This window comes from Lissotriton helveticus, chromosome 10 (genome assembly GCF_964261635.1).
Source record: "Lissotriton helveticus chromosome 10, aLisHel1.1, whole genome shotgun sequence".
NCBI classification, from domain to species: domain Eukaryota; kingdom Metazoa; phylum Chordata; class Amphibia; order Caudata; family Salamandridae; genus Lissotriton; species Lissotriton helveticus.
Window position 1 is genome coordinate 740,540,760 of NC_136071.1, and position 72,089 is coordinate 740,612,848.

Sequence of the window (72,089 nt, forward strand, 5' to 3'; positions counted from 1 at the left end):
AAGACCATAATTTAAGAACAATTAAAACAATATAAATAATTAAAAATGCCAGATAAAACAATCTTATAATAACATTCCAAGTTTCTTTCTAATTATGCAAACACCGTGAAGATACCTACTTAAACCAAATATTAATAGTTTCGTAGTAGAAGATCTAAGTATACGCTCTGCTTCTTTGAATGACCTTGTGCCCATATCTTTACAAAGGGGTATAATCCATTTCTTACGTAGTGATACATATAACGGACAGAAAAAGAGAATGTGAGCCTCGTCTTCTTTACATTTTAAGTCACACAATTTACAATTTCGGTCTTTACTTGCCCCACCCCACCGATGAGTATTAGCATTAATTTGCAAGACCCCGTATCTAAATTGCAAATAAACAGATTTGGCCAGAGGTGGCTCAATTTCGTCCATAAAGTTTTCAAACGAGGGATGGTCCTTAAATTGCAAACATTTTTGTGTTAAAATACCAGTAACATGTCCGTATACATTAGTGTTCACATAATACCAATAAGCAGATTTTACTTGTTCCTTGCAAATATTTGGCGAGGTGATTGACAATGCTGGTGTTTCCCAGAAATGTGATAGGCCTATTTTTATCAGCCAATAGGAAACTTGTCTCAACCACTTAATTGAGTTAAAAGTGTCCAACTCCCTTACTTCCTCTAAGCCTGCTCTATAATCAGCCAGTTCCGGGGTAGACCATAATCTCACCCAATAAAGCAGTGGCCTTAACCAGATAACCTGTGCGTTTTAGATTAATGTCCAGATAAACTGGCACTAATGGTGTTCTTACTGGGACTCTTAATAGACGTCTAAAAAATATATTTTCCTCTATGTCAAATAATTTTTTTGTGTAGGGTCCCCAAATCTCGGCACCATATAGGGTGGCGGATTGTGCTTTGGCTTTGAACACTTCAATCGCCGGGGTTATGGCTTTTGAAGTGCTCCCACCGTGTATTTTTAAGATAGGGAGGGAATTCTGCTTCAATATTAACCTACTTTTTAATAGTTGGTTTGTCCAAGGCAGTCTACTATCCAGCCTGATGCCGAGATAATCAAATGAGTCCACATAGTCAAGTTTCGTGCTGTTTAAAACTAAGTTTTTCTTGAATGTTTTAGAGGGATTAATGGCCATGTATTTAGTTTTAGATGAGTTAATTTCTAACCCTTTTAACTCACAGTAACTGTTGAATTTATTTATTAGGTTTTGCAAACCTTTTGGCGTTTGGGATATTAGGATGGTGTCATCCGCAAATAGCAATGCTGTGACTGCCTCATTGCACAATTTAGGAGAATCATGGTTACATTGAGCTAGGTAGTGGGGAATGTCGTTTACAAATAGGGAGAAAAGGGTTGGGGCCAATACGCACCCTTGCCTTACCCCCCTTTTTACTGGGATGGCTTAAGTGAGTTCACCATTCCTTCCCCACCTAACTTTGGCAAAATTATCAGTATGGAGTCTTATAATGTTAACCAATAATTCATCCGGGACACCCATCTTCTTTAAACAATCCCATAATAAATTGCGGGGAACAAGATCAAACGCTGAGCGTAGATCTACAAATGCAACATAGATACTACACTTCTTTATCTTAATGTATTTCCAGCATATACACATAAATCTATACACTTGATCTACCGTGCTTGTCTTTGTTCTGAATCCAGCTTGGAATTTAGAGAGGATTTCGGATTCCTCAATCCAGTTTAAAAGCCGATTTAAAATATGTCTGGCAAAAAATTTCTGTAAAATATCAATTAAACTAATTGGTCTGTAATTACCCGGGTTGTAGCGATCCCCTTTTTTATAGATTGTCACAATTTCTGCCCCCTTCCATGATTCTGGGATCGGGGTTCCCAGAAAAATGGAATTACACAAATAATTTATATAGGGGCACCATACATCAACGTTATGGGAAAATAAATCACCAGGTAATTTATCAGGGCCTGGGGCCTTGCCTGCCTTTATTGCTTGTATTGCACACAAAGTTTCTTTAGTAGTGAACTTCACTGTGTCAATGTCCGGTGGAAGAAAAACGGAATTATTGTACTCAGACGGTGACCCTGCCTCGTCATACAAAACAACAAAGTGATCAAACCACACATTTTCATCCAAATAAAAATCCCTATTAGAGCTGCCTGTTTTATTATTTTTGGCTATCAAATTCCAGAAGGTGCATTGATCGTGACTCCTAGCAGCACTCAGGAGATCATCCCAGATTAAATCATCCCATTCTCTTTTTGCATTTCGCAGAAGATTTTTATATTCCTGTCTGCATTCTCTTACCTTCAACTGATCTTTAGATTTCACGGCAATGATTAATTTAGTTTTGGCTAGATGACACTGTTTGTTGTACCATGGTGTCTCTAGTTCCACTTGCCGCTTTGTGATATCTTTTTTGCTTGTACAACTTTTACTCAGAAGGGGAGTTAATGATTCAACTAGGTGGTCATGCATTTTCAAAACCTCAGGGGATCCCAACCTTAAGTTTTCATATTGAGGGATGATGTCTATGAAAGCATTATAAATTCCCAGAAGCGTCTCCTCTTTTGCTAGAATATGAGGCCATTTAATTGCTTTCCTATTATTGGAAACAACAACCTCGGCCACCTCCTTCTCACTTTCCATTGTACTATTATGTGTCAAAAAGGAATCCGACACTAGCTCTAGTATTAGTGGGAAATGATCACTCTCTGGTCTATTCACGACCTTAAAGGCCAGCAGTAGGTACCAGAGGTTGGTTGAGATCAACATAAAATCAATCAGAGATTTGGATAACCCTTTGCTAAATGTGGTATTAGCTGGCTTGTCCGGGTCCAATCGCCCATTGCATGCCCTCAAACCGTGGGTCACAGTCAGTTCATATATCTGCATAGCGGCCACTGTACGTCTTATCGACTTTATGTTATCCAGAGAGGGGATATCAAGCGCTTTGTCTTCATTTTCTAATAGATTTTCGAGCCCTGCTATGGGCTCGAACTGGCAGTTAAGATCCCCACCTATAAATAATTTGGAATCAGGCTCTAAGTTGCACAAATAAGAGCTAAGTTGTTCAATAATCAATGATTCCTTATTTTGTGGAGAAGGTCTATTGTAGACATTTAACATGTACACATGGCCCATATCTTTCATAGTTAACTTAACACCAAGTAAATCATTGGAAGCAAGGTTCAGGGGTGTTACAACAACATCTAAGGATATACTTATCCAAATTATTAATCCCCCTGAGGGTCTACCTCTCACCGATGCAATTGCCCCACAATAAAAAGCTTTATAGCCAAGTCTATGTACAATGTTGATGGCCCATGTTTCCTGTAGAAATATAATGTCATGCTCCTCCATAAAGGAGCTCCAGTTACTATCACAGAGATTCCTGGACAGGCCGGCGATATTCCATGACATTATTTTTAGAGCTCGGATGGGCTTGCCAGGCATTTGGTAAGCTGGATCGCTATTACTTATGATCAATGCATCCTCCTCGTTGCGTAACTTCATGAAATTTTCCCCGCAGTCCTGGTCATTGGATACTTTATTATCCAATGGTAATGAATCATGGGCCGGAACATTACTGTCGTCATTTGGGACCAGTCCTTGATGGGTAACCATATATCTTCCAGGCCTTCTCTCTGCCTGCATGGGCCTGGTTATCTCTATTTCTGAATGCAATAACATAGTACGTGGGTTTAATATGTCGCCTGATTCATGCTGGTATGCACTCAAAGTAAAGGAGGGCAATCCATTAGGGTCATTGACCTCTTCTTCTTGTCAATGACCCCACCATGACCAATTACTATCCGATCCCAAGTTTCTTTCCACTGGAGTTGGAGGATCGAAAAATTAATATCTATTGGTAATTGGAACTGAATATTGTGGGGCTCTGCTTTCTTGCTTCCGTTGCATTGGATAAAAGTAGCTTAAATCACAAGTTCCTATTACTTGATTGCCTCTTCGTGGTTGTTGACTATATACAAGTTTTGCTACAGAGGGATCTTTAAAATTAACCAGGATACAGTCCCCTTCTATATCTTTAGTCCTAGTACCCAACCAGCTGACTCTACGAACTTGAATAACTTGGCAATTGACAGAGTGAGGGAGAGGTCTATTTTCCTTTAGCCAGTATAAAGTCTTGTTTTTTAATTCATCATAAGACTCCCTTTTGTTCGGTTTCAGTGGGGGAACCCCTGTAAGAACTACCACATATGGTTGGCATCCTGGTGGCAAGTGGGCGTTTGGGACTTTCTTTGACATCTGTACTCCTATTCTGCGGTCAGATGTTTGGGCATTGATGTTATTATTATTGACTGCAGGTCCCAATCCATTAAGTTGTTTTATGGGTTCCAAAGTTTGAGGGTTGGTAATATTTGGTATATGATGCATTTTACGCGGTGCAGGCTTTGGGGGAACAACCAGTTGTTTTCCGCTGTCCAATGGTAAAACTTTCGGGAGCTCCCGACTTAATCCTCCCAATACGGCACTAGTTCTGCTTTGGTCTGCTGCAGCCCTATCATTCCTCGGTGGGCACGATGGTTGTGTAGGTTTGGGTGATACTGTGCTCTTCTCCACCCTTACAGTATCTTGGCCAGACTTCGAGTGAAGTTTAATCAGCGTTTTTATGGAAAAAAAGTTGTCTAGAGATGTTTGCTCGAATTTGTCCAGGCGGTCTGATAACCCTTTCAACCTGTCGGTTATTGGCAGCAGTAAGGATGTCATAAGCGATTGGATCCGCTCCATCAGCAAATCTGTTGCTGGCAAATCTTCAAGGTTGTTTCCTGGATCAGTAGCCACATCGATGTCAACCGAAGCATTAGATTGGTCACACTCCGGAGGTCCAGTACGTTCTACCTCATTAATCGTGGAATCATTAGCAACTACTTTGTTGTGTATTCCCACATTCATATAATTTTTGCGAATTCTTTTTAGAGTCTTTAATCTATACGCCTTACGTGGGGTGAGTTGTCTTTTTCGTTTTATTGCAGCCCTTCGTACCTTCTGTGGAGGCGATTGCAAGTTTAAGTCTGTCGGTGTATCATGTACAATTATTAAAGGCAAAGCTGGGGCAGCTAGTGCTACAGAATTCAGAGCGTTTCCGAGTCCAATATTGGTTGGCATTATGTTTACAGATACAGGATGAGATACAATTTGGAGAAGATCATTGTCCGGTCTTGAATTAACAATACATGGTCGCTGGTCGCTAGGTGTAATAGAAGTAGCTGGTTCAGCTTGGATGGCATTCGGGGGAGATTTGGCGTGCGCAAGAGACCCTATAGAGGATCGCTTGTGCGCCAAGTATTCGCGTGAAAGTCTACGTTCTGCTAGAATGATCTCCTTCTCTACAACAGACACAGCACGCGTGATGAAATTATCCATGGTCCCCATTGTAGAATTCCCCCCTCTCCGTGAATTTTTACCTGAGCGAGTTGACATTGGGGAATATGTAGACATATACGAATACTTAGCAAAAAGAGACTAAGTGCTATCTACCTTAGCGCGATGGGCCTTTAGTTCACCTCTGACGTTATGGGGGTGGCCCGTCCCGGCCCCTGCTGGCCCCGGATGGCCACAGACGGCCCGCCCTTTGCCCGGGCTTCGCCTGGCGTCCCGCCTGCGTCCCGCAGAGCGTGCTCTCTCCCGATGTTATAGGAAGGGCGGCGAGGGGCGGGGCACGCAGGGGGGCGCTGACCGGATGTACCGTGGTCAAGCAGGGACTCCTGGGATAGTGAGTCCCTGCCGCGCTACCCCTGCAGCCTCAGCCGATGATATGCCCACTCAGCCAGCAGGTGATGACAAACAGCGTTGGTGGGTTTGTTGGTCGAAGCGGCTCCCGCGCAGCGGGAGCGGCGAGCCGTGAACAGACAGCAGCAGACGGCCAGAGTAAATGAATAAACAGGCTCCCAGGTCGTGGTCCAAAACACTGCAAACAGGGTCACAGTGTCGAGTGCCCAAACTCTCCTTTCACTTGTTTGCCGGCGGGGGCGGGGCACGCAGGGGGGCGCTGACCGGATGTACCGTGGTCAAGCAGGGACTCCTGGGATAGTGAGTCCCTGCCGCGCTACCCCTGCAGCCTCAGCCGATGATATGCCCACTCAGCCAGCAGGTGATGACAAACAGCGTTGGTGGGTTTGTTGGTCGAAGCGGCTCCCGCGCAGCGGGAGCGGCGAGCCGTGAACAGACAGCAGCAGACGGCCAGAGTAAATGAATAAACAGGCTCCCAGGTCGTGGTCCAAAACACTGCAAACAGGGTCACAGTGTCGAGTGCCCAAACTCTCCTTTCACATGTTTGCCGGCGGGGGCGGGGCACGCAGGGGGGCGCTGACCGGATGTACCGTGGTCAAGCAGGGACTCCTGGGATAGTGAGTCCCTGCCGCGCTACCCCTGCAGCCTCAGCCGATGATATGCCCACTCAGCCAGCAGGTGATGACAAACAGCGTTGGTGGGTTTGTTGGTCGAAGCGGCTCCCGCGCAGCTGGAGCGGCGAGCCGTGAACAGACAGCAGCAGACGGCCAGAGTAAATGAATAAACAGGCTCCCAGGTCGTGGTCCAAAACACTGCAAACAGGGTCACAGTGTCGAGTGCCCAAACTCTCCTTTCACTTGTTTGCCGGCGGGGGCGGGGCACGCAGGGGGGCGCTGACCGGATGTACCGTGGTCAAGCAGGGACTCCTGGGATAGTGAGTCCCTGCCGCGCTACCCCTGCAGCCTCCGCCGATGATATGCCCACTCAGCCAGCAGGTGATGACAAACAGCGTTGGTGGGTTTGTTGGTCGAAGCGGCTCCCGCGCAGCGGGAGCGGCGAGCCGTGAACAGACAGCAGCAGACGGCCAGAGTAAATGAATAAACAGGCTCCCAGGTCGTGGTCCAAAACACTGCAAACAGGGTCACCTGCTTCTTTAATAACCTTTTCTTTAACCGGTTCATTTGGGGTCTCTTTCTTTTTTTCGAAGATGGCAAAGAACTGTTTTCCTTGCTTGGTTTTAACGGCATTTTTCCTTGCCTTCCTTGCACGTTTGCGTTGTCTTTTGGTTAGATGTTCTTTTGTGTCCGATGGCCCCAGTGCTTTATTTTCATCTTGTCCTTTCTCAATAATTTCATTTTCTTCTGATCGATTTAGGGTTTTTTCCTTTTCGACGGGGGAAGATGTTCTATTTTGTTTTCCAATTTTTGTAGCCTCGCTGTTAGAAATTTCACTTTGAATGTTTTTTGAAAGTGTTACGGCAAGCATTTCCCTCAATATATCTGGTAATATTGCTAATTTATCTATTTTTTCCCGACAGACGCAATTTTGGTCCATTAACTTCGCTTTCCGTTGTTTTTCTTCCTCCTTTTCTTTTGTGAGGTACACCGAGATTTTGTCCACTTTGGAATTTATTCCCACTATGTGTGTTGCAATTAAATTCATCAAATCCACCTGGACATCAAGGGCCAGATGTAGGTAAATCTATTTTACCGACTCATAAATACCGAATTTTACTGATTCGGTATTTATGAATCGGTAAAATAGAAGCAGGGAGATGTAGGTACATCCAGATGTTTTTTTACCGAATCGGTAAAAATCGGTATTTACCGATTCGGTAAATACCGACCGGTAATGCCCATTCATTCCTATGGGCTTTGAAGCCCATAGGAAGGAATGGGCATTACCGATTCGGTATTTACTGAATCGGTAAATACCGAATGTCACAAGGGTGCAGGGGGTGTCACTTTGACACCCTCTGGCACCCCCAAAAGAGTCTCGGGTGCCATGTGGCAGGCATACCTGCCCTGAGGGCAGGTCTGCCTGTCATATGGCACAGGTGTGCATGCACACATGTGCATGCACACCGGAATCGGTATTTTACCATCAAATTGAATTTTATGGTAAAATACCGAATCTGTTAGGCTTGTGGGACTCAGAAGAGTCCCACCTACATATCACATTTACCGAATCGGTAAAAATACCGATTCGGTAATTTACAGAATCGGTAAATTTACCGATCGGTAAATTTACCGAATCTGTAAGAATATGCCCCCTACATCCCAAAATCCTTTTACTGGTCGGGACCGGTAAAAGCCTACCTACATCTGGCCCATAATTTGTTTGATTGGAAGTTTTAAGCATTAATCGCTTGTTCTAAGCTTTTTAATAAAGCATCGCCCCAGAACGCTGACTGTGCTTTGTTTTGTTGCATCCGGGTCCTTGTGGTTGAATTAAAGCTACCTGCAGAAGAGATAGTTATTGGCGAGTCTTCTTTTTTCCCCTCTTTTATTTCATCCGACTCCTTGGTTTTAGTGTTCTGCTGTCTGATTGGACTTGATGTAAGTTTTTTTGGGGAAAGTGTAGTTTCCTGATTCTCATCATCTTCATTTCTTTCCAAGTTTTCAGATTCTTTCACTTCTACATTCCTGCATCGTTCTGGTTCCGCTTCCTTATGTGTATTATCTTCGAGCATTTTCAGAAGTTCTGCCTCTTCAAAAAAAGAAAAAGATTTTGACCAGTCTATTTTTTGTATACTTCTATACGTTTTTGTTTGTGGCCCTGATTGACTAAGGTCTATAAGTATTAAGCTTTTATCGTTGCCCTCGGTAGGTTGTTTGTTTGATGGAGACATTGCTTGTCCGTTAGGTACATGGATTTGTGCCGTAGTTTTTACCAACCAGTTTTTTATTGTTGGTTGTTCTTTGCCCTGAGTGCCTAAACTTAATTCTGATTCATTTCTCTTTTTGCATTTTTTACTTGATTGAGATGAGTTTAGTGGTTTTATTGGACTTTGTAGGGTTTTTACATCTTCACTTATGCTGTGAATTACATCAATTTGATTACATTTAGATTACATATAAGGGCGCTGTTAGAGGGAATGACACTGCTGGTCCCAAGTGGCCAGATACTAATGAAGCCCGGTAACACCAACATTAAGTCATCTCTACAGGCTACTGCTACTCCAAAGGTTTGTGACCTAGAAAAAGCCTGAAGAGGTCTGTAAAGTGAAAATGCAAAAGATACCTAACTGCAATGATGACAGAAAAGGGTTTTTGAAAAATAGGGAGAAATATGTCAATGTTTGCTTCTGGAAGGGGAGGAGGGTGAAAAATACACATGCAAAGACACCAAGAGATTCATGACATGTATGATACATGGTACAAAAGTGGGTGGTGATGGACGGAGCATTTGAATCAATCAAACACTCACACCCAGTCAAAAGATCTGGGTTTAATCCATCACGTTCTTTAGCCCACTCTGCCACCCCAGTTCAGACATGGCTATATGCAAATCAGTCTGACCCTGTGCCTCATGGGAATAGTCCAACCCGAACTGCCAAGCCATGTCTTCCCAGGACCGGAAACAAGCTTCCGAGGACCAGTTTCTGGCATTCCAGCCGTCTTCAGCCCGGTTTGCTTGAATCCAGTGGCAAAAGTGAGCAAGGGACTCACGTCTGAGCATACCCTGCCACACTTATGGTGGCCAAAAGTGGTACAAAAGGGGGTGGTGATGGACTGAGCATCTGAATCAATCAAACACTCACACCCAGTCAAAAGATCTGGGTTTAATCCATCACCGTTCTTTAGCCCACTCTGCCACCCCAGTTCAGACATGGCTATATGCAAATCAGTCTGACCCTAAGCCTCATGGGAACAGTCCAGCCCGAACTGCCAAGCCATGTCTTCCCTGGACCGGAAACAAGCTTCCGAGGTCCGGTTTCTGGCATTCCAGCCGTCTTCCACCCGGCTTGCTTGAATCCAGTGGCAAAAGTGAGCAAGGGACTCACGTCTGAGCATACCCTGCCACAATTATGGTGGCCAAAAGTGGTACAAAAGGGGGTGGTGATGGACTGAGCATCTGAATCAATCAAACACTCACACCCAGTCAAAAGATCTGGGTTTAATCCATCACCGTTCTTTAGCCCACTCTGCCACCCCAGTTCAGACATGGCTATATGCAAATCAGTCTGACCCTAAGCCTCATGGGAACAGTCCAGCCCGAACTGCCAAGCCATGTCTTCCCTGGACCGGAAACAAGCTTCCGAGGTCCGGTTTCTGGCATTCCAGCCGTCTTCCACCCGGCTTGCTTGAATCCAGTGGCAAAAGTGAGCAAGGGGCTCACGTCTGAGCATACCCTGCCACACTTATGGCGGCCAAAAGCGGTACAAAGGGAGTGGTGATGGACGGAGCATCTGAATCAATCAAACACTCACACCCAGTCAAAAGATCTGGGTTTAATCCATCACCGTTCTTTAGCCCACTCTGCCACCCCAGTTCAGACATGGCTATATGCAAATCAGTCTGACCCTGTGCCTCATGGGAACAGTCCAGCCCGAACTGCCAAGCCATGTCTTCCCTGGACCGGAAACAAGCTTTTTTCTCAATTCCATTACACCCAGGTAACAAATTCCGTTTTTCTTTTGAATTCAACAGTCATGTGTACGTCTGGAATCGCATTCCTCAAGGGTATCCAGAGAATCCATCGATTTTTAATCAGATTTTGAAAAAGTGCCTTGAGTCTTTGCTACTGCCAGGGCAGTCAGTCCTAGTCCAGTACATAGACGACCTATTGGTGGCGTCTAAAAATCGAAATTACTGTGTTGTTGATACCATTGCCTTACTGAACCACTTAGGTGAAGGAGGGCATAAAGTGTCACCTGAAAAACTACAGTTTTGCACCACATCATTAAAATATCTGGGGCACCAGATAGAAAGAGGTGTCAGAAGGGTTACCTCAGAGAGAATCAGAATAATTAGAAATATGAATTTACCCCAGACTCAGATCAGAATGTTCCTTGGAGTAGTAGGGTACCGCAGGCAATGGATTGTGGGATTTGCAGTCCTAGCAAAAACCATGGATACAAATGACAAAGAAAAGAGCAAAAGACCCAGTAGAATGGGATGATGAAAGCATGACTGCTTTTCTGAAATTACGAGAATGTCTGTGTACAGCTCCAGCATTAGGCATGCCTGAGTGATTATTCAAAAGATTTTGCATTATTCTGTGACACACAGGATAATTGTACACTTTCATGGTCTGATGAGACGTCCTGTGGCATATTTTTCTTCCATATTAGACCCAGTAGCATCTGCATTACCAGGTTGCCTGAAAGCAGTAGCTGCAACTTGATTGAGTCTTGAGCAAAGTGAGTCATCCTGTAACAATGTATGTTCCACACGCAGTCGTGATAATATTGACCAGAACAAGCGTATTCTTGTAGGTGCAGGAAATGTAACCATTGCCAGGTGTGATATTTTTAACCCAGCAACATGGCTACCTAATTCACATTTTGCAGAGGTGAAGGAAGGAGTCGAACATGATTGTATCGACTTTACTGAATACAGTACAAAACCACATCCTGACATAAGAGAAGAGCCACTAATTGATTCTGAATATGAGCTATTTGTAGATGGCTCATGCATGAGACATGAGGAAGGAGGTTTAAGTGCTGCCTATGCGGTGTGCACGTTGGGGGGTCCAATTGAAGCATCCTATTTACCCGGAGTCAAGTCTGCACAAATAGCCAAATTGATTGCATTGACAAAAGCTTGCACATTTGGGAAAAATTGGAAAGTAAGCATATACACTGATAGCCAGTATGGCTACGGGGTTGTGCATGACTATGGCAATTATGGATCCAAAGAGAGTTTCTGACTTCTTCAGGTACACCTATCAAAAATGGTTATTATGTAAAGGATTTACTCGAAGCAATCCAACTGCCAAAAGAAGTGTCTGTGGTCAAGTGTGCTACTCACAAATCTGGTAATGACAAAGTGACAGCTGGTAACCAATATGCTGACTAGTTAGCCCAACATTGTGCCAAATTTAAAATGGCTGTAAACAAGAAAATTGAAGTAGGTGAAAACAGCTGCCAACTTATGTTGCTTGAAGGTGGAGAAAGATAGGTTGTCAGTGAAGGGTTGAAGATGGTGTCATTGTTTACCTTGATGGTAGGCCTGTGTTACGAGACTGTATGCTTGCTCCTATGGCTAGGATGTTCCACGGAGATTCCTACTTGGGATGAGATGCTATGATAAGATTGTTAAGCCAGAGTTGGTTTCAATGCGAGATTCAGGAACATAGCAGAAGCACTTTGCCAAAGATGTTTAGTTTGTCAACAATGAATCCGGAAAAGAAAACTGTATTGCTACCAGGAAAGATTGAAAAGGCAGAGGGGTCCTTTCATAAGATTACAGATTGATTTCATTCAGTTACCCCCTTGTCGAGGACTAAAATACATTCTTGTCATTGTCTGCCTGTTTTCAAAATGTGTAGAAGCTTACCCTACACGTAGGAATGACAGCATCACTGTAGCCAAATTCCTACTCAGAGAGCTTATACCACGTTTCGGTTTTCCAGTAACAATTGAATCAGACTGAGGCTGCCATTTTAATAATGAAATAATTGGCCTAATCTTTGAAGCATTCAATGTTAAAAAAAAACTACACTGTGCATACCGCCCAGAGGCTTCTGGAGTGGTAGAACAACTGAATGGCACAATCAAGTCAAGATTGGGAAAGATGTATGAGTCTACCCGACTAGAGTGGCCAGATGCTTTACCTCTTGTTTTGATGGGACTTAGAAGTATTCCAGATCGGAACACAGGCTTGAGTCCTCATGAAATACTAATGGGAAGAACAATGAGGCAAGCATGGGTGCCAGGACACAAGTTGATAAATATATCTGATGATTTGGTACTGGAGTACTGCAAAGAACTGGCTGACCAAGAGCATTCTGTCTGTCACCAGGTTGGGGAAGACGCTGTCGCCAGACAAGCCACTCCAGCACATGACCTGAACCCAGGTGATTTGGTAGTGATAAAGAAACATACTCGAAAATCTTGTCTTGCACCGAGGTGGGGAAAACCACATCAAGTGATTTTGGTTACCATCACAGCTGTAAAATGCAAGGGAGTTCCACACTGGATCCACGCCAGTCATAGAAAAAGAGTGACTGAACCTGATGAAACTGAAGCTGAAGGTTGTACAGCTGAGGGGGTCTCGAGGTATCGATCCTGAAGTAGCTGAAGAAGAACAATGAAGCACCAGTCAAGATGATTGGATTCCAGTAGTTGAGATACCTACAGAATACGTGAGAACCAGAAGTCAAACTTATTTAGACAGCCAGAGTGATAGTGAGGACAAGAGAGGAATAGAAGAAGGTACTCAGATCATAGAAATTCAAGTCAAAAGTGATTCTGAGGAGGATCAGATAGGGACAGATCAGAATACTCAGATAATTGACACCCCATCGAGAAATAGGTAAACACCAACACTATAAAAACCTTGATTTCGAAATAGTAACCATGGACCTATATATAACATTACCTTATCCCCCCGTTGTTTTCTTTTGGTCTATAGTGTTATCTTCAGAAATCGAGAGAGGATACATTTTCACTTAGAACCAGATTCAACCATCGTGCTATATATATATTATCCTCCATTTTTTACGTAAGTGCTCCTAACTATTGGATATATGCATTTAACCAAACGTATAAGTCCATTTATTGTCAAAAAGTAGGAGACTATAAACTTTCACTTACGATTATTTTTAGCAATTTAGGCTTCATATATATAATCTTCTATCTTCATATAAGTGGCCTACAACTGAGGGACATGTATTAGGAACTTCCCATTATATATCCTTTTTTAAAGTTCCTTATTTCCAATCTTTGGAATCACTACTCCTATACAATGTATCATCTCCTATGATTACATGCTATAGTTGGAATTGAATGGCTCCACCACAATATCCTCCAGCCTCTGCCAACTTTTAGGTCCCCATATATGTCTCTATATCTCAAGATGCATTTCAAATTCTGTAACTGCCAGTGAAGCAAGGAAATGAAATAAAAAAATGTGGATATGTCAAAATGTTATGTTTAATGTAAAATGGAAAGACTGAGACTACTGTTAAAATATTAGAAATTAGAAACTTCATGTATTAAAAACCATGATTTAAAGAATATATATGATATTATGTATAATTATCCTTGTATGGTATTTTCTTTTTAGAAATTTTCGTGGCTGCTCCAGAAGAAGGCGCTGGTTCGCCGAAACGCGCGTAGAGATATAATTTGCCACATTCTCTTTTTACTCTGTTTCTACCTTATGTGTATCCATATACACAATTGGATTTCCCTTTTTAAATGATGTTCTGAATTTTATTTTATTGTGTTAAATTTGCTATTGCTGATATTGATTTTGAAATGTGATATTATATGTGTTTTGACAATTCTGAATAAACTGTGAACTTTTTAGCAAAAACCAATGTTGTAGCTCAGTCCCTTCCTATTTCTACTCTTTTTGTTGCCTAGATTGGTACATATCATTCGTCACCCCATCGAGAACTCCAGAATCTGAGGAGGGACAGATAGGTGTAGAAAAAGGTGTTCAGGAAGAAGAAGGTGAATCAAAACAAAGTCAAAGCCAAATTCAGCAAATACCTGAACAAGGTCAGATTAGTAACCAGGCAGAAGAAACTGTAATAATACCTGGACCTGGACCTAGAAAGATAGAGAGGGATACAGAAGACAGCATTGAAATAGATGTACCACAACTGAATGAAAATAAGAGAACATTGGAAGAAGGCCAAAGCACAGTGCCAGCTAAAAGACTCGGAAAAGGAGACAAGTGGCCTAGGTTTGTCAAAAGACTGAAATTCCGTTTAAAGACCATACATGGAGAACCTGAGCAAGTGAATGAGATAACAAGACAAACTGAACAGTCTGTAATACAACCAAGAAGGAGAAGTCCACGACTGAAAAGGCTGAATAATAAATTCAGAGGCCCTGAATGGACTTACGTTGTTCTTGAAGATTTTGAAAATCTAGAAATAAGTGATGAAAGTGATGACAAATTGATTGCTGATCAGACAGACGGAGAAGTGGGTCCTACTTGACATTTTCACAGGGTAAACGACTGTGTGGAGGTTATAAAGAGGGGTTAAATCTCCTTAGTCAGAAATTGCTGATCATAATATTAATGGAAGACCGAAAAGAAACTGCCTAAAAACATGCTGTAGAATATGCGCATGTAGTGTAGCGATAGTACTCATAGTATGGTTAGGACTGACAATAGTTATTCCTTACATAATGAGTAGAGACATAAAGAATTATACTAATGAGCTACAAATGATAGATACACCTAGAAGAATAGATACACAAGCGAAGGCACTTAGCATTAAACAACAGAAGTTAGATTTAGAAGCATCAGATGAGGAAGGACTACATTATACTAGAATTAGTAACAGAACTCACTTAAATGTATTTGCAAACTTACTAGTACACTATGTAGAAGCTATGGAAATAGAAGATTGCTATGTTTGTATGAAGTTACCTACTTCAGTAGCCGAAGGTGTTACCTACCACCATTTGCCACTAACATATGGGATTTCATGTAGCCTTTTAGCTAGTTTAGTTAAGGACCTTTGCAGTATTACTATTCTAATTCAGATGTGATATTTTCTGAACTTCCTATACGTAGTAACCTGAATCTTGTACATACTAAGAGTGATGTAACACGTTATATGGGTGAACACTTTCTAACTATAGGTACAATAGATATAGCTGAAGCGCATAAGAATAATTTAACATGCTTACTACGTGAAAAAGAGAAAATATTTTTGAATATGGTCGAGAAAAGGAGAGATAGTTTCCAAAGAAAGCAAACGATAAGAATCATAAAATTCCTAAATGGGCTGAGAATATAGGGTCCAACCCAAATGGCAAAACTCATGCTGCTATGTTGCTGTATTTCGAAAAGAAAGGGAAACTCTGTCTTCATAGGGAAAGAACTAGTTACTATAATATTATATTAATTGGTTCCAGCGAATGCAAACTCAATTATAAGGTAATTGGGGGTTGGGGATTCAAAGATGGAACTGAACCTGTGTTTCCTGGAATTTATTTTATATGTGGGAACAAGGGTTATTACAAATTGCCGGATCATTGGTATGGGAGTTGTTATTTTGGAATAGTCTTCCCAAAGATATATCATGTAAATAAAATTACCTGGAAGCAATGAAGAAACTAATGGATTAATACGTAGTAAAAGAGCTAGTTTTGGAGAAATGGTGGGTGATATATTTAGTGCATTGATACCTACAGTGGGAGCGCCTCTGAATACGCATAGAATTTGCAAATTGTCAACAGTAGTGGATCGGTTATCAACTGACACTGCTGGTGGGTTCTTGATGGTCAATACCGAATTGGTTGCGATCAGATCAATGGTTTTACAAAATCGATTTGCTCTTGATACATTATTAGCAAAAGAGGGTGGAGTCTGTAGAATGTTGAAAGCACAACATTGTTGCTCTTACATACCTGACAAGATTGTGGAAATTAAAGGGTATGTAAGAAATATTACACATTTGGAAAAAGAGCTCAAACCACAGGATGTTGATAGTGCATGGAAGAGACTGACTGATGGTCTCTCCTCAATAGGTAGTTGGATTTCTAACGTAGGGAAAAGTTTTGTAGGTAGAATATTGGTGCCAATGGTGGGAATAGGCCTACTGATTTTAGGGTTAATAATTTGTTGCAAATGTCTTAAACATAGAAAGAGATACACAGTAAATGAAAGAGGGAAGAAAAGAAACTGCAATGAAATAGAACTTGAAGAAGTAAATGGCAAAATTTACAAGATAATGAAAACCTTTCATCTAAACAATGAGAAAAATCCTAGAAGAAAGATTAAAGCAATTGAGTTGGGTGAACTGTGAAAAGTTGGCATCTGTGTTATTAATTGGTGATGATATAACATTTTATCAAAGAGGGGATTGACGGAGCAAGGATTTGCATGTAACACGACTTGCTTGTAGTCAACCCTCTCAACATAACTTTAATAAATTAATCAACATGTTCGTATTACTAACATTGCATTACATATCATACTAGGGAAGCTTGCATATGTGCTTTTACTAACCGTAATCCGCTTGCATTAATATGGCCGCTGCTACGCGGGATTTTCGCTTCGAATCTTTTGCTTCTGCGCACTAGAATTAAAATGACAGCTATGTGTCACAGCATGCATGAAGCTTGCACTGCTGCTTTTGCTAAGCTGTTCATTCTGCTTAACCTTAACGCAATAGTTAAAAATAAATACATGGCAATAGAGTAGAGATAAGTGGTATACAGTGCATTCATATATTCTGTGTTCTCAAACTATTTCTTTTCTATTTTTACATATGAATGAATTTTGGGCCTGACGCTTGTCGCTGAACTCCATATTTAAACCTCTGAGCCTGCGCACAAGAGGCTGAAAATTCATCGAGTCATGGCATTGAATGAGTGGCAGGGACAGTCTTGACCAAGATGCGCCTGGGAACCTCACCTCTTGAACTCTACAGGGGAAACAGAATTCTAATATGAACTAAAATGTTACAAATGATAGAACATTCATTGTTGGGTGGAATAAAGATGTCATGAGAAAATAAAATTGATGGGTGGGGACAAAAATGTAAATATGAGATGCAGAAAGTGTCATTTTGGTATGGTGTGGCAACCTCTCCTCATTATGTCCTTTTTGGAGGACCATTTCCAGCCTGTTCGCCTCTCCAACTTTACTGCACCTAATATGAAGATCACGTGAGGTGTACCCAGGGCTCTTCACTATCCCCGCACCTGTTTAACTTGTACCTACGCCCTCTTATACTGTCCCTAAGAGAAAGACATAGGAGTAGAAATTGGGGATCCTTACACTTGCAACATTGGGGGGGTGGTACATTGACCTGGAAAATAGTATAACTAGGGTAGGCTTAGCTAGTTTTTCTGTCCGACTTGTCCGAATAGTTGACCTGTCACTGACCCAATGCACTCAATAGGTGACCAAGAGCAGAGGGCTGCAGAGCACTCTGTCAGAAGAATCGATAACCCAATCGGGGTTCTGGTAAGCTGAAGTGCTGGCAAAGCACTTTGTCGGGGAAACCGATAACCCAATCAGGGTTCTGGCTGTTAGCTGCAGAGAGTAGCGCAGGTGTTGCAACTTAACTGCGGGTGCCAGTCTTTACCTTTGGTGGTCCTGTCCTGATCCAATTTGGCTTTACCTGTCCTGACTCTGATCTGCACCTGCTAGCCTACTGGCCACTGCAACTTTCAGGGTTCTGTCCTTCAAACTGACCTGTGGCCAGGGTTAGTTCTTCACACCATTCTTAGGTAAATATAAATGTATGTGGGTTTGTCATTAATTTGTTTCCTTCTCTTCCCCTTCCTAAAAATTTTACATATTTGATAATAGTGCTTGCATATCGATGGTACTTTTCTCTTTACCCTTCCTATTGATAAAGTTTGACATATGTTCCTTTTTTCCCCTCTCTTTTGTTAAATGCTTAGACGGTTTGATCGTATTTTATGTTGCCTTTCTTTACCTTCCCTATTGCTAAATGATCGAGATTATTTTAATACATCTTTTGCATAGTTACATTGTGATTCTGATCTTCATAGTTGAAAGTCTTTTGGTGCTTAATCTTTGGATCATGACCATTTAAGAAACTTAGATAAAGAATTTAAAACTTCCTGAGTTTGTGGTTATTATATGAGTGCAAATGTTATTATTCCTATTATGCTAACACCCTTGATCCCTTAGGACTTTAGGTACCGGTGGCGTGGATTGGTAAGTCAAGGTATAGTTAGGTGAAAGTCCTAAATGTTCAAAATACACTGATAGTAAAGCGAAGGTTACCTGCATAATTTGCGAGATTTATTGATTATGGGCCCAGGCGAATATTGATTAGAGTCTAGTCGGGTGACCTGCGCGCTCTATCAGTATATTCTTTTGGTAGCAGTATGATGGTTAGGGTTTAGTTAAGATTGCAAAGGAGGGAGTCAGTTGCGGAGCTGCACTGACGTCACTCAGAGCCGCGCTGGTATTGGTTGAAACAGCTGGTGTGTAGCTGAGGTAATAAATTGTAAAGGAGGGGTGAGTACAAAAGCGTGAGAACTAGTCTCAACCATTGGCTGGATTTATTTGAATTCAAAATTTTGATTGGTCGCAGGAAAATAAAAGACATGCTGGTATTGGAAGTATTTTGTAAACAATTGAGTGTTATAGTAAAGTTTTAAAATTTACAAATTATATGTGGCATTTAGATCCAGGAATTATAGCAAATCGACCTGATAGAAGATAATTAGGTTTTGCGAGAGAACAGATGATAAGGGGCAGACCTTACATTATGTACGGAGGTGAAAGAAAAATGTAATTCGTTAAGAGAGTTAAAAACTTCTTTAAGAAAGATAAAACCGATTAAAACCAGAGAAGGAATTATTATTCCGCCACCAAATACGCCCGCATCATACATGATGTTTGACAGGGGCTACAACACTTGTGTATGGTTAGAGAATTGGGTGGAATACACTAAAGTTGATGGTGTTTTGGCATTTCCCGAATATGGCACTTTCAATGGCAGAGTTCTATTTAATTTGAGGACACGTATGAATGACTTAAATCCCAGACCTAGACTAACGCAGTATGAGGCACTAGAAGAATGGGAGATTGACGTTTTTGAACGAGATAGACCCAGAAGAGATAAAGGTTTAAGTAAGTTCTACCTTAAGTTTCCACGAGAAACTAGAGACAAGCAAATGAAACAATGGAGACAGTCCATGATGGTGGAATGATTGTTTCCTGTATTTACACAAGAAAAACCATCAGGAAGTAAAAGTACAGACAAGACAGGAAACCTAATGATTAATGATAACCCAGAAGATGATTATATGGAGGATTTGTTAATGAAAAATCCACCACCGTATAATGATGAGCCAAGCATAAGTAATCCTAGTGCTCCGTTTTTGAAGCCACCTTTGATTCCGCAAGTGGTACATGAGACTTCATTAGAAAAAGTACTGCAAGACAGGGAAAGAGAAGCATTAAATAAACAAAGAAGTGAGTTGATTAAGAAAATTTCCCAATTAAATACAAGTCCTGAAGCCCTAACAATTCCGGTAACTATTGGCCCAGTTGTTCCTTTATACGGAGATAAGCAAGCTAGTCCTAAAACTGCTGTTATGACTACACCTGTAGTTCAGCCAAGAAAAGAACCATTAATAGTCGATGATCAGGCAAGTGAATGTGAGTTAGTGATTTCCCTGATGGACTTACCAATAAGGGAACCAGTGAGTGACTCAGCTAGGAAAACTACCCCTACAAATTCTAGAGAGGTACAGATTGAGACATCCTCAGGTACAAGAAGTGCCACAGTAGTAACTCCAGAAGAAATAGAGAGATGGTCACGAGAAATAGAGAAACTCAAGTCACAGCCAAAAGTATTGGATATATATAAATTAAGAATCGAATTAGAAGAATTAATGGCTGGGAATGAGGGAGTGGACAGGTTAAATACACTCATTGAAGATGAATTACTATTTATATATAAAAGCATTACTAGAAAAACCAGAGTGGTGCGCGAAAAACTAACAGGTATGGCTGCTAATATGGGAATTGACATTGGCAAGTCTAAAGTGGTACAGAAACCATATCGAGCTGAATTTTCTGAAAAAGATTTGGAAAATATGAATGTGTCAGGAAGAAAGGTACAAATTAGTGAGCTTTTGACCTTATTACAAAAATGGGGTGATATAGAAAAATGGAGAACTAGATGGGCCAAGAAAAAAGAAGAGGCTTGATCAAAAGTTGCATCTGAATACGTTCTAGAAGAAACAGAAAAGGTGGAAAGGTTGTGTCCCATGAGAGAAGTACCAGGTGGATGTTATGTACATGTCCCATGGTCCCGACAGGATATATTGTCATTTACGAATGATTTCCCAAAACTAAGAGAAAAACCTGTAAAATGGTACAGACAAGTCGAGAGATTTGTGAAGGTTTCAAAATGCCTATTGAAGGACTTAGATGGATTATTTGATATTGTTGTCACTGTAGATTTGTGGACAGAATGCAAAATAGCTATTGATTGGCCTCGTGATGAGTACCCTAGAGACCCAAAGACATGAGGTAATGAAAAAATACAACCAGGTAATACTCTACCTCAAAGGGAAGGTGACTGCTAAGGAAACCAACTGGACTAGAATAGATAGAACCACACAGAATAAAGATGAATCCGTACATGCATATTATGAACGTTTACTATAGGTTTTTACAGTACAGTGGATTGGATAACGTTGCATTGAAGGATATGATGCATTTTATCTATCGGTTTGTGACGGGATTAAGGCCAGAAATCTCACAATGGATAAAGGGTCATACGATTTGCTGGCAGGACAAAACGGTCGATGAAATCCTTAAATACGCAAAGTATTGTGAGGACGAACTTGACAATAAACGAAAAGAGCTAAAAGAAAATGTAATGTGGGCATAAGTGAAAATAGCAGAGAAACAAGAGCTTCAGTTGAGTCAAATAAAAACAATAATCAGAATCAAAGTGATAGAAATGGGGGTAAGCCAAGGGGAAAATTCAATAGAGAGGAAGCAAAGAAGAAGTTTCCTTGTCATGGGTGTGGCAAGTTGGGGCACTGGAAGAACTAGTGTAAGGCTATGCAAAATGGTAATATGCAAACTAATGATTTGAATCCACAGACGCAGAATGATGTGTCACGGAAACCACAGCAGCAGGTAATACAAAGCCAGTTACCCTTAGCACCTATGCCAAATTATAGGAGCAAAGCACAACAGAGTGTAGACACCACAAATTGGGAGGAAAGTGAAAAGAGAGACATAGCGACATCACAATTTCTCTTGAGTGACACGTTTTTCAGTGAGAACACTTACTGACGGTGCCTGAGAGGGGAGGACGAGGAGTGCGTACTTGGTGCCTCCTTGCCGGTAGATCAGTCAGGTCCATACATTGAAGGAAAGGTTGAAGGAAATGATTTCACCTTTCTGTTGGACACTGGTGCTACCCGCTCTACTGTGAGAACAGCAGACGTTCCAAACCTACCCCTCACGGTAGAAGAGATCCAAGTAGTGGGCGTTTCTAACAAACACATTAGTACCCCAGTTACAGAAACAATGGAAGTTAGAATAGGCAATTTTAAAGAAATACATAGATTTGTTGTATGTGACTCAAGTCCAGTAAATTTATTAGGCAGAGACTTGTTGTGCAACATGAATTGCACTATATTTTGCTCACCAAGTGGTGTTGAAATTCAAACCTCAGACGAAGATGGAGATTATAAATGAATGTTAGCAAAACAGGAAACTGAAAATAAAAAGTTGAATATAGATGACTTACCAGAAGAATTACGACAGACTGTAGATCCTAAAGTGTGGGATTTTACTGGAAAAGATGTAGGATTAATGGCAAATGTCGATTCAATAAAAGTGACAGTGAAGGAAGGAGCAGTTTTTCCAAATACTCAACAGTACAAAATGAGCCCAGAAATAAAAGGAGGTGCTGCAGCAGAAATAAAACGGTTGGTTGAAACGGGCATTTTACAAGAAATAATGAGCAGTCCATGTAATTCACCTATAATTGGAATAAAGAAACCGAGTGGCAAATACAGGGTCGTACAAGACCTCCAAAAGATTAATAAGATTGTTGTCCCATGCTGTCCAGTTGTGCCAAATACTACAGTGATTCTGTATCAGATACTGCGGGAAGCTGCATGGTTCACCGTAATTGATTTGTGTCACGCATTTTTCTCGATTCCATTACACCCAGATAGCAAATTCCTTTTTTCTTTTGAATTCCACAGTCATGTGTACATCTGGAATCGCGTTCCTCAAGGGTATACAGAGAGTCCATCGATTTTTAATCAGATTTTGAAAAAGTGCCTTGAGTCTTTGGTACTGCCAGGGCAGTCAGTCCTAGTCCAGTATATAGACGACCTATTGGTGTTGTCTAAAAATCGAAATTACTGTGTTGTTGATACCATTGCCTTACTGAACCACTTAGGTGAAGGGGGGCATAAAGTGTCACCTAAAAAACTACAGTTTTGCACCACATCAGTAAAATATCTGGGGCACCAGATAGAAAGAGGTGTCAGAAGGGTTACCTCAGAGAGAATCAGAATAATCAGAAACATGAATTTACCCCAGATCAGAATGTTCCTTGGAGTAGTAGGTTACTGCAGGCAATGGATTGTGGGATTTGCAGTCCTAGGAAAGACATTGATACAAATGACAAAGAAAAGAGCAAAAGACCCAGTAGAATGGGATGATGAAAGCATGACTGCTTTTCTGAAATTACGAGAATGTCTGTGTACAGCTCCAGCATTAGGGATGCCTGAGTGATTATTCGAAAGATTTTGCATTATTCTGTGACACACGGGATAATTGTACACTTTCATCATCATCATCATCATTATTCCTTTATTTCGATCAATTAGATCATAAAAGGTAGCGACACAATAGTACAAAAAGTTATTACAATTCTATCATGAATGTTTAAAAAAGTTTACAATTCCCCTCCCGGCGGGCGAAACAGACAATAGCAAAGGTTTACCTATCGTACATCGTACATTAAGTGTCAATTTAAAAAAATCAGAAATAGAAATACATTTTAAAATTTTAACACTGTACCAGTCTAGATCAATGCATACAGCGGGCACGAATATGCCACATCGCAGTTAAAAAAAATTGTTCCGCAAACACAATTGGAGGTGATACATCCGTTTTTAGTATTCTGTAGGCCGACCAGTAGCGCCTGAACCCCAAATTTTTAAGTAGGGGAACAAGCCAGTACTTTCTTGGTTTGTGGTAGGCCTTACAGAAGAAGATGACATGCAAATCAGTTTCCTGTTGATGCGAGCATGCTGGACATAAGTCTGAGGTGGGGGGAAGGGACCAGGTACAGCTAAATGCATTGAGGGGTAGTGTGCCATACCTCCACTGTAGAAATAGTTTCCTTGTCAAAACAGGGCTAATATTGTCGAGGACAAGTTCCCGTTGGTAGGAGTCTTTAGTTTCGATGAATGAGTGTGTTAAAGACCCCATACTAGAATTCTGTAGTAAAGATGTTATTTTGAATTCATAGTAGTCTTTCAATAAAGATTTACGGGATACCCTGGTACAGGCATTGGCTGGATCCAGCCACAGTTCCGGCCTTCCTAGGCTCTCACATGTATGTTTGATATATTTCAGCCAAGGAATGTCCTTTGATTTTACTAGAGATAAAATCTTTTGCAACTCCGTCTTGTAGCACGAGAGTTCGGGGGTACTCCAAATTCTGCAACAGAAAGTTAAGGGTTTTAGCCCCAGTTCTTCCTCGATGGTTCTTAAGCCCAGGTCTAATCTCAGCGGCAGCAGTGGAGTACTTGGTGGTAAAGCCACCATCAGCCTGATAAATTTGTTCTCCGTAATTGTAAGATCTTGGGTAGGTATATGCCCCCACAATTCTCCTCCATGTATAACTGCCCCCCGAGCCTGCATTTTGTAAATTTGGAGCACTGGACCGAGGGGTTTATGGGTTGATCTATTCGCCATCCTTGAGATGCCACCCGTTAACTGGGCTAGTTTGGTGTTAGCCTTTGTCCGATGTGTATCCAAGTCAGATTTTGATTGATGGTGACCCCTAGGTATTCAAATGTATTAACCCTCTGTAGTCTCAGTGTTCCTATGGTGGGGTTGGGGCGTGTTGAGGAAGTGGGACTGAGAATCATATATTTAGTTTTCATTGCATTGATCTCAAGTCCCCGGTCGGCGCAGAATGCTTCAAACCCATCCAAGACCCGTTGGATCCCCATCGGCGATTTAGACAGCAGCAGGGTGTCGTCCGCAAACATAATTGCGGGCACCCTGCTGCCGCCAAGTTTTGGAGCATCAATGTCGGCTATCCTTGTCAGGTGGTCAACTACCCCGTTGACAAAGAGGCAGAACAGGGTGGGTGCGAGCACACAACCCTGCCTCACCCCCCTGTCAACGGGGAATCTTCCTGAAAGCTTCCTGTTTCTGCCACACCTGACCCGTGCATAGTTATCTAGGTGCAGTCTTGTCAGGATATTCAGGATGTCTGAAGGGATGCCCATCTCCGCCAACACTGTCCAGAGTCTAGATCTTGGGACCAAATCGAAGGCGGCACGCAGATCTACAAAAACCGTGTAGAGGCTGCCTCCTTCGATTATAGCGGTTTTCCAGAACAAAAGATTGAGTCGGAAGATCTGGTCTGTTGTTGAGATCTTCCTTCGAAAACCAGCCTGATAGGGGGAGAGAATGGAAAACTCCTCCATCCAGTTTTGGAGGCGATCAAGTATCAGCCTACCAAAAAGTTTTTGGGAGACATCGATGAGGCTGATGGGCCTGTAGTTGGCTGGGATCAGAGGTGATCCCTTCTTAAAAATGGAAACAATCTCCGCTCCCATCCAAGAACAGGGCACCTCAGGATGGCATTGAATATCGTCAACAGGTAGGGGGCCCAGATGTCCCGCTCCTGTTTGAAAATGTCGCCCGGGAGCCCGTCCAGGCCTGGCGCCTTTTTCCGGAGGCCAGACCTAGAATGGCCACCCGTACCTTGGCCTCTGAGAATAGATCCACCTCCTGCTGCATTCCGGTGGTTGGGAATACCTCGTTTGGGGCTCTGTCACCATCTGTATACAAGGCCTGGAAGTGATCTTGCCAGACCTCGGCTGAAATATTGGGCTCAATCGCCGGAGGAGGGTCCTCCGACCCAGCATTCACCAGTCGCCAGAACTTCCGGGAGTCCCTGACAGCTAGTGTGCTAGTCAGATTCTCCCACCTATCAAAGTCCCATTCGGCCTTGGCATGGATAATCAGCCGCTTGTAATCATTTCTCCTTTCCTGTATCAGTAATCTACTTTTGCCCTCCTTGATGCTCGTCAATAATTCTGATTTGGCATTACGACAAGCGGCGTTATACCAAGTGGGTTGTTGAGGCCTTAGTCCCCCCTTTCCTCCCATAGAGAAAAGAACATCTGCCAGGGATTTAATAAGGTCTTCATGTGCCAACCCAAGTTTTGTGTGCACATCGCCATTTTTAGGGTGTTCCGTTAATGCGGACACCCTTTCAAGTATCGGAATGACGCGGGCATACAACCCCCCGATCTTTTCCGGGTTTGCTGCTAGTTTTTCCCACCTAACTCTCTGTCTGTTGTTTGACAGAGATAAGCCCATATCAGGCACTTCTGAAGCAGCCCCATTTGTTATATCAGTACCCGGGAGTGAATATTCTAGTTCTAGCGTGTTATGGTCGCTATCTTCCCTGGGTATTACCCTGAAGTCCTCGATGTGCGACCAGGAAGACAACTGTACGAGAATGTAATCCAGTCTTGACTCCCTTCCCACTTTGTTAAAGGTGCATTGTGGGGGGATGTCAGACTTGGTACGTCCGTTACAGGCCCTAATACCGTGATTGAGGGTTAGAGTGGTAATCTGGACTGCAAGGGGTGTCCAAGCTCTTGGCGGAGGGGCCGCCGTGGCGGGCACTTGCCACAGCGCGTCCTCCTCCAGCGATATCCCATCTACTAGTCCTGGAAGGGGCTCGAAATGGGAGTTTAGATCTCCTCCTACCAGGAATGAAGTGCCATCTGGGAAGTTGCCGAGAAGGGCGGAAAGTTCCTCAATGGTACCAGATTCCCTGGTTACATTCACCGGCCTGGAGTAGACATTTACCAGTGCCAGTTTGCTAGAATTTCTCCACTCTAAGATGACGCATTGGATATCATCCGAAGCTGTGGGGTAAGATTCTGCTTTGCAACCTAGGTGTGTAGCCACCCAGATTGCAAGGCCCCCAGATGGCCTCCCCTTTCCCCCCCCATCTCGCGAGTATGGAAAATACCGTGAAGCCTGGGCGGGTGTGTTCCTCTCGCGCCCAGGTTTCTTGGAACAAGCAGATATCTTTGCTTCCCACAAAGGAGCTCCAATCCGGGCAATCCAGCTTATTTCCAATACCGGCCACATTCCAGGAAAGCATCTTTAAAGGATGCGATCCCGGATTGGGTCAGGGACAGGTGAGAATCCTCTCAACTTGAGGGCTGGGCAGGGAAGTTATAATTCCAGCCTGGTCCCCTCCAATGCCTGGAAGATCCCTACGGATGGGCGAGGACCCCATTAATAGATATTTGCCTTCCTGGTCTATTCGCTGGTCAGCACATCTCAGTTGTACACTTTCAGTTCTGACCCAAACTCATGGTCTGATGAGACGTCCTGTGGCATATTTTTCTTCCACATTAAATCCAGTAGCATCTACATTACCAGGTTGCCTGAAAGCAGTAGCTGCAACTTGCATGAGTCTTGAGCAAAGTGAGTCATCCTGTAACAGTGTATGTTCAACACGCAGTTGTGATATTATTGACCAGAACAAAAACCCAGTATCTCACTCCTAGTCGACTGACTAAGTACAAGCGTATTCTTGTAGGTGCAGGAAATGTAACCATTGCCAGGTGCGATATTTTTAACCCAGCAACATGGCTACCTAATTCACATTTTGCAGAGGTGAAGGAAGGAGTCGAACATGATTGTATCAACTTTACTGAATACAGTACATAACCACATCCTGACATAAGAGAAGAGCCACTAATTGATTCTGAATATGAGCTATTTGTAGATGGCTCATACATGAGACATGAGGAAGGAGGTTTAAGTGCTGCCTATGCGGTGTGTACGTTGGGGAGTCCAATTGAAGCATCCTATTTACCCGGAGTCAAGTCTGCACAAATAGCCGAATTGATTGCATTGACAAAAGCTTGCACATTTGGGACAAATTGGAAAGTAACCATATACACTGATAGCCAGTATGGCTACGGGGTTGTGCATGACTATGGCCAATTATGGATGCAAAGAGAGTTTCTGACTTCTTCAGGTACTCCAATCAAAAATGGTCATTATGTAAAGGATTTACTCGAAGCAATCCAACTGCCAAAAGAAGTGTCTGTGGTCAAGTGTGCTACTCACAAATCTGGTAATGACAAAGTGACAGCTGGTAACCAATATGCTGAGCAGTTAGCCCAACATTGTGCAAAATTTAAACTGGCTGTAAACAAGAAAATTGAAGTAGGTGAAAACAGCTGCCAACTTATGTTGCTTGAAGGTGTGAGAACGTGGGAAGAAGTGAGAGACTTGAAAAATGAAGCAGAACCAAAGGAAAAGGAAGAGTGGAGAAAGATAGGTTGTAAGAGAAGGGTTGAAGATGGTGTCATTGTTTACCTTGATGGTAGGCCTGTGTTACCAGACTTGCTCCTATGGCTAGGATGTTCCACGGAGATTCCCACTTGAGAAGAGATGCTATGATAAGATTGTTCAGACAGAGTTGGGTCAATGCGAGATTCAGGAACATAGCAGAAGCACTTTGCCAAAGATGTTTAGTTTGTCCACAAATGAATCCGGCAAAGAAAACTGTAGTGCTACCAGGAAAGATTGGAAAGGCAGAGGGTCCTTTCATACGATTACAGATTGATTTCATTCAGTTACCCCCTTGTCGAGGACTAAAATACATTCTTGTCATTGTCTGCCTGTTTTCAAAATGGGTAGAAGCTTACCCTACACGTAGGAATGATAACATCACTGTAGCCAAACTCCTACTCAGAGCGCTTATACCACGTTTCGGTTTTCCAGTAACAATTGAATCAGACCGAGGCTGCCATTTTATTAATTAAATAATTGGCCTCATCTGTGAAGCATTCAATGTTAAACAAAAACTGCACTGTGCATACCGCCCAGAGGCTTCTGGAGTAGTAGAACAACTGAATGGCACAATCAAGTCAAGATTGGGAAAGATGTATGAGTCTACCCGACTAGAGTGGTCAGATGCTTTACCTCTAATTTTGATGGGACTTAAAAGTATTCCAGATCGGAACAAAGGCTTGAGTCCTCATGAAATACTAATGGGAAGAGCAATGAGGCAAGCATGGGTGCCAGGACACAAGTTGATAAATTTATCTGATGATTTGGTACTGGAGAACTGCAAAGAACTGGCTGACCAAGAGCGTTCTGTCTCTCACCAGGTTGGGGAAGACGCTGTCGCCAGACAAGCCTCTCCAGAACATTACCTGAACCCAGGTGATTTGGTAGTGCTAAAGAAACATACTCGAAAATCTTGTCTTGCACCGAGGTGGGGAAAACCACATCAAGGGATTTTGGTTACCACCACAGCTGTAAAATGCGAGGGAGTTACACACTGGATCCACGCCAGTAATACACAAAGAGTGACTGAACCTGATGAAACTGAAACTGAAGGTTGTACAGCTGAGGGGTCTCGAGGTATCGATCCTGAAGTTGCTGAAGAAGAACAACCAAGCACCAGTCAAGATGATTGGATTCTAGTAGTTGAGATACCTACAGAATACGTGAGAACCAGAAGTCAAACTTATTTAGACAGCCAGAGTGATAGTAAGGACGAGAGAGGAATAGAAGAAGGTCCTCAGATCAGTCAGTCAGTTAATTAGCTTTATTTTGATAAAAGAAATATCTTAAAAGCATTACATAAAACAGCAGAATAAAAAAACATAACTTTTAAAATTCATCGGCTAATCAGTTAAAAAAAATTTCAATAAATTAGATAAAAAGGTCTAAATACATGACCACAATTAAACAATGACTTTTAGCCGTTTAAGTCTAATCGACCAAGCCCAACCTAAATATGTGGACGTACCACAGACATACAGGGGCCGGGTATCAGACATCAAAATTCGCAAAGCGACTATATGATGGCTGGTGCCTAGCTCCCTGCACATTGGTTTTAACCACCTGGATCTAGGAGATTTATAAGCCGGGCATTCAAATAAAAAGTGGGCAACAGACTCCACTCTAGAGGTACAAAATATACAAAAGGGAGTAGTTTGCCACGGAATTCTCCAGCGGGCAGACAATTCTCTCAATGGTAACAAGCCCACCCTAAACCTAAAATACAGAGCCCTATCAAGGCATAATCCTGAGGAACTTAATCGTTGATCTACATTGTTTGGGATTGGAATTTTGTTTGTTTGCTACCCACTGCCAGTACATAGACTTGAGGGCAGCTTTGGGGGGGGGGGGCAGATCTAGATGTCCAAACATCCCCAAGTCCCAAAATCCCCAAGCAAGTTTTTGACATGATTGAGCCACCCAATTTTAGATCGACCAGGCATCGACAAGATTTCTGACAACCCTTCCGCATAACTAGCCAGTTCAGGAACTCTCCATAGGCGAGCCCATAATATTAGCGGGCGGAGTTGGGCCTGGTCTTTGATCAAACGGCAACCCATATCCAGCAGCAGGGGTATCGTTGTTGTGATCTGTGGGAGGGACATCAAATCCTTTACAAATTTGTTCTCGGATCTGGAGAGTTGATCAATCTTATTTAGTCCCCAGAGTTCTGCCCCATAAAGAGCTGCACTAACCTCTCTTGCTTTGTAGATGTCTAGCACTGGGGCAATAGGTTTAGAGGAGGACGAACGCTGCTCTTTCAGAAGTGCCCCCACAACCCTTTTGTGGCCCAGCAGCATTTCTGAAGGTGGGGGCTCCAGTGCATGGAATCAGATAGGTGGATACCCAAATAATCAAATTCCTTAACCCTTTCCAGGGGCACACGGTTCAGTACTGGTGGTCGACCGAGGTGGATTCAATACCAAATACTTAATTTTGTCGGTATTGATTTTGAGCCCCCTACTGGTACAAAAAATCTGGAAATTATCCAAGTCAAAAGTGATTCTGAGGAGGATCAGATAGGGACAGATCAGAATACTCAGATAATTGAAACCCCACCGAGTACTCCAGAATCTGAGGAGGGACAGATAGGTAATAGGGCGAAAGCTCAGGCGGAAGAAAATAAAGAGTTCAAAGAGCCCGAGCAGGACCAGATAGGTGTAGAAAAAGGTGTTCAGGAAAAAGAAGGTGAATCAAAACAAAGTCAAAGCCAAATTCAGCAAATACCTGAACAAGGCCAGATTAGTAACCAGGCAGAAGAAACTGTAATAAGACCTGGACCTAGTCAGATAGAGAGGGATACAGAAGACAGCATTGAAATAGATGTACCACAACTGAATGAAAATAAGAGAACATTGGAAGAAGGCCAAAGCACAGTGCCAGCTAAAAGACTCAGAAAAGGAGACAAGTGACCTAGGTTTGTCAAAAGACTGAAATTCCGTTTTAAGACCATACATGGAGAACCTGAGCAAGTGAATGAGATAACAAGTCAAACTGAACAGTCTGTAATACAACCAAGAAGGAGAAGTCCATGACTGAAAAGGCTGAATAATAAATTCAGAGGCCCTGAATGGACTTACGTTGTTCTTGAAGATTTTGAAAATCTAGAAATAAGTGATGAAAGTGATGACAAATTGATTGCTGATCAGACAGACGGAGAAGTGGGACCCACTTTTAAATTTTCACAGGGTAAAAGACTGTGGAGGTTACAAAGAGGGGTTAAATCTCTTTAGTCAGAAATAGTTGATCGTAATGTTAATGGAAGACCGAAAAGAAACTGCCTAAAAACATGCTGTAGAATATGCGCTTGTAGTATAGCGATAGTACTCATAGTATGGTTAGGACTGACAATAGTTATTCCTTACATAATGAGTAGAGACATAAAGAATGATACTAATGAGCTACAAATGATAGATACACCTAGAAGAATAGATACACAAGTGAAGGCACTTAGCATTAAACAACACAAGTTAGCTTTAGAAGCATCAGATGAGGAAGGACTACATTATACTAGAATTAGTAACAGAACTCACTTAAATGTATTTGCAAACTTACTAGTACACTACGTAGAAGCTATGGAAATAGAAGATTGCTATTTTTGTATGAAGTTACCTACTTCAGTAGCCGAAGGTGTTACCTACCACCATTTACCACTAACATATGGGATTTCATGTAGCGTTTTAGCTAGTTTATTCTATAAGAAAGGACCTTTGCAGTATTACTATTCTAATTCAGATGTGATATTTTCTGAACTTCCTATACGTAGTAACCTGAATCCTGTACATACTAAGAGTGATGTAACACGTTATATGGGTGAACACTTTCTAACTATAGGTACAATAGATATAGCTGAAGCGCATAAGAATAATTTAACATGCTTATTACGTGAAAAAGAAAAAATATTTTTGAATATGGTCGAGAAAAGGAGAGAGAGTTTCCAAAGAAAAGCAAACGATAAGAATCATAAAATTCCTAAATGGGCTGAGAATATAGGGTCCAACCCAAATGGCAAAACTCATGCTGCTATGTTGCTGTATTTCGAAAAGAAAGGGAAACTCTGTCTTCATAGGGAAAGAACTAGTTACTATAATATTATATTTATTGGTTCCAGCGAATGCAAACTCAATTATAAGGTAATTGGGGGTTGGGGATTCAAAGATGGAACTGAACCTGTGTTTCCTGGAATTTATTTTATATGTGGAAACAAGGCTTATTACAAATTGCCAGATCATTGGTATGGGAGTTGTTATTTTGGAATAGTCTTCCCAAAGATATATCATGTAAATAAAATTACTGGAAGCAATGAAGAAACTAATGGATTAATACGTAGTAAAAGAGCTAGTTTTGGAGAAATGGTGGGTGATATATTTAGTGCATTGATACCTACAGTGGGAGTGGCTCTGAATACGCATAGAATTTGAAAATTGTCAACAGTAGTGGATCGGTTATCAACTGACACTGCTGGTGGGTTCTTGATGGTCAATACCGAATTGGTTGCGATCAGATCAATGGTTTTACAAAATCGATTTGCTCTTGATACATTATTAGCAAAAGAGGGTGGAGTATGTAGAATGTTGAAAGTGCAACATTGTTGCTCTTACATACCTGACAAGAGTGTGGAAATTAAAAGGTATGTAAGAAACATTACACATTTGGAAAAAGAGCTCAAACCACTGGAGGTTGATAGTGCATGGAAGAGACTGACTGATGGTCTCTCCCTAATAGGTAGTTGGATTTCTAACGTAGGGAAAAGTTTTGTAGGTAGAATACTGATGCCAATGGTGGGAATAGGCCTACTGATTTTAGGGTTAATAATTTGTAGCAAATGTCGTAAACATAGAAAGAGATACACAGTAAATGAAAGAGGGAAGAAAAGAAACTGCAATGAAATAGAACTTGAAGAAGTAAATCGCAAAATGTACAAGAAAATGAAAACCTTTCATCTAAATAATGAGAAAAATCCTAGAAGAAAGATTAAAGCAATTGAGTTGGGTGAATTGTGAAAAGTTGGCATCTGTTTTATTAATTGGTGATGATATAAAATATCATCAAAGAGGGGATTGATGGAGCAAGGATTCGCATGTAACGCGACTTGCTTGTACTCAACCCTCTCGACATAACTTTAATAAATTAATCAACATGTTCGTATTACTAACATTGCATTACATATCACGGGATTTTCTACTGTGCATACGTCTATCATACTCATGTGACATGACGTACTCTTTGCTTTGGAGGGAATCTTTCGCTTCTGCTCACTAGAATTCAAATGGCTGCTATGTGTCACAGCATGCATGAAGCTTGCACTGCTGCTTTTGCTAAGCTGTTTGTTCTGCTTAACCTTAACGCAATAGTTAAAAATAAATATATGGGAATAGAGTAGAGATAAGTGGTATACAGTGCATTCATATATTCTGTGTTCTCAAACTGTTTCTTTTCTATTTTTACATATGAATGAATTTTAGGCCTGACACTTGTTGCTGAACTCCATATTGAAACCTTTGAGCCTGCGCACAAGAGACTGAAAATTCATCGAGTCATGGCATTGAATGAGTGCCAGGGACAGTCTTGACCAAGATGCGCCTGGGAACCTCACCTCCTGAACTCTACAGGGGAAACAGAATTCTAATATGAACTGAAATGTAACAAATGATAGAACATTCATTGTTGGGTGGAATAAAGAAAATTGATGGGTGGGGACAAAAATGTAAATATGAGATGCAGAAAGTGTCATTTTGGTATGGTGTGACGACCTCTCCTCATTCCTTGCCCAATCAAAATTGGGGATCCTTACACTTGCAACATTGGGGGGTGGTACACTGACCTGAAAAACAGAATAACTAGGGTAGGCTTAGCTAGTTTTTTGTCCAACTTGTCCGAATAGCTGACCTGTCACCTACCCAACACACTCAATAGGTGACCAAGAGCAGAGGGCTGCGGAGCACTCTGTCAGAAGAATCAATAACCCAATCGGGGTTCTGGGAAGCTGAAGTGCTGGCGAAGCACTTTGTCGAGGAAATCGATAACCCAATCGGGGTTCTGGCTGTTAGCTGCAGAGAGTAGCGCAGGCGTTGCAACTTAACTGCGGGTGCCAGTCTTTACCTTTGGTGGTCCTGTCCTGATCCAATTTGGCTTTATCTGTCCTGATTCTGATCTGCACCTGCTAGCCTACTGGCGACTGCAACTTTCAGGGTTCTGTCCTTCAAACTGACCTGTGGCCAGGGTTAGTTCTTCACACCATTCTTAGGTAACTATACATTTATGTGGGTTTGTCATTAATTTGTTTCCTTCTCTTCCCCTTCCTAAAAATGTTACATATTTGATAATAGTGCTTGCATATCGATGTTACTTTTCTCTTTACCCTTCCTATCGATAAAGTTTGACATATGTTCCTTTTTTCCCCTCTCTTTTGTTAAATGCTTAGACGTTTTGATCATATTTTATGTTCCCTTTCTTTACCTTCCCTATTTCTAAATGATCGAGATTAGTTTAATACATCTTTTGCATAGTTACATTGTGATTCTGATCTCCATAATTGAAAGTCTTATGTGTTTAATCTTTGGATCATGACCATTTAAGAAACTTAGATAAAGAACTTAAAACTTCCGGAGTTTGTGGTTATTATATGAGTGCAAATGTTATTATTCCTATTATGCTAACACCCTTGATCCCTTAGGACTTTAGGTACCGATGACGTGTTTTGGTAAGTCAAGATATAGTTAGGTCAAAGTCCTAAATGTTCAAAATACACTGATAGTAGAGCAAAGGTTACCTGCATAATTTGTGAGATTTATTGATTATGGGCCCAGGCGAATATTGATAAGAGACTAGTCGGGTGACATGCGTGCTCTATCAGGAGCTTGTAAATCGGCCTCTTGGTTTGGATTTTGAAAGAGACAGCAGGGAAATCTGTTCTCTCTTTCAAAAACCAAACCAGATTGCTTTTCCACATGCATGTTAGCAGCTCCCCATGTGGAAAAGCAATGCCGGCTCCCGAAGGACGCGGGACGCCGGCGAGACCGTGGGGGGCATTGGGGCTCCCCCCATGGTTCCCAACGTTTTTTATAAGCTGCAGGGGATGGGGACCCCGGGGATATTAGAAATTACTGAGCGGGCTAGTTTTTTTACGGTAAAATTAGAAGTCGCGCACCCAGCGCGGCTAACAGTGTGGCCCCCTGGTGTGCATGCGTTAGATGCACGACTCATAATCTGTAGGGTGCATGACTCCAGCGCATTTGGTACACAGCTTCTACGCGTTTGGGAGCCTGCATTGCTTTTCCACATGGGGAGCTGCTAACATGCAACTCCCCATGTGGAAAAGCAATCTGATTTGGATTTTGGAAGAGAGAACAGATTTCCTTGCTCTCTCTTTCAAAATCCAAACCTAGGGGCATATTATCAAGCACAGCGTTAACATTGTCGCTGCTTTAGCGGCAGAAAACCTCCGCTACAGCGGCGATAATGGGCCTGATAATACGCCGTAGGGAATTCTCATAGAAGCCCATGTACACACCAGAACATGGGCTTCTATGGGAATTCACAAGGGCGTATTATCAAGTCCATCATCACTGCTTTAGTTGCAGTTTTCTGCAGCTAAAGCGGTGATAATGTTAACGCCTTTTCTTGATATTATGCCCCCAACTTTGCTATGGGAGGGCGGGAGCCACGAGACCCCTGCCCTCTCATAGCAAACAGTATTGTCCCGAAGGTAGGCACCCCGGGACACTGCAGGAGCCGGTCCTGGGAGGTGATGGTCCCCAGGGCCTTCGAGGGCTCCAGGAGGGGGCCATGCAGCCCCCCTCCCACAATACAGAAAGCCCTGGGGGGTGGTGGTCCCTGGGGCTTGAGGGGGGTCATTGAGGCCCCCCACCACTAGTTTTGCAGGAGAAGGGGCCTTGGAGCCCCCCACCATTCATTTCATAGCCCTCTGGGCCCCCCATACATTTTTACAATTTGCCCCCGGGATTTGGCCCCCAATTATAAAAGAAGCCCGTTATATGTATTTATTTTTTTACTGCTGGGTTTTAAAACAAAAAGAAACATTTTGAATTTTTAGCCCTAGGTGCCCCTTAAACAGATCTAGAGGATCAGGATATTTCTACTCCGCTCCCTTTATACGTTTTTCACACTTGTTCGACTGACTTCTTCAGCCTCGCTTCTACTGAGGCACAAAATGGCTGCCAACAGTTCCTGGTTTCGAATGTTGACAACCGCTTAACAGACAATTAGAATTCAGCGCGTGATTGGAAGGGTGTGCTTATGGTGCACTCATGGTGCGCTCATGGTGCGGTCAGGGTGCGCTGATCCACCGCGGCCATAGATATATAAATGATTTTAACTGTCATTTTCTCAGGAGCTACTGAACAAATTGACACAATTTAAGCAAAAGGTAGGATTCTGAACTGAGGACTACCTCTTTGCCAAATTTGGTGTAAATCCGTTCAGCAGTTCGGGCTGTAGCTACGACAAAAGGTCCTATGGAAAATTGAATGGGGAAAACACGTTTTAAGACCCTCCTTTTTTCTGGGCCCCCGCTATACGAATCATCCCGAAACTTTTAGGATAGGAGCGGACCAGAGCTGACAATTAGTTTGGAAAATTTCGCGAAGATTCGTCAACCGGCACCAAAGTTATTCCAAATGGAATGTTGCAGGTTTCCTATGAAAAATAGGTTCTGACTATATCTGCCTACTGGCGATAGGCAGATATAGTTAGGACCTATTATCCATTGGAAATCCGCAATATTCTATTTGAAATAACTTTGGCGCCGGTTGACAAATCTTCGCGAAATTTTCAAAAATGGTGGGGCGTTCTGGTCCGCTCCTATCTTGAAAGTCCTGGGGTGATTCGTGAAGTGGGGGCCGAAAAAAAAGGGGGTCCCAAAACGTGTTTTTCCCTGCAATTTTCCATAGGTACGGTCCATCGCGGCTACAGCCCGAACGGCTGAATGAAATTACACCAAATTTGGCAAAGTTGTAGTCCTCGGTTCAGAATCGTGCTTATTTGGTGTTTAATCCGTTGAGTGGTTTCTGCGAAAATGACATTTAAAAGTACATATATATCTATGGCCTCGGAGGATCCGTGGTGGATCCACGGACCCTACCGTGCAGGAGCTGCATGCTAATTGGCTGTCAACACTCCACATCAAGAAGTGTTGGCAGCCATCTTGTGCCTCGGTAGCACTGAGGCACAAGAAACCTATAAAAAAAGCAAAAACGCAAAAAGGGGCAGGGTAGAAACACCTTGACCCCCTAGGCCTGTTCAGGGGGTCCCACAAGGACCCCCAAGGCCCTCCCAATTTTTTTTTAAAATTGGCAAAATCGGTGCAGGATGCGCAGATCCTGCTGATTTAAAAATAAAACAAGGCACATGCTTCAAGGCTAATCAGTCCCCGGGGGCCAAATCCCGGCGGCATGCTGAAAAAAAGTATGGGGGCCCAATCCCCCCACATTAGGTGGGGGGCTGTAAGGCTCCCCAAGCCACGGGGACCGCCACCCCTGGGCTTCTTGAAATGAAGTGGGGGGTCTCATGCCCAGCCAGCCCCGGGGACTGCCACCCCCCCGGGGCTTTTACAAAAGTATGGTGGGCTCAAGCCCCCCACTTGCCCTGTGAATCGCCACCTCCCCGGGGTCTAAATATGTAAATTGGGGGGTCAGTGACGGACCCCCCCAGCCCCAGGGACCACCAACCCCCGGGCTTTGACAAAGGTGGGATGGGGCCACGCGGCCCCCCTCCTGGAGCCCTCGATGGCCCTGGGGACAGCCACCCCGCCGGTCCGGCTCCTGCAGTGTTCTGGGGTGCCCTCCCCAGGACACTGCTGTTTGCAATGGCAGGGCGGGACCCTCGCGGCTCCCACTTTGCCATTGTAAACTGCTTTGCTTCATTGAAGCGAGAGCAGGGAAACCTGCTCTCGGTTCAATGAAGAACAGCAGATTGCTTTTCCACACGAGGAGCAGCAGGTTAGCTGCTCCCCATGTGGAAAAGCAATGCCGGCTCCCGCTGGAGGCGGGGAGCCGGCTGGGACTGTGGGGGGATTAGGGACCCCCCACAGTCCCCAACAGGAGGCCAGGCTCCAGGGGATGGGGTCCCTGGGGCCATAAGTGGCCTCGGAGAAGGGCCACACACCTCCAACACTCCCCCCGGGACCGCCACTCCCCGGGGCTTTATTATAATATATGTGGGGAGGCATACATCATCCCCACAGCCCTGGGGACCACCACCCCCTGGGACTTATTGAAATTAGATTGGGGGCTCTCAGGCCCCCCCAGCCCCAGGGACCGCCACCACGCGGGGCTACTTGAAATCAAGTGGGAGCTCTCAGGCCCCCCAGCCCCATGGACCGCCCCACCTGGGGCTTCTTTTAAATTTGTTGCAGGGGGCTCTCAGGCCACTCCAGCCCGAGGACTTCCACCCCTGGGGCTTTTACAAAAGTATGGTGGGGGCTCACGGCCCCACGCAGCCCTGGAGACTGCCACCCCCAGGGCTTTTTTTCTTAAATAAAATATCCTGTTGTGGGCTTAATCCCCCCCACATACCCCGGGGACCGCTACCTCCGCACGGTCTAAATATGTAAATTGGGATGGACACCCCAGTCCCGGGGACCACCACCCCCCGGGGCTTTGACAAAAGTGGGATGGGGTTGCTCGGCCCCCCTCATGGAGCCCTCGATGGCTCTGTAAACCACCACATCCCAGGGCTGGCTCCTGCAGTGTCCTGGGGTGCCCACGCCGGGACACTGCTGTTTGCAATGCAGGGCAGGAGCCTCGCGGCTCCCACACTGCCATTGCAAGCTGCTTTGCTTCATTGAAACGAGAGCAGGGAAACCTGCTCTTGCTTCAATGAAGCAAAGCAGATTGCTTTTCCACATGTTTTGCAGATTACCTAGCCTACTTCTATTGGAGTCCATATCACATTTTGTTTATTATATTGTTTTGTTAAAGTTATGTTTCTAGTTATTTATTATATTGTTATCTTAAAGTTACATTTCTAGTTAATTATTGTTGTTTTAATAAAAGTTAATTTTAGAAAAGTATATACGTCTTCTTTTTTTGACATTTCACGATTATATAGTGTGATAATCCTATAGTTAGAAAACATTTAGAAATAGAAATGATATTTATAACTAGAAGCATAATACTGAGGCTAACTCTTTACCAGCTCTTTTCCAGAGTCTATAGCTATGACTAACGGTTCCTATGGAAAACTTTTTAAACTCCAGCACAGTAACTGTTTCCATTAGCAACATTGTGTGGTGAACTTCTAACCTATGTGCTCACTTAAGTGTTCCATGAACTGTTACTATGCTAACAGGCAGTAAGCAGTTTCGGGGTAGGGTTGAAAGGTACTGACTGTACAGAAACCATTATACTTACCCAGGATCTTCAACATGACAGAAAGGAAAGCAAAGTAAGACAGAACAATGTGTAGCAGATTTACAAGCCCCTTGCGCCACTTTCGCGTCGCTTTTCCCATCTTAAAAGTGATGCAATAGTAACACAATGAACTTGTAAATCTCCCCCTATGCATATTACGAGCCAAAGAAGTACACAACTCTTTCAATTCTTTATCCATCACAATTAAACATTGTTGCTTCACGATTCACAATGCACTTCAATAAATACTTTGTGCCTATTTAAATGGGAGACAGGATTGTCGACATTACAAAACCTAGGGGCATATTTACAAAGACAGCGTTAAAATTGTCGCCGCTTTAACGCCAGCAAACTACAACAAAAACGTCAAAACGGACTTCAAAATCCTTTGTTATCGTACCAGAAGATTTTTTCAACATTGCAGTTTGCTATGCAAAAGTGAGAGCCACCCCCCGGGGCTATAAAATAAATTGTTGGGGGGCTCCAAGGCCCCTCCCTGCAAAACTAGTGGAGGGGCCTCAAAGACCCCCCCAAGCCCCGGGGACCACCACCCCCGTGGATTTGTATATTGTGGGAGAGGGGCTGCGTGGCCACCCTCCTGGAGCCGTTGAGGGCTCTAGGGACCGCCACCCCCCAGGGCCGGCTCCTGCAGTTTCCCGGGCTGCCTACCCATAAGGGAACCCCGAGACACAAGGGCATATTATCAAGCCCATTATCACCGCTTTAGCTGCAGTTTTCTGCCGCTAGAGCAGCGATAATTTTAACACTCAGTGTTTGGGGCTGTTCCTGACCTGGCTGGGCGCTTCTGCTCCTGGAACTTCGTTGGATTTTGCTCCCCTGTTCCCCGGTCGCGGCACCCGCTCCTCGGCTGCTGCTGGACCCCGGACCCGCCTACACCGCTGCGGGACTGCGAGGCGATTTTCCACACCTGCAGCCTCTTCCCGCAGCGGCAACGCCCCCCCGCCTGGCTCCCGAATAAACTTTCGCAGCACCCGCTGCGCGGGTGCTACTCAGTGTTTGGGGCTGTTCCTGACCTGGCTGGGCGCTTCTGCTCCTGGAACTTCGTTGGATTTTGCTCCCCTGTTCCCCGGTCGCGGCACCCGCTCCTCGGCTGCTGCTGGACCCCGGACCTGCCCACACCGCCTACACCGCTGCGGGACTGCGAGGCAATTTTCCACACCTGCAGCCTCTTCCCGCATCGGCAACACCCCCCCGCCTGGCTCCCGAATAAACTTTCGCAGCACCCGCTGCGCGGGTGCTACTCAGTGTTTGGGGCTGTTCCTGACCTGGCTGGGCGCTTCTGCTCCTGGAACTTTGTTGGATTTTGCTCCCCTGTTCCCCGGTCGTGGCACCCGCTCTTCGGCTGCTGCTGGACCCCGGACCCGCCCACACCGCCTACACCGCTGCGGGACTGCGATGGCGATTTTCCACACCTGCAGCCTCTTCCCGCAGCGGCAACGCCCCCTCGCCTGGGAGGATAAAATCAGTCTATCCGTCTCGCGCAGCGGGACGCGCGCGGGACGGAGCTCGGGCGAAGACCGGGCAAAGAGCGGGCCGTTTGAGGCCGTTCGAGGTCCGGAGAGACCGGACTGGACCTCACCCCTTTCGTTTTTCTTGGTCCATTGTTAGTACATCTTTTTATTCCTACTATAATTGCCTAGTACGTCCCTACAGGAATCATGTGTACACGGGCTAGCCGTAGCAAAGCCGCTAAGGGTGGGAAGATGTTAAATGGGACTTTAGATGACTTCATTATTAGAACAAACACCGCTATAGATAATGAAATCACCAAAATACAAAAACGAGTTTCCCTGGATCTAGATGCAGCCAGAAGACTGTCTCAAAACATTGCCATGTCGAAAAAATCCTCTTTAGGTCACATAGCAACTGTAAAAAGTCCCGAGCACCTATCGATCCCACGCCTCATTACAACGCAGGTCGAGGTCCACAATACCCCACCCTTACCTCCTGGGACAACTGTGCCCCTAGGCCTCACTCAACTACAACATAGCCAAAACTCCTCTTCCTTTGTTACTGACTCGGATTTGGGCACCCCCACTGAAGATGTCCTTACTGAAATTACGCCACTCACTATCGATGAGTATGATAACCCCCAGGGCTCTTATTCTAAGGGTTCCGTATATAAAAGGAAACGCACTATAAGATCCGCCTACTCACGGAAGAAGGCCAAAGTTGCTAGGGCGCATTGTCCTACTAATAGTAAATTATGCATACAAAGAGAAGTAGAAAGAACTGTAGCCCCAGTGCAGGAGCTCCCTAGTGTTGATGAGAACTGCCCAAATCTGGACCCCAATAATATAGTCACCATACAGGAGGATAATGGGGTGCAAACATGCGAGATAGAGGGAAGAGACGAGGAATTTCTAAAAATAGTGTGGGCAACCCTAAAAAAGCTCTTAACTCCCTTGGATCTAAGACTCTCACGCATTGAAAATCACCTGCTAGAGGTGGAAAAAAGTATTCTAACCCTAGCAAGCCTTAGCCTCCAAGACAATAAAAGGATTGCCCCCCCAGAAGCGGATGCAATCACATTAATTTCTACCACCACTCCACCAGCACTGCCCCTTAGTAGGCCAATACCTAAACCACGCACGAAGGGCAATGAACATATAGCCCCTCATCCCCCCTTAAAACCACCCATGCACCCCTTACAACAACCAACCAAACCACATAAGGAAGGTGCTGCCCCAAGGGTGAACGATACTAAGCCCTATCGAACCACCTCACAGGGCCTACAAAACACCGAAAACGTTCGTGGGGGATATATAGATCTTCCCCCAGATGCAAGGCCATATGTGGCGGTATTAGCGGGTGTTCCTGAATTGGGGAGTCATAACCAAGAAAACTATTGGTCCTTGAAAAATAAGGTTATTCATTGGCTGAATACGAACAGGCAGATCCCTAGTTACCTGAGAAGTAAAGTATTAATGGTGCGCAGAGTTCCCTGGATAGGACCCTCAAGCAAATCTATTCCAGGTGACTATTGTAGTTTCATTCGAGGATCCACAGACTGCCCAACACATATGTTCATGGCACACGGGGGGGGGGAGAATTCACCAATTGTAGCCAGACCACTAACATTCTTTTATCCCCCTCGCCCCATTCCAAATCATGGAGGGGATTGGTCATTGCCTCGCTACCCGGCCCGAGGAGGGGTGAGAGAGGGTTTGCAAGGCCCAAATAGACGGCGGCATGGGGCACCAACTGATAATAGGTTTGGTTGTCTAGAAGAGGTAGACTGACTCTCTCTGCCTCTGGGTTTACCATCTGATGTTAAGGATAAATTGCCCCCATCTTCAATTGTTCCTTTTACCCCTGAGAGTAACCCGAGTGGGAGCAGTCCTACCAGGGGATTAGCAAAGAACCTCGATAGGTCACTGTCTAGTGCTTCAGACTTTTCCCTTTTTTACAACTCATCCCTTAGACCAATTAATATTGGATGTTGGAGTTGATCTGGGGATGCCGAGCAATTTTACCCATAAGGAAGCCCAAGCTGTGGCCATTCTGCCCAAGATCACTTTTTCATCACTGCCACTCGTTCCTGTAACTAGTCACAGATTTGACTCAGTTATTGATCCCGAACTCCCCGAAGACAAAATCGTAAGGGTGGAGGGTTTAAGTTCTATAGCGGGAAAAGACATTGTAGATTTATCGTTGGTGCCCGTGGCAAGGAGCCCCGGCCTTGATTCTGATCCCCTTGTGCCTGTTCCTATACTAGGACTGAGGGTTGCTGGGAGCACTGTGCTAAGGATCCTGAGCTGGAATGTAGCAGGTCTTGCTCGTAACTTTAATATCCCCGATTGGAATACTCTTGTTGAATCCTTCGGGATCTGTATTTTGCAGGAAACCTGGTGCTTAGAACCCCGACTCAAGGTGGGTTATACTACCTATTTTGTCCCTGCATCACAACCACCTGGCAGCAAAGGTTGCCCATCGGGTGGCCTTTTAATTTGGGTTAGCATTTCACTGGGCCTAGCCATTAGGCATATGCCCACAAAATCTTCTGACCTACAGAGACTATCAGTTAAAGGCCCGGGGGGGGAAAAATTAGAAGTATTTAACATCTATCTAAGGGGGGCAAGGGGCGGTGTCTCTATGTTGCCACTCACAGGTATAGAGGAAGAACTTGGAACCTGCAACGCCGATTCTCTTGTTCTATTAGCTGGGGACTTTAACTGTTCCTTCGAACCACTTGCCAGTGAGGACATTTTGGACATTTGGGACGAAGACACTAGGAGAGGCATTCCTCTGCTCACGCTTAAACCCATCAAAAAATGGACCCAGGGTGCTATAGATCTTAATGCCCTCTGCATGGAATTTGGCTTAAGGGAAACCAACGGTAGACCCAAGTCTGATTCCAATGGGGCACATACATATAATAGGGTTGGTTATACCTCCAGGATTGACTATATACTTCTGAATCACAGGCTCTGGGCACACTTGCTTGACATGGAAGTCTTACCAACCACTGACAGTGACCATAATAAACTAGCTTTGAGTTTGTCCCCCCTTTGGACGGGCATGACCCCAAATCCACCCCCCCACTTTTGGAAAGCAACGCATGAAGTCTGCCCTTCGAATTGTGGAAGGCGGCTCAAATGGAAAACAATTGCTATGGACGAAGGGAAGATGACTCTAGTAAAATCCATAATGACTAACGCGAAAGCGCGGCTTGACTCCCCGAGTCCTAGTAAACCGGATGTCCTGTGTCTTTTCGCAGAGACAACTAAAGCTCTAGGAGAATTGTTCATTATCAATCCAGCAGGTGGGAGGCTCAAGAAAAAAAGTGCTCCTAAGGGTGGAGCAAGTTGGTTTTCCCCTGCCTGTCGCTCTGCAAAATGTGAACTCATTAGAGCAGTGAAATCCAAGGACACCAACCATATTAAACTCGCTAGAAAAAGCTACCGAAAGGCACTAGCCACGGCTAGGCTTGAGCATGAAACCCAATTCTGGACTGATTTAATGGCGGCTAGTTCCAGGAAAGATTCGAAGGGCTTTTGGGAACTGTTGAGAGTGAAGAATAAACCCGAAGACTCCCTACTGACATGTAATATAACTAGGGAGGCGTGGTTTGCTCATTTTTCCCAGCTTTACTCCTTAACTGGGGGTTCCCCAGCTAGCTCATTGGTTCACCCGTTCACTGAACACTTGTACATTGAAAGCCTAGATTACAATGAGGCCAATCTCTTTTATACCAAAGAAGTAGAGGGGGCGATTAAGTGCCTGGTCCCGAACAAGGCCGCGGGTCCTGACGGCATTCCAGGTGACCTACTTAGGGTTAATATAGAAGAATGGAGTAGTCTTATTGCCTCACTTTTTAATACTGCCTTGATGGGTGGGCACCTACCGGACTCATGGAAGGGAGCGGAGGTCGTCTCAATTTTCAAAAAAGGGAGCCGGGACGACCCTGCAAACTATCGCCCAATCAGCCTGCTAGACTCCACACAGAAGGTAGCGGGAAAGGTAGTCCTAGGGAGGGTTCTACAGTGGATTGAGGAAGAACATATACTCTCGGACTATCAGGCTGGGTTCAGATCGGGCACTGGAACCATCGAACAGACATTCCGGTTATTAATGATCTACTGGAAAGTTGTTGTACTGGGCAAGGGCAGTCTGTACCTTGCTTTTATAGACTTGCGGACTGCCTTTGACCTAGTCCCACGGGAACAACTGTGGCGCGTCTTGGACGCAATGGGTATCCCCCCGTACCTACTTAATATGCTCATAAAATTACATGAGGACAATTTTGCGCAGATCAGGTGGGGTGACCAGGGTCAAAAAACATCACGCATTCCTGTGAATAGGGGAGTCCGCCAGGGTTGTGTGCTAGCCCCTACTCTGTTTTCTTTATACCTTAACGGAGTGGTGGAGCATCTTCTTAAACACCCAGCTGATGCACCCTCCCTGGCTGGCAGAAAAATCCCTACTCTCCTATTCGCAGATGACACCCTCCTGATCTCAAAATCGCCAGCAGGCCTGCAATGTCTACTTACTAGCTTCAAGAACTATTGTGATGCTAGGGGTCTCGCAATTAATGTGGGTAAAACTAAGTTCCTGGTCCTGAACCCCCTGAGGAAAACAGTCATTCCCCCATCCGTGGACTCTGTCCAACTTGAGAGGGTAAAAGAGTTCGACTATTTAGGCATTCGCCTTTGTGACTCAATGAGCTGGAAACCCCATCTTCAAAAGGCACTGCTGGTTCACAAGAAGGTGGTAGGGGCACTCTTGAAAGAACAACGGGCTACTTCACTCAAACCCATTGGCCCTGTATTGGACATCTACAGGGCAAGGGGGGTGAGTGCAGCACTTTATGGGTCTGAATTATGGGGTGTCCAGAACGTAGACCTTTTAACCAGATCGTAAAATAAATTTCACAAAGATCTCATGGGCCTACCGCATAGTACACCTGCTCTCCCAATTTTTCTAGATACAGGTACTCGCCCGATAAGTGATGCGCCCCCTCCTCCTCTGGACACGAATTTGGAGGGTACCAGAATTGTCTAGCTATGCTGAAGGCTTAAGGGAACTGCTTTTAACACCTGGTTGGTACAAAATCCGCTGGCTAAAGGAAGTTAAGTGCCTCCTTACTGAACTGGGCCTCGAGGATGCATGGGCTAACAAAACTGCCCCGCCAAAGCAGACCCTAAAGAAGCTTTATTGGTCATGGATGACGGACAGCAGAAATTGCAACTCTAAATTTTGTAGAACCACTGTTGAATTTCTGATGATTAAGGAGGTCCCCTACTGTGAACCATATTTGGATTTGATTTCTAAATCTTGGGATAGGGCACTATATTTTAAATTTAGGGTGGGGGGACTGCCAGTGGGGAAATTGACTGCCAGCTGGAAGGCATTTTCACAATCAACACCATTTTGTCCCTTCTGTGCTAACAGGCCCGAGACAGTCCCCCACCTATTTTTTGAGTGCCCAGCTTACATAGTCCCGCGCCGCATCTGGTTGAAGCCTCTGTGTAGGAGCCTTGGTACTAGATCCCATCTTGAGGCCCTACGTATCCTAAGATCAGACCCCTGCCCCCTGTTTGCTTGTTGCCTTGCTAAATTCTTGGTCTGGGCATGGCGGACTCGATCTTCGAGGCTATTGATCCTGCCCTAAAATTCTCCCCCTATCTGTACTAATGTTTAAATCGTTTTCCTGTAAACTATGGAATGAAATGTTTTTATTATTGTAATGAGTTCTTTTACCCAAATGTTTTTATTGTATTGTAATGCTTTTTAAGATATGTGCAATATATCGAAATAAAGCTTGTTTCTACTACTACTAATTTTAACACTTTTTCTTGATAATATGCCCCCAAGTTTGCTATGGGATGGCGGGAGCCGGAAGACTCCTGCCCTCTCATAGCAAACAGCAGTGTCCCGGAGGTAGGCACCCCAGGACACTGTTGGAACCGGCCCTGGGAGGTGCCGGACCCCAGGGCTCTCATGGGCTCCAGGAGGGGGGCCATGCAGCCCACCCCCCAAAAATCTGGAAAGCCCCGGGCTGATGGTCCCTGGGGCTTGGGGGGTCATTGAGGCCCCCACCCCCACTAATTTTACAGGACAGGGGGCCTTGGAGCCCCGCCCAACCATTTATTTCATAGCCCTCTGGGACCCTCATAAATGTTTTATATTTGCCCCCGGGATTTTGCCCCTCCGGGGACTAATTATAAATAAGGCTCCCTGTTTTCCATTTTTACTGATTTTTAAAGTTAAATACAGACAGAAAACATTTATTTTCTTGTCTGTATTTCTTTTTAAATATGGATAAAAATGGAAATTGTGTTGCTTTTTGAGTAATTCTAAATACTGTCTGCCATGACTGCCAGGCCAATAGCCAGGTGCTTCCAGGAAGTGCCACTGCGCTGCATAGCAGAGAGGTGGTGCAGGCTGTGTACCTTCTTACATCTCTCTGCTACGCAGCTCTGTGGCGCTTACTGGATGTACCTAGTGGGCTAGTTGGACTCTACGGACCCTCAGGATTGAAGGGGAATTATTTCGCCCAACTTAAAACGCACCATAGGGCATGTTTGCACAGTGGTGAAGGGAGGGTATGGTGTAGGAAAGTGGCTCTATATATACTGGACCGAAGTAAAATCAGCTGAACTACAAATTCCGATGTACTCACCTGTTATCAGGAGAGACCTCGGTGCTGCATCTTTGAGCCCAGTACTAATCCTGAAAAGTAATTCTAACCGTACTTACTAGTAACTTGAATTTCCTTCGATAGGCTAACATTGACTGGTTTCACTTGGAAATTCTTCTAAGTGTGGAGTTTTGGAACTTACAAATATTCCTCTAAAATAAGCCGAACTACGAATTCCGATTGACTCACCTATTATCAGGAGAGCTGCATCTTTAAGCCCAGTACTGATCCTGAAAAGTAATTCTAATGGTACTTACCAGTAACTTGTATGTCCTTCCATAGGAATCCATTGTCTGCTTTCCCCCGAAAAGGTTCGAAGTGTTGATTTTCACAAACTACAAATATTCCTTAAAAATCGCCTGTATGACTTGAACACATTCTTTCAATTGCTTACAGGAGATGCATCAGTGCTGGATCCAGGATCCACCACTGAGTAAGAAAAAGTAACAATACCACAACTTACTTGCTAAGTGAATTTCCTCCCATAGGATAACATCGGTAATTCTATGTGAAAACTTTTAAAAGACAATAATATTCCTTAAAAATCACTACTGTAACCAAAACGCTTTTACTCAACTTTTTACTGGAGATGTCCCAAGACTGATTCTAGGATCCAGTCCTGTGGTTAGAAAAGTAATCCATAAAGTAACTAATTGCATTTAACTAGAAATCCCCATTGAGCTCAATGTTGCATTGTGTTTGAAATTGTGTTGCCCATTGCAACAACTATAACTACTATTCTTAAAAGTATATTGCCTATTTGCAAAGTATTTAAACTGAAGTAATTCATTCTGGAAAAGTAGATTTTGTAATGTAATGTATAATGTAATTATAATGTAATTTTAAAAATCAAATATCTAAAAATAAATAGTTCAAAAATATGTGGTAAATCAGTATCAAAAAATAAATATAACAATTAATACATTTTAAAATTGTCATTTACAAAACCTTTGAAATTCACTGAAAAAACCATAGGTTTCAGACATGTTATATTTAGGAATTAGCATTTAAAGAACCTTCGAAATTCACTGAAAAAACCATAGGCTTCAGGCCTGTTATAGTTAGGAATTAGCATTTAAAAAACCTTTGAAATTTACTGAAAAAAACCATAGGTTTCAGGGGTGTGATAGTTAGCTGGACATTTCACTAATACAAAACCATTGAAATTCTTCCGATATAGTTAATTCTACTAACTATGACTCGCGCGCCCCCAATCCACTGGTGATTATGTCACATATTACATCATTCATGACATGGTCAGGGACATCACTGATGACATCACTGATGACATCTCAAATGACTGGTGAAGCCTTCTTGGTACAGCTAGCACAAAACTATTGTATTGTATTTGTTGGGTATAGATATTGGCGGGCATGTTTATCTCTAGCCAGATCTCATATTTTAGTGGATAGCTCCAGAGCAAAGTTGTAGTATGTATGTATATCATGGTTGGTGCAGCCTAGGGAATAATGAGTATTCATTGAGTAGACGGTAATTTTTATTAGAGCCCCAAGTGCTGCTCAGAAGGCTTGACCCCGAGAACAGCAGTAAGGGGTTTGGTGGGTGAAATAAACATGTCATGGCAAGTCAATTGAGGAGAAGCCTTGTTCAGTGGATCTGAATTACTTCTTCCAATTACAGAAGCACAAGATTTGATGCCTGAGATCATTTTTGTTATGGGAGTATGATCTGAGTTGCAATCGGCAGGTGTTTTATCACTGTCTGATATCGGTAAGGCACTGATACTGTGTACCACCCTTGAAAACCTTCACATGAAGGCCACAGATCAATCTGGTGCTTTAAAATTTAGACTAGGAAAACAATTGTCTACATAGTGACTATAAGGATTCTGCACCTGGAGAACTGTGGGGGTTGTAGTACCCCATTGTTAGAGAAAGTTCTTAATGGGTTTATCTGATTCAATTAATTTAGCAGAGCACCTTGTGACTAATGCTCATGACATGCTGACTATCCAGTTCTGCTAGTCACTAATGAGGATTACGATAAGAGAATGTAATAATTCCTGTCTAGTCACATGAGTTCAAAATGGGTTGCCTTAAGTGGAATAGGAATGCCCAGACGTGGGTCTAGTGCACACTGTGTCACTGGAAGCAATATCTGATGAGGGCTAACTAGACTGAAACCATTCCTATGTTGCATTACGGTTCAGGAAAGACCCGATTCGACAGTTTGTACTGGATTGTTCCCCTTGGAGTAGGGTCAAGACTAATTTGCATGTTGGTGGGTCCAAACTGAGGTGGCATGTGTTCAAAATAATGATGGACTGGGATGCAGCCTGAGTAAATACCAGTTGCTAAGATTAATTCAAGCATTCCACCCATCACCTTTTGTGTAATTAAATTTGGCAAGAAACATCAATCCATGAAGGGGGAAAGGCTGGGCATAGGCAGTATTCTAACAATCTAGGCTGGTGGACTGGAGGAATTTGCCTGGTGAAGTTCCTCAGGTAGAGAGAAACTAGAGAGCGGATGATGGGTAGGAACAATTGGACCACTTCTTTGTTAAGGGCCAGATTTAGAAGGCTCGCCTTTGTTGATAGGTACCAGGTGGATACTATATATTAAATAATGTACACCCCCATATGCTGTGCAAAAAAAGGATTTATTTTATACAAAAAAACACCCACTAGAAGGCCATCTTTTCTCTAAGACCAGGTGAACATATTTAATCAAAATATACCTTTTCCCCACATCAGAGCTACCTCCCGTCCTTAAAGCAGGTTATAAAACTATGGGGCCAGTTACGATGCAAGTCACATGAGCGCCCAACTGGCAGTCCCGACTGTCAAATGAGGATCCAAAAGCTGGGGAGGCGGTCAGAAACATGTATTGAGGCTTGTGCTGTGGATCTAAAATGGGCGGTAGCACAAGCCCCGATGCCTAAAGGAATTTTTTTAAAGTATCCCTGTGACATACACCATGCGCTTTCTGCCACATGATGCAGGGATGTGTAGGGGGAACCACAGGTGCCCCCCTAAGACCCATAGCAGAAGGCCACGTCAGACATGCACCCTGCTAGGGACCCCAATAACTCCTTTCCACCAGTTTTTTCACATCAGAAGAACCAATGTGAAATGATGGAGAAAAGGTGGATTGTAATCTCCATAGCAGTGCCTGAGAAGGCACTGCCTCCATTGTGGGGGATGTGATCCGACTGCCTGACAGACTCCTTGAGCCCATTGAAAGCTGTCAGTTGGTCCCTGGGGCAATGCGGTCTGACTGACAGCCTCGTAATACAGCGGTCTGACCGCGGATATAGTTGTCTGTGGGACCTTCAATGATGGCACGTCAGTGTTGGTCCTACTGACATTGTATTCAACCCTTATATATAAACCTAATCCTTCTCCACCCTTTCCCTGTTGTTCCCACCCACACCAACGGCAACAGACCCACCCATCACCTTAAGTCCAAGTCTCAAAACTATGCCCAACTAACTATTACCCAACGGTTCCTACCCTCATCACCAGCTACAGACCTACATTCTCCTTATAGAAATGTCCCTCCCAACTGCCCATTTTCCACTAAAATATCCCTATGTCCTTTCTAAATCCAGATAGTTCTTTCAACATTCCATAGAGATATTGCTTTTGTCCTCTCAAAGATAGAGGACGTAATGCTTCAGTGCAAAAAGTATATTAACTTTACGTGCATGGCTCCATTGTATTCTCACTCTGAAAGAGTCTATTTCAACTTGAATAACACTCATTTCACAGCCATAGTATGTAGGTGTGGTTCACATACAGAAATACATATTTACCACTGGAGTGCTTGTGCCCACCCTTAAAGTGCATAGGCATAATCAAATAAAAGAAATGTATGCCTCCTACAAAGTACTAAATATACCTTGTAACATTTTATAAATGTAAATGTCACTTACCTGTCTTCTTACCTCCAACCTGAGTAGATCTGTTCCCGATCCAGCGTGACCCACTCCTGCGAAGACTCCAAGGTGATGGCACATAGTTTACTGCACTCTCCCTCTACTGCTGATTCAGCCCCGTCAAGTTGTAGCCCTGGCCAGGCCTTCTGCCAACATGAGGGGGAATGGAACAGTGTGAAAAAATCCTTTTCATTGGGATGCAGGTGGTCGGATCAAGAATCCCGTCAGGGCAGTTGTCGGATTTGTAATCCCTGAATGGGGGTGGTGCCTACACAGAAACTGCTGTCATGATTATAATATCTTTTTCCTCTGTCTTTTCATGGTGGTCCAACTGCCCTTGAAAGACGGACGGAAATGGACTTCGGGGGCATACAGGACCCTCATCCTCCGTGGGCCACAGCTGAGTGGCCTTGGGGCATATGTAGTGACCCCCAAACATCCATGCACCGTGTACCAGGCCCACGTGGTGCCTAGCATATGGTGCATGGATGTTTGAGAACTGCTCTTTTTCCACTGCAGCCTGTGCTGCTGGACTTTTCTAAGGCTGCAGCACAAACTACAATGGAAAAGTGCAATTGTTTGACCGCCTGCACAGCGGTCACATTGTAATTGGGCAGGTGGGATCACCCACATATAGTAGGTCGGACACCTGTTCAAGGTGATGCCCATGGTCATGAGGGACTAAGTTCCAATATTGACAGTAACAGAACAGATATCATATATATTAGTTTAAGCTAACTATAGTAAACAATTGAATTGAAACATCTTTATGAAAAAAATGGCTGGCAATGCAACATCACATGCCAACGACAGTCACCCCATGAGTCTGAAATGGAGTATTCCTTTGGGAACTCCTATGAGCCTATTTAAATGCAGTACTTCTGATTATTATGGCATGACATCTTAGAGTACTGCTACCAGTAGAAAACAAAGTATGTTACTAAAAATGGGATACCATGCTGTTTGACAATCTCAATAAAATAAATCAACCTGTTACGGAGAAAGGTGCTACATTTACAAATTCATATGGTATAACCAGGAAATACATTATAGACACTCTAACTATATACAAGGACGTTCTTAATAATGATAAAGTGAACAAACCAATTATGAAACCAATACCAATGTTAACATTTAGAAAAGTACCCTTACTAAAAGATATACTTGTTTAGCGTTATTCAACCACTTTCAAACTAACAACATGGAGTGGAAAATTCCAGCATACGCTGTGTGTGATTGTTAGAAAACCTATAAAAATAGTACCAAAGTCATGGAGTATGAAGTACCCATGACAGGAAATTAGAGGTGAATCCTTATGAAAATAACGTGCAAAAATGTCTGCATTGAACGGGATTTTTATGCAGACAGACTTACATATATTCTTCTGCAGTTTTTAGCATGCCCAGAAGAAGAGATTTATTATTCCAATTTGTGCCATTATATCTTTAGGCACTGCTGACCCGCCTTATATTTCTTTCAAATGGTGTATGCAGTCCTCTGGCTTGATTCCTTTGAACTGCTATTAAGATTAGGAGAGCCCAGCTACCCACTAATGCATGATATTAGAGGCTGCTAGTTAAAGAGCCATTGCTTACATGATTTTAATGATACAACTGTATACATTGGACATTTTGATTATGACGTAAACTTTTTAAGGAATCATTTATTGCGGTCTGTTTTTTTCTTTTTAAAGGAATGTAATTTTGTTAAGTTTTTAACATTTGTACTGTTACATATTTTTTTCACTTCATATACTATGAATATATAGTGAAATAAAGAGAATTGATGATGATGATGATGATGATGATGATGATGATTACCTTGGTTATGTAATTGAATGTCAAAGGTATGTGGGAAGCACTATTTCCCAGTCTTAAAAAGAATTCTTGAACTTAATAGGGCAAATGTCAACAAGGATACTGGTTACAGCATAAAAACACATGGCACAATAGCACAGGAGAGTCACATTCATGATCTTAGGCTCTATGGCGTTGATTGTATAGTCATGAATCCAAGAAGTAGCAATAGTTTAATTAAATTAATTCATCTAGAGTTGTGGTATATAACAGATCCTTTATCCTAAAGGCTTGAACTAGGATGAATAATGTTTGTTCACTTATGAATCAGCAAGCCCTCTTCCATATCCTTATTAAGGACATTATAACAAATACGGTGGTAATTTTGACCGATGTACCCATGGTGGCGATCTGACCCCTGCGGGTGAGGGTGGCTGTTGGATCTGTGGTGATGGTGCAGAAATATGCTGGAGGAGCCGATGCAGCACCACTGAGCAAAATCAGAGTTGCTTTCCCACTGCTTATTTCAGCTGCTTTAGGGCCTGGGGGTGCATGGGGGAGGGGGGGGGTTGCAGGGCACATGTTGTGCCCCCCTGGAAATGCACCCTTTCCTGCACAGTGTGCTGTCATGGTGGTGGTCTGCTGTTAAGGCCGTTGTAGGAGCCTGCCTGACACAGCCCTGCCATGAGACCGCTACAGCAATGCCCACCAGACCTGGATTCAACTCAGAATGCAGCGAGTGGGTGCACCATGCGGGCCTCTTTCAAGCACAGCAGTGGTGGTGCTGCAGGTGGACATTCAAACTCACAATAAGGCCCTTAGTGTTTTCAGTAAATCATGAGCTTTTTACCACTATTTAAAACTTTTTGGGGATGTGAGTCAATGCAATATCATAGGAAGACATAACTTCTACACCTTAAGAAAATGTACAAGCACTAATGATACCTATCATAAGTGGTATATAGAATCAACATCTGAAAGCTGTCAGCTTGGATAGCCTATTTTGAGCAACACATATTTATTTACAAATTGTGGCATATTAGTAGGCACTTTTGGATCTCCATATGGCAAATGGAGTTGATTATAGTGTGGCACAAAAGAATAGGAATTATCATTAAGGTACACATTGTTACACACAATTTACCATTTATTTTGTTATACATGTGCAACTGCAAAGGCATATTGCTTATGATCAGCATACCTAACTGGATGTCACTCCCAAAATAGCCCCACTTGTGTGTTTCTTACAAACATACATATATTTACATAGGCGTGTGCAAAATTCAAGTAATTTTCTTTTGCCTAATTAAGCACAATTGTGTTCAATTATGCAAAATGCAAATCATTCATTTTGTGCTCTATGTTAGCACAAAATGCATCATCCCATCAATTTGTGTCATAAATTATATAATTTTAGATGTCATGAGTGATGATATAAATGCTCTCATTTAACATTTCATGAGTGATGTAATATGTAAGGGCATAAGCAGAGCATGGCTTGGGCTTGAGTTATAGTTACTTCAATGCTCGAGTAATAGTTACATCATTTAACAATAACTACTGAATTTAAAGTAAGTCACTGTCAATATATAAAAGGCAGGCCTTTTGGATTTGTCAAGGTGTCTCCGCAATATCTATCAATAAACATACAAATAAACATTTTTAGTCAAAACTGAATTGAACAAGTGGCAGACTCTTTCTTTTATACTCCTCAAGCCATATTTTGCAAGCATAACACCAACCCCAAGGGGTCACTTTATTCCCAAGTTGAAGAACAAAAGCTCCAGCTCTGGGAATGCCTTGAAATGTCATCAGATTTTCTGGGTGATGTTTTGTAGAACCCAGGAAACATAGGGTTACATTTTTATGGCATTTCGTTGGGGCTTCAGTACTCCCTGCTGTTCCAACGTCACTTAAAAAATATGCTGGTGGTGCCCCTTCCCAAAATGGTGCACCACCATACACCAAACTATATTTAAATTTGCCCATGAAGGGCATATAGGGCAGTCCTGCCCAGAGCAGTGTATCATAAATGAGAGGCTCAGGAATGCTCCTTTATTATTCTTTCACCTTATCATTTTTTTTTTACAAATTCATTTAACATTTTGAGTTAAGGAAAAATGACACACAGTGCAGAGTCATCATGTACATCATTGAAAACCATTATCGGGAGGAAATTGGTATTCAGCCGAATCCCAGTGTCACATGACATGACTTTTCTAACATTGCCCTCCAGTTTAGACGTGTGGCAAGATCTCTCCCCAGGCAGTGTTCAATCCCGAAATGCCATTTCATTCATTATCCAAGGTTTTGAGAAGGAGGTTTGGGGGTGCACAGGGCCCATGAACATTCTCACTGGGGCGTGATATGAGACGATTTTAATGCATCTTAGTGTCAACTAGGCAAGGGAGCAGAGAATGGGAGACTAAAAAGCAGTAGATGCATCAATATGTTTTGTGAACATTAGTGTGGAACGTGTAGTCACTTTCGCACGGGTGACGGTGGTGTCAAGCATCAGTCAAGTGAATGTCAAGAAGGCCCTGGGACAAAACATGGGGAGCTAGGATCTTACCTTGGTGAGAGGTGGAACAGTCATTTTACAGATCGAGGAAAGTGTTGAGATCCCTACACAGAAGTGTATCTACCTGTGCGAAGAGGGAAGTCCTTGGAAAGAGATCAGATTAAAAATCCTCTTTTTCACCATTTCGCCCAAAGACCGAAATGAAGGTGATGGGTGTGTTTCCCAACATAGCCCGTATACTCACCTGGCACCCCTCCCTATCTCTGTATATACTGTCCAATTTGAGGATGAGTTAATATTGTGAGAGTCCTAGGGTTTTGCTGGTGTAGGACGAGTGGAATTGGGTTGCATACCTATTGGAGCACAGGTGCATAGTGTTAGCATGGAACAGGTGTGTCTCCTGTTATAGTGTAAAATCCACTTCATTTCTTCAGAGCCAGTTGGTCAGCACCCAGCATTTCAGAGGATTTTTGAGGCCCTAGACATTGAGGGTAATGAATATGCAGGGTCATCATAACTAGGTAAAGGAATAGTCCCTATCCTTGTGGATGACTAAGGGGATGGCACGTGTCTTCCTCCCATCATTTCAAGATGTACCTTGCAAGTGTGTCAATAAAGGAAAAAGAAACAGAATAAACAAGAGCCATAAACAGTACATGAACTCATGTAGAAACATTTGGGTCACCCTGGCAGGCCTCAACACAATACGAGGCGCTGATGGCAAAGCCCAACAATTGAGCAATTAGAAAGACATGAATATACACTCTAATCGTCCAAGAGGAAGAAGGACAGGTTCTGAAAGAACCACGAGCCCCCCATGTATGCATAGTGAGAGTCTAAGTAGGTGAATCTGAGTTCGATGAAACATATGCAACAGTTCCCTTGATACTTCTGATTGGCCACGTGGTCCTTAGCTCAGAAGTGTAGGAGACCTCAGGTCGGGGTGTCATCATCTGAAGAAGCCAGTCTTCGCTCTTTCTTGGTGTGTCACTTCTGCGTACATACTTTTTCTTTACATTGATTGGGTGGATTGGAATCGCCACTGACGCCTTTGTCCAAAGGTGCTAGAGTATTTGAACTGTGAGGGACCTGAATCTAAAGGAGGGGGCATTCCCAATTCCTCATTGGCCTCCATCGGCATGCGGACAATAACTCTCTTGTTGTGGAATCGGGGGATGGAAACCCCATCAGTATGGGATATTTTAAGCCTGTAGCTGTTGCATGATGTCCTTGAACTCCTTGCTGCAAGTCAACACGTGGGCAGAGATGTCTTTGTAGATGGAGATGTTGTCTCCTTGAAATATGAGGAGATCCTGTTTTCGAGCCACCTGCATGATTTTCTCCTTCAAGTGAAAGTAGTGGACTCTAGTGAAAGTGCCCGGGGTAGATTCTGTTGTTGCTGGTACATTGAAAATACTCTGTGGGTTCTGTCCAAAAGCACTGGTTGATCATCTGTCAGATGTAAGAGGTGGGCAAAAGGGGCCTGGACATAAGCTCCTATATCAGCCCACCAGATTAACAGGGCGATGCCCCTGATGCGCATGTTGTTTTGCTGAGAGCGATTTTTGGGGTAATCTATCTTATCCTGGAGTACTTCTTGGTAGTGTTCCAGCTTTTCAATGCGTGTAATATGGTCGACATTGTCCAAAGCGTGTCAACGACTGTAGTTTTTACAGTTGTCAAGCGGGAGTCCATTTGGCTTAAAGATGGCTAAATCTCAGAAATGGCCCTAGAAAAACCCTGTCGAACTCTGTTAGCAACAGCTGTATATCCTCTTTAGTTGCAGGGACACAGGGGTCAAGGCCCTCCCCTAGGTTTGAGGCCAGTGTTGGAGGGTCTTCCCTCTGGGTGTGAGAAGGATCCTACTTCTGGAGAATGCACTTGATGGACAAGATGTAGGAGCCTTATTTATGTTAATCGCCGTGGTAAAGGAGAGGTGGGTGCCACCATGATGGGGGTCCCAGGAAATTGACCCACGTCATCGGGCCTGTAATTTAGGTGCTCTACGCAATGCTGGTCCGCATCGATAGGGTACTCCACTACTCTTCTAATAGCGCAACTGACAAAGAGCAGGCTGAGTTGTAAATTTGATGGTGTAGACTGAATACATCAGGACTGAGCAGAGTTCAGGGTCCACTTCAGGAGGCCCACACTGAGCAAGCACACCCATGGCAGCTGCACTTGTCTGGTGAGGGTTGACCCAATCTCTGTGAGGACCCGGTAGGCAATCCGCTATTCCCTCGGGCCTAGCAGGAAACCACCATGGTACAGGACTGAGGACATACAAGGCCCCAGATGCCTCAAGCCTCAGCAGGGTGCATGAATAAGAGCTCCATGAGCTTAGTGGATGGTTGTCATGATATGCGCAGCAGCAATCAAGGGTTTAGCTGCTCTTGCTGGGTCACTCCCACAGGGGCAGCATCTGCTGCATTCAGAGGGTCCTCCGTCAGACAATGACCAGGGGGCCGCTGTGCCATCACGCATGTGGCCAGCACTCAACAGGACTGATTGGTGGGTTGTGACATCCAGGGAATGTTTTCACTGATGTGCAACTGCTATTTCGGTCCCCGACCACAATCTAAAAGGTATTTCAGCCTCAGTCTGTCCAGAAACATGGACCTAAGATGGCAGTCACACCCTCATTGATCAATTCATGGAGGTCGTCTCTGCTTCCTCTCGTGTAGGAGCCACTCAGTGGCCAGCTGACACGGTGTCCCTGCTTCAGGAACCTGGGGGCTGCCTCCAAAGGCATGGAGCAGTGGGTATATCAGGCTAGTAGGAGGAAAACAGGGGCTCTCAGGCAGAGCCTAGGAGGGAAATGTCATGCCTGGTTTCTCCCTTGCCACGCCCCCTTAATATTTTTTTAATTATTTTCTCTGGGTGTACCTGTCCAACCCAGGGCATCACATCTGTAAAATGCTTTGGTGCTATGTGGGGGACCCAAGGCCCCTAAGGTCCCTGGCTGCTCCCCAGCCAGCATCCATACTGGGAGCTGGCAGAAGCCCAAAACAAGTATATTTCTGCCCTACAGAAGTTGATTTTAACATTCTTCCCTGTCCGCACTCATGGGCTGGAAAATAAGGAAATGTTTACTCCCATCCAATGGGAGCACTAATGCTGGAGACATGCAGCCGGGGGGGATGGGGTCCTTAAGGTCATACTGTGGTCTACCAATTTTTTTTAAATTCTTTTTACAGCACAGGGGACTGAATTCCAAAATCCTAATATGGCTATTTCCGCATATTTGTTGATGTGGTAGCAGCAAATCAAATAGGGTCTTTTTGATCTGTCGATATCTAAAGATACATACATTTTATTTCTTAATTTATCAAAAACTACTAAACGGATCTAAACCAGCGATTTGAGCTGCAGCTGTGTCTAACGCTCCTAAGGAAAAATGAATGGGTAAAATGCATTTTGGGGCTCCACTTTTTTCAGCCCCCACTTTACAGATCATATATTCGATGGAGGCATTTGGATCCATATCTGTATATGTATCCAAAAGCCTGAATTGAATCCACAAAAAGTAGGGATCCACCAATGGTGGCACTGGTGCATGTCAAGGGTTGAGGAGCCCTCTACATTTACATTCACATTCGGACACTGGCACTTGCATGGGAAGCCCACTCGCCTCATAAATCCAATGGTCCCAATTTCTTAAGTTATGAACTGTATTACACCTTTCTGCCGAACAGCCCAACGCGTTTTGGAGTAGAATACGCCATGATCAAGGTGAGTTCTATCCCAAAATGCTTCAGAGGAGTTAGATTTAGTATCCCCATTCCAGTCTAAGCAATAGTAGAGCAAGTGTGAGGTTCATAGGGGTTAGATTTACTATTCCCACTTCTCTCTCAGGGCCTGATTACAATGTTGGTGGTTTGACCACCGCCATCCTGTAGGAGCCGGTCTGACCCCTTCTAGCCCTTAGGTTTGACTGCCATTTTATAATACTGGCAGTTGGACCAACACCAGCTTTACAAAAGACCGGCAACACTGGCAGGATCCAGGATCCCAACAGTGCAGTGATCAGAGGAGCGTCCAGGAATGGTGGTGGTGCCAAAGCAGGCACCACCATTGGGAATATGATATGACAGCCTTTTTATGGCGGGAATCCCGTCATGAAAAGATTGTTGGAAAGGGATCAGGAGCCCCAAACAGGGTTCCCTGCCATTTTAGCCCCTGAAAAAGTGTCCCTAGGGGATCATGTAGTGGCCCCCCTTCAGTGACACTGACTTTGAGCACCGTGGACCATGCACGGCATAGTGCATGGCAGATGGTGCAATGAGGGGCTAAAGGCACTGCCCAGACTTTGCATCTGCTGCAGCACGTTCCTGTGGCCATGGCATGCCCTTGTGTTACCACCAGGGTTCCGACCGCCAGCCCAGCGGTCCTATCCAAAATCTGCAGTCAGACCAACCGCATGCTTATTAGGCAGTCTCAGTACAGCTGCAAGGGCTGTTGGTGGTCCAACCGACTGGCATCAATTTCAAGCCCTAAGTAGATGTAGGAAAATGTTAGACTTCACAGGTATTACATATTATAAAATGTACTTTAAATTTGTACTTATACATGTAATCATTTGTTTTATTTGAATTCTTAGATAATATTATGGGAAAGGTTTTCATAATTTCGTACTTGAAATAATTTTTCTTTTAACATGTTGTTTGTTTTTTTAAGTATTATTTTAGATGAAATATTTTGTCACTCATTTTAAAATGTGGTATTTTTTTATTTTTTGTTTTTATTTGGAGAAGTGAGTGTTATCATAGGTACTTTCATAATTTAAAAAAGTTTATTTTATAATTTTAAGTATTACATTTTCGATTTTATATAACAGTCTACTATTTTCTATGTAATGCCATTTAATAACTTTCTTTTATTATCTATTGAAATATTTTTAAGAAATGATTGTGAATTATACATATTAATGATCAATTATTCAATTATGTAAACATCAGATATTGATATCAAAATTTATAATTTTAATATGGTCCCACCATCTTCCTCTACTAACAAAATTCAACAGTATTAAAACTGGCATTAGTAACAAGCATATAAAAATTACACATTACAAGAAATAAATTAAAAAACAAATAAGAAACAAAAAAAATAGATAATAATAAATTATATATTTAATTACCACAAAATAAATTGACAATAAAATTACATTTTTTAAGTCAATTAGCATCTCACACAAGTCTCTTAAAAGCCCAACAACCCACTATTAATATTAATAATAACATTTAAATATACATTCAATTACTATTAATAAGTCAAAAAAAGATAAGTTTATTTAGACCATTTGATCTATAAACCACAGTTCATACTTTATCATATAAAATCACATAACACAAATTCATATTCTTAGCAGTAAAAGTTATATTATCCTAAAAACAACCTTTGTACAATTTAAAACCAGAGTTCATTTGGATTACAGGGCTATTGGCTATTTTTGGGCCTCCAGTCAAATCGGGAACTTATATACCCCCTGCATAAATTTCCCGATGGCTATCGCAATATCAAGATTTTCCATATCAACTAGAAGCTCTCGTGCTTGGGTGCGATCCTCAACATCATATTTTAAAAATATCGGGCGAAGAAACTGTTTACGTAAATTTAAAAACATATAACAATCCAGTAAGATGTGCAAAATATCACATTTCATTCCTAGTTTACACACACATTTACCATCAGGATGCGTTAAGGCAGTTTTTATTGCACTATTTGTAAATAACGGATTAATACCTATTCTTAATTTAAGAACTTCTGTTCTTAACCAACGGTTTGGTAACAAGTCTATATATGGAAAGTTTGAGTCTTTCTCCCATCATGAGCTCATAAACTTTACGGAGTCTTTCTCTCTCAAATACATTTGGTCTATTGTCCTAGAAATTTCTTTACCCTGCACTTTAAGAACATTCTTTATTACATTAGTTTGGAGTGTCATAGGGTCGATGTTCACATTCAAGTGGTCACAAATGGCCAGGAGTTTCCTTCTTGTTGCCTTCACCCACTTTAACTCACTGGTCTGAATTTCTTTCATGCACCATTGTGACACCTTAGTGACTACCCCCTGACCCAAGCAGTTCCAGAATCTATGGAGACTCATCTGCACCTGGACATTCCATGCGGTTAGGCCCAATTCTAATCTAACTGCCTGGATCATCGCCGACCCAGGGAGGAACAGCAGGGATTTTAAACATTTTCCCTCCTCTTTATCCCAGGTGCTTTTCCCATCAATGCAGAAAACTTCTGCCCCATATTGGAATTGTGGCGGAACCATAGCCTTAAAGGCAGTCAAGACAGGTTTATGTGACATATCGCCATAGCAATGGTTGAATCTTTTCAGCCCGCATACTGCTAAATGCGCTTTTAGTTTCTGTACTTCCAAATGGGTATCCCACTTCAGAGACCTTGCAAACCATATTCCGAGGTATTTATATTCGCTTACAGTATCTAACTTGGTTTCGCCCAAGTACCAGCTAAACTTCGTACTCTTCTTTCCTAAGCATTGAATTTTTGTTTTATCTATGTTTACTGTAAGTCGCTTTGCGATAGAATATTCATTGAATACATTTAACTTCATCTGAAGCCCCACCTCTGTTTGGTCCATTATTACAAGGTCATTTGCATACAACAGACAGGACAGATGCTTACCATTTATTTTTGGGCTTGCACCTCTGGTTGTACCCAGGAGAAGGGGCAAGTCTGCTAGAAATAGGCCAAAACACAGCCTTGCCTCAACCTATTATTTATCGGTATTTCCATTGTAAGGCCACCAGAGGTATCTTTAATTACCCATGCCCAGTTATGGCTATGCAGTTCTTGGATAATCAGCAAAAGATCAGCAGGAACATCATACTTTCTCAATGTCTCCCACAAACAGTCTCTATCCACCAAGTCAAAGGCTGCTCGAAAGTCCACGAAGCAACAAAACAATTTGCCCTGTTGCTCCATGGACTTCCTCGCTACAGCCCACATTGGCGAAGCAGTGATAAATAGTAGAATGCCCTTCCTTGAAGCCACCTTGCTCTATTGGAACTATTGACATTCCTTCAAGTTACCCAGGACTATTTTAGAAAAGAACTTTTCCCCAATATCTAATAAGTTAATCAACCTATAGTTCTTAGGGTCTTTCTTTTCCCCTTTTTTATGCAAGGGTCTAATTCTGGCACCTCTCCAGGAATTGGGGAAATGACCTGAAGCCAGGATTGCCACAAAAATGTGGGATAAAAATCCTGCCCACCAATCTATCTGGGTTTTAATTAGTACGGCGGGAAGATTATCTGGGCCTGCTGCACGTGATAAGTTCAAATTTTTAATAATTTCTTTTACTTTCTCTACAGAGAAGTCTGGTATTAAACCTTCTACACCCCTTATCCAAGTTGATCTATTCTTCTCACTTTCCGGGGACCTTTTAGCATTATAAAGGTTACTTAAGTAATTTACCCATGCTGCCTCCTCCACAACACAGCTCATAGTACCCGGGACCCTTCCTGCAGCATCCTGTATCAACCTCCAGAACCCTTTTGTGTTTTTATTTTCAATTATTTCTAAAAGGTTTGCACAGCATTCTTCTTTAAAAATCCCTTTCTGCTTCTTTACTAGGGATTTGTACTCCTTCTTGAACCCAAGCAAGAGCACCAAATTCCCAAGGTCATAACTGATCCTCTGGCGTCGCTCTAATTTTCATATCACACTTTTTTTTCTCTGACATTCCTGATTAAACCACTTGGGCTTTCCTTTCTTGGGTTGTGTATTTACCTTGACCTGTTTCTTATCATTTAGGTGCACTCTTATACACTGCACCACCTGTACTATTATATCCTCGTACCATGCTACTTGATGCCCTTCGATCCTTTCCTTTGATAAGTTTTGTTGAAAACATGCCAGTTTCTCAACATACTCATCCGTCAGTTTTGTGGACATACGTTTGGGATATTCAACATTTTGGGGGATTACCCTTTCACATGTACCTAATATCCCACCTATAATTTCACAAAGCAACCCATTATGATCGCTATCCCTGCGCTTAACACCGTGGAATTTTTTTACCAATACATAGTTCCACACCTGGATAAAGATATAGTCTATAGGGCATTGTTGGTTTCCCACTCTAAAAGTCTGTGTAGCTGGTCGATCGATATCCTTCCTGCCATTTAGGCATATTAAACCCTTTGAACCCAAGAACTTTCCAAAAGCTTCATCCTGGCTAGAGGTTAGACATAATGCGTAATCTGCTGGATCTATGTTATAGGCACTCAGCATATCCTCAAACCAACGATCTAACCTTCCAAAATTTAATTTATGGTTAAAATCGCCCATTATCACCAAAGTATCCTTCCCATACTTTTCTGTCAAGTCAATTATATCCTTTTTAAAGAGGCTTAATTCTCTCTCATATTCTTTTTGAGACCCCCATTGAATATATACGTTTATGATGATCAGATGGGCATCCTTCCCTTTGGTCCCTGGATGACATACATTACAAACCAACAGCCATTTACATAGCGAACTGATTAGTTTGGTCTCTTTTAGGAAACTGGTTGAAGCAAGTGTCACCATACCCCCTGAGGGACGTCCACATTTTTTATTTTTTATAGCTGGTTTATGAAAATGAACGAACCCTTCAACTACCTGGGTGTTGCCGCATAGCCATGTCTCCTGTAAACAAATGACATCAACACACTTTGCAAGCTGGTTTAAACTATCTGCCTTTGTTGTTCCTCCCAGCCCGTTTATGTTCCATGAAATTAATTTCAGGCTATGCGGCAACTCAGTAACCTAGTCGATCTCGCTGAGACACCCTGATTCGTTCAGACCCCATGAACAAACACTACTATCCATGTCCCAGCTACCCCCATCTGTACTAGGCTTCGAATTTTCTACAGCTATGGTGATATTAGCCGTCTCCCCCTACCCCTGGTTACCCACCTCACCTGCCTTTCCCCTAGTCCTGCATGAAATCTCAAGAAGCCTCCCTTTCGCTGTTTCCCTGCATCTACTTCTTCCTCCGAAATCATCCTTATACCCTTTTTTAAGATTTCTTTTTCGACTTTCTGAATTGCTGCTTTAACAAGGCCTGAGTAGTTAGCACCTTTGTGTATTCACTGCAGAACCCTATCTGTCTCAGGTCCTTTGTGCCAATTTCTTTTAGGGATGGGCATTTTGCAAATGAAAATAGGAGCTGGGAACGATTCAGTGGGACTAACTTTCTTTGTATTTTCCCTCCAGGCACTTGTTCATTGGGTTTAAAGTAGATCCACATTTTATTATTATTGCTTTTATCTGAGGTTTTTGCGTCCCAGTCACCTCTTCCCTCCTGTACGTTCATTCTAGGGAGTGTGTCTGCTATGCTACCTCCAACAGCTGCGCTTCTTGAGGGTACTTTCCCTCCTAACTTGTTATTAATGTTTTTGGGGCTCGCCACCTCCCTAGAGGGGTTATACGTAGTTTTCCGTGGTGCCCTTTTCCTTTCAGCTTCCGCTACCGCTCCTACAAAACGGCTGATTGCCTCCCTATTTCACTACTTTCTCTTATCTTGTTTTTCCGCAGGGCATTTCCTTTAGATATTACCCTAGCCTGTATTTCTTTGCCATTCACTTTATTTTGGGCCTTCAGCTGCCCTGAACCTGAGAAGGCAATTATGGGAGTACCTGTTGTTCTGATGCCTTAAAGTCTCTCCTCGCCTCCATACCACATAGGCCATCTAGAAATATAAACATTATTCTGTGGGCCACCTTCCACTATTGACTCGATGTTCTCTTCAATTTGATCATCTGTCTCTGGGGCTTGTACTGTTCTAACCATTGTTGGCATCAGTTCCCTTATCCCCTGCAGTTCTACTATCATTTTCTTAAACTGTAATTCATGATTGTTTAACAGGTTATTATTTAACACAGAAACCTCTAATAAGCCTTGCAGCATTTTTTGTAGCATCAGCATAATGTCCAACATCGAGGCAGAGGATGAAGTTGTAATATCCATGCCCAATGTACCATTCCGTAAAATTTCATTTAAGGAGCTAAGGGGTTTCGGGCTTTGAAATTCAACTTGATCCAAGCTTCTGTCAAAAATAGTTCTTGCCGAGGGATTTGACATATTGGAGCAGTCCCCCATATCTATGGGCCCACAAACTGCCAAGCCTTCCTCCTCTACCCTTTCCGAAGAAAAAATCCGTGGAGAAGAGAGTCTTGGTTCAATGGGTAGCATCCTACGGTTTAGATCACTTTGTGTAAGTGAGGGGTCCACAATCTCCACAACCTCTTCTACTTCTACACTTGGTAGCTCTTTATTAAACTCTTGGACTTCGACTTGGGCTTGGGCTTGACGTTTGCCTGGAGTGAGTGTTCTCTTGAAGTGCTTCCCCACAAAGTCTTTTATTGATTTAGATGCTAGGCTGCCATCTTTCTCGCTGCCTTGTAGTGTATTCTCCAAGGTAGACTTCTTGGCAGTCTTTTTCCTCTCCTTTTTATCATTTATTTCAGGGGGCTTCATTATAGCCGCTTCGGGCCCTTCTGCGACTGTTGTCGCGTCGAACTCATCGGCTTTTTCCAATGTCTCCAAGCATATTTCCGTTTGTTTTACCCTTCTTGGTGCCATATTCAAGCTTCTCGCCTGTTCCGTGGGTTTTACCTAAGCCACGCAGACCACACAGGATAACCTTTCCTTGTCCCCCAGCTAGGTCTGCCGCCCTCGGTCTTATTACACCCACTAATCCAAATACCTATAACAAGTTTAAAATATGATTTAAAAACACTTGACCCTGACCCTGCCTGAACCTCATGGAGGTCCCTAATCGGGCGTCTCCCTGAAGCTTTAGGCTATAGGCGTCTATTGCCAGTACCGGCAGATAGCAAACTTTCAGTGAGCTTTAAAACTCCTCTGCTCCGTATTCCGAGGGCTCTGTGAACACCAGCGACCCCGTCTGCACCTGCTAATAACGCCGAAGGGCTCAGGGCAGGGGGCAGAGCCCTCGGCCGTGGTAATGGCAGCGGTGCCGTTTTCAGTCGGGCAGCCCTCGGCCCTCCGTCCTCAGTACTCCCTGGCCGGTGCCTTCCTCCGCAAACCCCCCAGGGGGGGATTATAGCCCGGTGGGATTTTGCTCCTCGATCCGGTTTGCGCTTACTCTCTGTCTCTCCGTCTCACCGATGGGCGTAGCACGTCCACACGTCCACACGTCAGCACGACCTGGCCACGTCAGCTCGCTACACAGGGAAGGGAAAAATATAAAATAAATAATAAAATAAACAGAAAAATGCAAAACAGCAATTAAACTATTAAACAATGTTCATGGTGATAATTAATTACATAACTATTTTACAACAACAAACTAATTACCAATCATTTAAATTCATTATAATTTAATTAACCTTCCACCATATGCCTCCAAAGTATTCGCATGACCTACGGTTTTAAGTCGAGAGGTGATCAGTTACGCATTTACCACTTATAATACCCTAGAGGGCTTGCAGAGGGAAATCACCTATAGTGAAAATGTAAAGATTTGTTCTCATGGCACTGCTGTATCGAAGTACTACTGCAGGGTTCAGCAAGCCACCATGTAATTTTACGGTAGTACTTCAGAACAGCGAATAAAAAGGGATGGCCTCCGGGCTCTGAAAATCCTGGGGGTCGGCCAGAAATGGTATCTTGGTGTCCTCAGAGGGCTAAATGCAGAGCCTGGCCACAGCCACAGCACAGCTGAAGGCCTTGTGTGATGTGGGTGTTGCCACTTGAGAGATTGAGAGCAGTGCCTGGCCAGGCCCTGCTGCAAACTCCATGGTGCACATAGCTGAAGGCCTTGCACAGCTGGGGAAGGACTGATTATGTATGATAATACAATATTACTTGATACTAAAAATAGCTAGAAATTTACTGAAAGAAACAAAGGTTACAGTCATGTTATAATTGGGTAAAAATGTCAGTTATAACATTACATTTTAAAATAAAAATCTGTCACATTCACAAGTTATAATCAACTGAAGTTAGTATAACGTGTGCTCTCGCCATGCACTCAACATTACAATGCACTTGAAGGAGATGTTGATCACATGTGCTAAAGTGGTTGAGCTAAACGCATACTGAGTTTCTGTATTGTATTAGTGTTCAATGCTGCCCTGTGCACCTTGATGCTTTAAAGTTTGTCAACAGCGCTATTAACAACTTCCCTTACCTAGTTCAGAAGATAGGATTGTGTAACGTGGTTGAAGGAGTGAAACTGAAATCCAATGGGGAAACGAAAGGCAGCAGAATTGCCCCACAGGAAAACAGACAAGGTAATGAGAAATGCGGGAATAATTGTACAAAGGGAGCAATAGATGATTTAATAGAGGAGGTTGAATTCATGTTGGGGCATATGGTACAACAGGTTAAAGCACAGAAGGAGAAAATAACCTCCTTTATTACTATGAAAGGACGGATGAAACAGAACTGGTAATTTGGCAATAAATCAGTAGAAAGTAGCATGATGGGGAATTGTGGATCTACATCCCAGGTAGTAAGACCTGTTGATGCACATGATAAAGCAGAAGACACACAATTGATGGACAGAATGCAGAACGAATCAAAACATTCACCCCCAGTCAAAAGCTCTGGGTTACATCCATCATTCTTTTTGTTCACCATGCCACCCCAGTTTAGACCTGGCCATATGCAAATCAGTCTTGACCCTGTGTCTCTTGGGAACAGTCCAGTCCAAACTGCCAAGCCAGATCGGCCCTGGACTGGAAACAAGCATCCTAGGACTGGTTTCGGGGTTTCACCCTTCATCAGCCAAGCCCGCTTGAATCCAGTGGCACAGTGAGCCCGTGCAGACACATGAGCTTTGGTAAGGAGCAGTAGTGGCTGATTAAGGATAATCACTTGTAAAAACAGATTTGAACCATTATTAGATGAAGAGTAAAGTCCAAAAATTGTTTAGATAAAGTGATTACAATACCTAAGGTAGTTCAAAGGAGAAACAGAGTCGATATGATTACCAGGAAGAACCAGTGAAATAAATGCATTTGTAATAAAAATAAATGTTTTAACAAATGAAGTGTTGGGTTTAAAAGAGTTCTTAAAATCAATAACAATACATGTGAATGACAGCTAAAGTATAACACCAAGAAGCAGCAATGAGATTCTTAAGCTATCAAAATATCCAACCCCTAATTGTCAACCCATGTAAGAGAGCCTATTGTCGATTGCTGCACAGGCAGATCCTACCACTTAAGAGCTACCCACTTGGGGCAGGAAGACCACCACTGAGACCAATTGTAACTCACATAGATTGGATAAAGTCCTGAACATAGAGGACCATTGTACACCATTAGTAAGACATCCCCAGTTACCATCTAGGTTTTCACCTCCCCAAGCTTATTGTCAACAGAAAGGAAATAAACATAAACCACAATATTTGGCCCAGTGGAAGGGGACCCTAATTTAAGAAATAAGTATAATGTAGGGGAAATGCCCAAAAGTTCTAGAGAATATAAAATCTTTTGTCCCAAAGCTAGATAAACGGAGTAGAGAGGATGGGAAAACTCTAAAAAATAAGGTTATCCACTGGATCAGGCATAACTAAAAATGTTTGTCGGTAGTACACTCAGATATAGTGAGAGCAGAACACTTGCAGGATAAGAAGAACGACCATGATACTATCTCCCTTATAGTCATGGATAAATAGATTGATGACAGCTTAACTGCTATGGACTTGAGAACAGAGCCAATGCCAAAATTAACAATAAGCTTCAAGCTTCACAAGCTGTCCTCTTGACAGCATAGAGAACACGCAAAACCGTGATGCAGCAGATTGACTAATGCCGCATAGGGTTGTCTAATAGAGTAGCACAAATCTAATTTTAGAACATGGTCAGGACACAGAGATAGCGGGAGTAGGACATTTAAACAGGATGGAGCACCAAGAAACACAAGAGTGCAAAAGTGGGTAGGAAAATACATTTGCAAATGTAGAGATAAGGTGGGAAGAACATTTGACCACCTCTAATACAATGGGCAAGAAAACTGTAGCAATGATCTCATGGAATGTATCAAGACTATAAAGAAGGCTTTTTGATCCCAATTGGCATAAGTATGTAGAGTTGTTCCATCTCTGCTTCTTCCAAGAGGCATAGCTGTGAGATACAAACTATAGACAAGGGTACAATACATTTGATAAGAATTCAACTCCATCATGGAATAGTAGACCATCAGGAGGCTTTGTTATGCGGATGAAAATTGCATTGGATGTAAACATTGACACCAACCATACTAATTCTTTATATAAGCTTGGAATTAAAATAACCATGAATAATGATAAACTGTTACATGTGTTTAACATCTACATCAGAGCGTAGAGATCTAATACTGAATCACAGATTATATCACTGGACACTATCCTCAAAAGTATAGAACATAGTGACACAATTATTGTAGGAGGAGATTTTAATTGTACCTGCAAGCTGCTTATAGGCTTGGGCTCGATTGGTGAGGAGGGGGATATGGCAAGAGATATTACTCAATTGGAAGTAGGAAACCATGTACCATGTACTATTGCGGCTACGCAAATGGTGCATTTTTCAATAGAGCATGGCTTAAGTGTATGCAATGGAAGGATTAAGGATGGTAATGGAAGATATACCCTTTTGAATGCATTTAGAAGGGGTACTGCTCGCTCAAGAATTGATAATGTATGTCATAGCACAATAACATGGTACAACATTTCAAAATTCTGAATAGACAGGGAAAGAGAGGATAGTAACCATTGTCCCTTATGCCTAGAGTAGACAGGGTGCAATACCAAAGCACAAAAAACTGGTTCAGACCCCTTGTTGAATAAACCTATGACAGGGAACAACCGTAGAACTCTCAAACTGCCCTGCAATTGCTCGTGAACCCTGGTCATTGCCACTCATCAAACTCTTGTTTTGGAATTAAGACCAATATTAACAAAAGCACCTGCCAGTAATATAAGGCAATGAGTGAGGAGGGAGGACTCAAGTAACCCATGGTATATAGCTAATTGCAAAGAGGCCAAGAAGCCCTTACTCCCTAGCCACAAGAGTGAGAATGCACTAATGGTAAGGGAGGCTAAGGGTAATTATAAAAAAAGCTTTGTCAAATGCACAAAATATCAGGGAGGACTGTAATTGGTGTGACATATTCAAAGCTGCTAAATTGAAGTATTCTGTTTAATTTTGGAAAATAATTGCACATGCAAGCAAGGACATAGTTTCTTGCACAGAGCACTTTGTGGACTCTAACACCTGGATTTGGCACTTTACTGACCTTTACTCTGCCCCTAAGCACCTTGAGCAGGTCGAGCAAAGGTTTTTGAGTATTCAGAAAAGGGGATGTGAGGAACAAGTACTCCATTTTGGTCTAGCATAAACAGAGCGGGCTTTGATGCTATAAAACTGGGGAAAGCTCCTGGGTTAGACAGGATTCCTGGGGACCTGCTGAAACATGAAAAAGAAGTGTGGGTACCCTATGTAAACCTGATAAAAAATTCAGTTGCATCAGGGGCACCAGTTTCTCTGACATGGAATGGGGCAGAAATAGTACTGATTCATAAAAAAGGTAACAAGTATGAACCAGGGAATTATAGCCTCATAGATGTGATGCAAAAAACGTATGCCCACCAAATCCTGAACAGACTGAATGATTAGATTTGTGACAATTATATATTTCCATATTTTCAAACAGGGATCAGGGCCCGCACCAGTACTATCAATCAGGTGTTTTGGCTTATGTGCATCTTATGGAAGTACATTAAAGTAAAGCGATGTCATGCCAATATAGCATTCATAGACCTAAAGGCGGCATTCGATTATGTCCTGAGAGGACTCCTATGGCAACATTAAAGAGCCAAGGTGTCCCAGATAAAATTATGACCTAGATAATCAAGTTACACCAAAACAATTGTGATAGAGTTCGCTGGGACGGACAAGGTAACCTTACAAATCTAATATTAATTAGGAGAGGAGTGAGGCAGGAGTGTATATTGAAACCAACCTTGTTCTCCCTCTATATCATTGATATTATTGATCATCTAAAGCAATACAGTCATGATTTCCCAATGCACTGCACAAACCCGGTTCCCACATTGCTTTTTGCAGATAACATTATCTTAATCTCACTGACACCAAGGAGACTTCAAAATCTACTTAACAGCTTCCACACTTACTGCATAAAAAAGGGACTAGAAATTAACATAAATAACACCAAATATATGACAACAAAATCACACAGGTCTTTTAGGAAAAACATCACAGTGGGAGAACATAAATTGGGGCATGAAAACAATATTACGTATCTGGGTGTAATATTGACACCAATATATCTTGATTTAATTAGTAAACAGACAGAACATG